The sequence below is a fragment of the Aethalodelphis obliquidens genome, unplaced genomic scaffold (assembly GCF_003676395.1).
Source record: "Aethalodelphis obliquidens isolate GAN/ISIS:26980383/991018 unplaced genomic scaffold, ASM367639v1 scaffold30, whole genome shotgun sequence".
NCBI classification, from domain to species: Eukaryota; Metazoa; Chordata; class Mammalia; order Artiodactyla; family Delphinidae; genus Aethalodelphis; species Aethalodelphis obliquidens.
Window position 1 is genome coordinate 21,196,796 of NW_020837974.1, and position 59,657 is coordinate 21,256,452.

At 40.3% G+C, this 59,657-nt stretch overlaps 1 protein-coding gene across 2 annotated transcripts; it reads left to right on the forward strand.

Moving 5' to 3' along the window:
- Positions 1–31,043: 31,043 nt before the first annotated feature.
- CDR2 (cerebellar degeneration related protein 2) lies at positions 31,044–56,193 on the forward strand. Of its 2 annotated transcripts, XM_027126672.1 has the most exons (5): positions 31,044–31,422; positions 39,718–39,830; positions 52,134–52,282; positions 52,540–52,701; positions 54,228–56,193. In XM_027126672.1, the coding sequence occupies exons 1-5, from the start codon at positions 31,344–31,346 to the stop codon at positions 55,078–55,080; spliced, it is 1,356 nt and encodes a 451-aa protein (XP_026982473.1). In that variant the 5' UTR covers positions 31,044–31,343; the 3' UTR covers positions 55,081–56,193. The 2 variants fall into 2 exon arrangements, with proteins under 2 accessions (XP_026982473.1, XP_026982472.1); XM_027126671.1 differs by lacking the exon at positions 52,540–52,701 and having other exon boundaries at positions 31,229–31,422.
- The last annotated feature ends 3,464 nt before the right edge of the window (positions 56,194–59,657 follow it).

Sequence of the window (59,657 nt, forward strand, 5' to 3'; positions counted from 1 at the left end):
ATTTATTTATTTATAAAATTTATTTATTTATAATAAATATATTTATTTATATATATAATATATATATAAAAAATTAATAAAGTTGCTTCCTGATGGGATTGGAGTAATATGTTTACAGTCATTAGTACAAAAATAGACAAATCCTGTCAAAGAAGTTGCTGCCAAAATCGGTATCAGTGAGAACTGCAGAGAAAGAGGAACCCAGGATGGAAAAGGCCAAAGAGACCTAAATATGGTTTCTGTGGCCATACAGTCTCCTTTGAATTAGGGTCTGGGAAGCTTGAGTCCACATAAGCTGCTGCCGCCTCAAGAAGAAATTTCTCCTTTCTAGGGTCAGCCTGATGAGCCCCTTGTAAGAACAGTGATGGCATAACACGTAGGGCAGCCTTCCTATGTGCCTTGCCCCGTTTGACACTTTTCTGTCATTGCTACTGATTTTCACAATAACCCTGAAGAAGACACTAAGCCTTAGCCAGGTTAATTAAATCACCCAGCATTCCACAGCTAGTAAGTATGGAGCTGAGATTTTAACCTAGATCTAAACTAAAAATCTCTGCAAGAAAAAAATGGTATTTATAATATAAATTTATCAGAAGGAAAAAAACCCCTCATTTTCAAAGGAGAAGTTATATGCTCTCTTCAGAAATGAATTCAGAAACTCTCAAGGAAAGGCAATTGTCTACACCAAATATCAAGAACAAGAAGAGCTTGACAGATCACATGGCTGGCGTCAAAATCTAAGGATTGGGCTTCCCTGGTGGCGCAGTGGTTGAGAGTCCGCCTGCCGATGCGGGGGACACGGGCTCGTGCCCTAGTCCGGGAAGATCCCACATGCCGCGGAGTGGCTGGGCCCGTGAGCCATGGCCGCTGAGCCTGCGCATCCAGAGCCTGCGCATCCGGAGAGCGTGCGCGTCCGGAGCCTGTGCTCCACAACGGGAGAGGCCACAACAGTGAGAGGCCCGCGTACCGCAAAAAAAAAAAACAAGAACAAAATGTAAGGATTTAACTCCTGATATACCTGTTTTTCTTTGTCAGAGGCTGGGAGCTACTGTTAATGTTACCAACTATAAAGACTAAATGGAAAAAAGTAAGATCATAATATTTCTCCAAAAAAAAAAAAATCCCTAATGTTGATTATCTCCTTCTTTGGATATAATCTTGTCCTCAGGCGGTCCCTTTGCAATGAAACATTATGACCCTTATTTACAGAGGAAGAGAAGTGAGCTATAGGGAAGAAATCGACACAGCATTGATAATTCTGTGGCAAAACATAGGGTCTATATTATTGTGGTCCTATGAAATTCCAGATAGAATTTCCTACACCAAATTTCACATCACAGCTCCATTTCTGACACTATTAATAAACTGACTTAGCTTCAGGCAGAATATTTGGGGCCAAATATTCTTAATAATTTAGAATGCTACAAGTGCTCATGTTCATCATAGTTGGCAAAAGGACTTATTATAAGAATCTTGAATCAGGTATTAACTGATTATCCCGGTATTCATTCTAGCAACCCCAATGAATGTATATGCTTATATGTACACAGTTCATATACACAGCTGTAAGATTTTTTATTTGTTTTTAATCCTTCGTTCCCAAATAGGCAGTGATGGAGAAGGGGAAAGTCATGTCTCACCAAAGTACAAAATTTGAGGCTCTGAATATGTGGAGTGCTCTAACTGCTGACTATCTCTAGCTCTCCTAGGGATCCTATACTAGGACACATGAGCTGCTCAGAGGAGGGGATTTTTTTTTTTTTTTCCTTTTCAAGCCTCTATGCTTCATCAGTCGCCTCATAAAGCAAGAATATGTAAAACATTAATAAAGAAATTCACAATAAGCATTTCATAACTACAGCAGAATCAACAGTATGATATAGAATGGATACTCTGAAAGACCAAAATCCACCAGCACCAAGTATAATACATAAGACTAGCTCGTTTCTAGTCTAGGTAACTTAATCTTTAACACTGAATAAAACCACTGATTTCATCCTAATATGAAACAGAAGTCATTAAAAAAAGCAGGAGAGATGCTTGCCTAAGGATTTCCAGGCTGTCGTTATAGTAAATCTCTATGGAAATTACTTGTTTTCAAAACACAGTTTTAAGATTGATTTTAATGATTAACTACATGTAGTTAAATACCAAGATTGTTTTCATTATTTAAAAGACAAAGGCCTGAGGTTATTTTTTGTCAATTATTCACCCTGAAGCAACTCACTTTGGATCTGCTTCTTCACTGGAGTTAAAGACAGTATTGTTTACTCTGTTATTAAGAGAAAAGTCATCTCCTAAACTTCCGTTGCAAGTATAATTTGGAAAGTATCTATTGTGAGGTTTCCAGACAAAAGACAAGAAAAAGGAAGGCTGCATATACAGTATTTAACAACACACTTATATATATAGCAGATTGATCTAGAAGACTATTTTGTGTGTGTGTGATAGATTTTATTTAGGTTTCCTGCAAAGTCTTTACAGATGACACTGTAATTCAACAAATAAATTGGCAGACTTTGAACGTTGGGAAAATGTTATCTTTCTGTTGCAGAATGTGCAAGCAGCAGGGATTTGGCCAGGGCTAAAAGACAGTACTACCACGTCAGGGCGGCGCCAAGCCACCGAGGGTCAAGTCTGTGCTCCTCCTGCACTGTGTGCTCATCACAACCCCGGACTTGGCTCACTGCACTGGACTTTGCCGTCTGCCTCAACCACTAGCGCCACGTGAGCTCCCAAAGGCAAAAAGGCAGCATGTCTTACGACTGTTTTACCTCAGCTCCCAGCACAGTGCTCACACCCAGTAGGTACTCAACAAATGTTTGCTGATAAAAGCACGCAAGCATGCTTAATTGACCAAATGGACAGAGTAGCCCTTTATCTAAAATATACTAGAATTTCATCGTCATTGTTTGTTTTGTGTGAAAAGTATGGACTTTGTTGCATTTTTTTGATAGAAGCTATGTGTATAAACTAATTAGGTAATCAATTTCTAATATTACAACATGAAACGCCTTATCCCCTATAATTAGAAGAGATTACACGTTGGTTTTCTTGCCCAAGTACCTCCGTTATGAATCTCCATTCGCAGTAAGTTTAACAATTACATTTACAGGCTGCCGAATAGATCTATTAAACTTAGAAAAATAATCTACCCTGTAGAACGAACATTTCTCTAACTGTATCAAGGAACCACAGACCATCTTTCAAAAATCACAGGGGGGAGAATAATACTCCTGAACCACACAGTTCTGTATATTGTAATAGTAAAATATTAATCTGATATTAGAAAACTCACTTGCAAGTATGAAATTTATTTCAAATAGACATTTTTGCTAAATTTGTCATACTGCTGACTATCAAAGCACTCTCTGATCATCAAACCATATCCTGCTAAGTATACAGTTAGCCTCTGGACTTCAGTCAGACACTTTCAGATTGGCATTAGCTACGTGAGGCCACAAGATGCCAAACGTTAAATTATCAAAGATAAATGATACTTGAGTGCCCTGAATAAGTTTATGACTCTAAAAATGCTTACAGCAGCACGAGATGACACAGCCAACGTGTCTGGTTGTCGACATATCTATGCCTGAGTCAACAAGAATTCGTCTCCAGAGCCTCTCATTTCCAAGGAAGTAAATCTCCAGGCTCTCCGCGTCAGCTGCACACTAGAATAAGCTAGGGAACTTTTAAAAATACTGATGCCTGGATCTCACCCGAGAGATTCTGATTTAACTGGCCGAGGGTGTGGCCTGAATATCAGGACTTTTTCAAGCTCCAAGTGATTCCAATGTGCAACATGGTTGAGAACTATTACTTTAGAGCTTCTGTTTCTCAAAGAAAATTTGGAGGGGCACAAGCTAAGCACACCGTTTCTTCCTCCATTGCTCTCACATCTACCAGCAAATGAACTTCGAGTCAGTTCTACTCCAGAGTCTCTTCCTCTCCCCCTTCTGTCACCATGGTTTTTCTTCTACAACATTGCTTGAGGCATTTAACGCTACTTGGATTTCGAGCAACTTCCCTAACGCAGGTGGAAAACGTTCACTTTGTGGATGGAGAAGCTAAGACTGAGAGTTTCTTAAAGTTCTACAGAAAAATGTGTTCCAGAACAGCCCACATTCACTTCTCTCACACATTCAACTCACTTTTCAACACACAGTTACCCAATTGTCAGTCATGCCTCCAAATCCAAGTATCACTAAATTCTAATGATTCTAATGCTCTAACCTCTCTTGTGTCAATCTCCTCTTGACCTTCCATGTACATTGCTTTAGCTCAGGCGCCCACCAGCGTTTCTCATATAAAACCAGCTCTGGTCTTCAAACTGTTCTTTCTCTGTGAGTTGGCTAACCTCCCTTCAAACCATTCTCTGCACTGCAGGGTGATGTATTCAAAGTTGAGTATGATATTATTATTACCCCTTGGTTTAACAACAATAATATTCCATTCCTTTCAGGATCAGATCCATACTTCTCAAACTCTGCTAAACCATGCACAGCTCCTCCAAGCATGTCACATGATCTCATGCCTCTCTGTACTTGCACAGACTCCTACTGCATTTTCACAATTCATCTGAGAGATCATTTCTTTGCTACCGGGTTTGAATTATATGCTCAGACAGTATATACTTCCATAGCATCCCACACTTACATCGATAACACCTAACACATAGCACTATGATTTTCACTATAATTGACTGTGAGCTTATTCAGAGTTGGGACTGCATCTCTTGTCTCTTTGTTCTCTGGACTCAGCACAGGAGCTGGTATATAGTTAAGTGTTCAGTAAATATTTGTTGAATGAATGCCCCATCATTTCACATGTCCACGCTTTGCGATACTGTTCCTCTTCCCCAGGTACCTCCAATCTTCATTCATAGTATTAATGCCTCCACTGAAATGACTAAAGCATCTTTTCCTGTGTACAGCCTTCCTGCACTTGGTTTCTGAGGCAGTGTCTATCATGCCCACCTTTCAGCCTCTGTTACATATTGCATATACTTCTAGTCATAGCACCTACCATTCTGTGCTGCAATTACCTGTCCTAATGTCTGCCACCCTTACTAGACTGCAGGCTCCTTACTGGCAGCAAACTATTTTATCTATCTTTGTATTCTGAGCACTTTTTCTACAGTAGGTGACTAGTAACTAGGCTTTAATTCTGCCCCCCGCGCCCAAACCTTGTTTTATACCACTGCCAGAATGCTCTAAAACAAAATTCAGGTTATGTCTTTCCCAAGTTTAAAAATCTTCAGTGGCGGGGTGGAGTCAAGATGGCAGAGTGGGAGGACACGGAGTTCGGGTCTCCCCACAACTAGGGCGCCTACCAGATGCTGGTGGGGGACCTCGACACCCAAGGGGATGGGAGGAACCCCCGAGTGACCGGGTAGGATGTCGGGGGACAGAGGGTGTGGAGAAGTGGAGGCCGGATGGCACTGCTGCCCCTGAGGGGTGGCTGGGGGAGGGGAGGGGTTCCCACACCTGGAGGGACCCTCGGGGGTTTGGAGGATCAGTGGGGGAATGCGGCTAGGGTTTCCCCTGCCCAGTCAGGCCCCGGGAAGCCTGCTGGGGTACCAGGCCGGGTCCTCCGCCCTCCGGGGCTCCCTCTGGCTGCGTGGATCCTGGGGGTGTGCGAGGGAGGTGGGAGGAAGGGGAGGGAAGGGAAGGGAAGAAGAGGAGAGGCAAACTGGGAGGGGCCCTCGGGACCGGGGAGGGAATGCAGTTTGCATTTCCCTTGCGCACACAGGCCCCAGGAAGCCTGCTGGGCTCCCAGGCCTGGTCCTCCAGCTTCTGGGGTCCCCTCTGGCGACATGGGTCCTAGGGGTGTAGGGGTAGGGGGAAGAAGAGGAGAGGCAGACAGGGAGGGACCCTCCAGGATCAGAGGATCATGGGGAATGCACCTAGGGTTTCCCCTGCCCACTTGGGTCTGGTGAGCCTGCTGGGGTCCCAGGCCTGGTCTTGCGCCCTCAGAGGCCCCATCCAGTCACATGGGTCCTAGGGGCGTGGGGCCGGGGGGACAGGAAGAGTAGAGGCGAACGGGGAGGGACCCTCTGGGATCAGAGGATTGGAGGGGAAGCGCGGCTAGCGTTTCCCCCACCCACTTGGGCCCAGGGAGCCTGCCGAGGTCCTGGGCCTGATCATCCACACTCCAAGGCCAGAGGCACTCCAGGGCCCCTCCGGCCGTGCTGAGCCTAGACCCCACCTCTCCCTAAACCCCGCCCCTGCCTAAGCCCCGCCCCCCCACAGCCAAGGCCTCTGCCAGCCTTTTTTTTTTCCTTTTTTGGTTCTGTTTTACCTTCCAGTTGTTGTTTCATCTATATTTTTATTTTTTCTAACATATCTGTTAGTTTTCTAATCTTATTTTATTTTTTACCTTTTGTTCTTGCTCTGCTCCTTTTTTTTTTCTTTTCTTTTCTTTTTGGCCACCCCACGTGGCTTGCGAGATCTTGGTTCATGGGCCGGGGGTCAGGCCTGAGCTCCTGCGGTGGGAGCTCCAAGTCCAAACAACTGGACTAAGGGAGAACCTCAGACCCCAGGGAATATTAATCAGAGTGAGGTCTCCCGGACATCCTCATCTCAGCACCAGGACCCAGCTCTACCCAACAGCCTACAAACTCCAGTGCTGGAAGCCTCAGGCCAAACAACCACTAAGACAGTAACACAGTCCCACGCATCAAAAAAAAGAAGAAAAGAGATGACAAAAAAAATATGTTACAGATGAAGGAGCAAGGTAAAAACCTACAAGACCAAATAAATGAAGAGGAAATAGGCAACCTACTTGAAAAAGAATTCAGAGTGGGGCTTCCCTGGTGGTGCAGTGGTTAAGAATCCACCTGCCAATGCAGGGGACACGGGTTTGAGCCTGGGTCTGGGCAGATCCCACATGCTGCAGGGCAACTAAGCCCGTGCACCACAACTACTAAGCCTGTGCTCTAGAGCCCATGATCCACAACTACTGAGCCCGTGTACCACAACTACTGAAGCCCGTGTGCCTAGAGCCCATGCTCTGCGACAAGAGAAGCCACCGCAATGAGAAGCCTGCGCACTGCAATGAAATAGTAGCCCCACTTGCTGCAACTAGAGAAAGCCCGTGCACAGCAATGAAGACCCAACACAGCCAAAAATAAATAAATAAACAAAAATAAATAAATATTTTTTTTAAAAATTCAGAGTAATGATAGTAAAACAAAACAAAACAAAAACAAAACAAAAAAAACTAAGAATAGAACCACTGTCTGACCCAGCAATCCCACTACTGGGCATATACCCTGAGAAAACCATAATTCAAAAGGACACATGTACCCCGATGTTCACCGCAGCACTATTTACAATAGCCAGGACATGGAAACAACCTCAATGACAGATGAATGGATAAAGAAGATGTGATACATGTACATATATACAATGGAATATTACTCAGCCATAAAAAGGAACAACATTGGGTCATTTGTAGAGATGTGGATGGACCTAGAGTCTGTCATACAGAGTGAAGTAAGCCAGAAAGAGAAAAAAAAATATCGTATATTAATGCATATATGTGGAATCTAGAAAAATGGTACAGATGTACCTATTTGCAGGGCAGGAATAGAGATGTAGATGTAGAGAATGAACATTTGGACAAAGAGGGGGGAAGGGGAGGGTGGGACAAATTGGGAGATTAGGATTGCCATATATACGCTACCATGTGTAAAATAGATAGCTAGTGGGAACATGCTATAAAGCACAGGAAGCTTAGCTCGGTGCTCTGTGATGACCTAGATGGGTGAGATGGGGTGGGTGGGAGGGAGGTCCAAGAGGGAGGGGATATAGGTATACATATCGCTGATTCACTTAATCGAACAGCAGAAACTAACACAACCTTGTAAAGCAATTATACTCCAATAAAATAAAAATCTTCAATGACTTCCTTTACCTACAGTAGTCTTACCCAAAGTACAGCATCTGTACTCCTGGTAGTACATGTGATGATTTTCAGATGATACACAATAGTTCTTGTTATTTTAATGGTTAACTATTTTAATTGTGTTAGAAAAAGTGAAACCCACCAAATGAATGTTTTCATGTATACTTTTTATTATTTTTTAGTTTTTTAAAAATTTATTTATTTTTGGCTGCATTGGGTCTTCGTTGCTGTGCGCCGGCTTTCTCTAGTTGCGGTGAGCGGGGGCTATTCTTCATTGTGGTGCACGGGCTTCTCATTGCGATGGCTTCTCTTGTTGGCCGGGCTTCAGTAGTTGTGGCATGCGGGCTCAGTAGTTGTGGCTTGCAGTCTCCAGAGCGCAGGCTCAGTAGTTGTGGCGCACGGGCTTAGTCGCTCTGCGGCATGTGGGAGCTTCCCAGACCAGGGCTCGAACCCGTGTCCCCTGCATTGGCGGGCGGATGCTTAACCACCGCACCAACAGGGAAGCCCTACTTTTTAAATAATTTAATTTAATTTAATTTTGTTTCTTTCTTTGGCTGCACTGGGCAACATGCAGAGATCTTAGTTCCCTGACCAGTGGTCAAACCCGTGCCCTCTACAGTGGAAGTAAGGAGTCTTACCACTGGACCACCAGGGAAGTCCCAATTTAACTTTTATTAAAGTATAGTTGATTTACAATGTAGTGTTAGTTTCAGGTATACAGCAAAGTGATTCAGTTATACATATATATCACGGATACTTTTGCTTATGACCAGATTTTTTTAAGTTTGTGATTTAAAATAAATTTAAAGAAAAATATTAAGTAAATAATAGTACAGAGAGAACTCATATAACAAAAGTTAAAAAGTCATCACATTTGGGACACCCTGATGTAAAGGATTAAGAAAATTTAAATGCAGCATCACCCCCTGACCTTTCCAGCTTCACCTCCTTCCAGCTACCATCAAGCACAATATACCATATGTTACTAAACTACAGGTTTCCCATGTCTTAACTCCCCTCATTCATCTATTCTCTAACAGCAGCCAGAGGGATGCTGTTAAAAGATAAGTCAGGGCTTCCCTGGTGGCGCAGTGGTTGAGAATCTGCCTGCTAATGCAGGGGACATGGGTTCGAGCCCTGGTCTGGGAGGATCCCACATGCCGCGGAGCAACTAGGCCCGTGAGCCACAACTACTGAGCTGCGCATCTGGAGCCTGTGCTCCGCAACAAGAGAGGCCGCGATAGTGAGAGGCCCGTGCACCGCGATGAAGAGTGGCCCCCGCTTGCCACAACTAGAGAAAGCCCTTGCACAGAAACGAAAACCCAACACAGCAAAAATAAACTAATTAATAAACTCCTACCCCCAATATCTTCTAAAAAAAAAAAGATAAGTCAAATCACGTCATTACTGTGCTCAGAACTCTTCAGTCAGAATGCTTTTATTTCTAGGAGATGTAAGCTAAACTATAAGGTGTACATAAGCTATAAGATGTATGATATGCTACTATATCTGCAACTTAACCTTAAAATGGTTCAGAGGACAAAATACATACATACACATAAATACAGATAAAGCTAATATGGCACAATGTTAAAACTGTTAAACCTAAGAAATGGGTGCATGGATTTTCCCTGTATCTTTCTTCCAATATCTTTTGTGTTTAAAATTTTTCATAATAAAAAGAAGTTGTGAGGAAAAACAAAATGATTGATGTATAGATAGAGGGATGGATACCTTGATCAATATGTGTTAAAACCAATATAGTAAGATATAAATAGTTGAATATAGGTGGTGAATATATGTCTTCACTGTATAAATTATCCAAATTTTTTGTATATTTGAAAATATTTGTAATAGAAATATGCAGGGAGTTGTGAGAAAAACTTTAAAAAATAAATTCTTATTTATGTAGAAAATCCAAAAGAACCAACAACAGAAAAGCAACAAAACAATTCCTAGAACTAACAAGCATTTATAGCAAGGTTATAGGATATAAGGTTAATATACAAAAATTAATTGCTTTCCTATATATCAGCAATGGAACTTGAAACTAAAAGTATTATACCATTTACATTAGGACCCCCCAAAATGAAATAGTTAGGCATAAATCTAACAAAATATGAAAGAAATCAAAGATGAACTAAATAAATGGAGAGATTCCAAGTTCACGGATAGAAAGACTGAATATTGTCAACATTTTAGTTCTTCCTAACTTGATCTATAGATTCAACACAAGCCCTAACGAAATCCCAGAAGACTATTTTGTGGCTATCAAAAAACTGATCCTAAATTTTACACGGAAAGGAAAGAGATCAAAAACAGCCAATACAACACTGAAAAAAGCCAAAGTCAATGCACTGATATTACCTGACATCGAGACTTACTATAAAGCGACAGTAATAAGACACTGTGTTGTATCTATATGAGATGATGGATGTTCATGAAACTCACTGTGATAATCATTTCATGTGGTATGTGAGTCAAATCATTATGCTCTGCACCTTAAACTTATACAGCGCTGTATGTCAATTATATCGCAATAAAACTGGAAGAGAGGGACTTCCCTCGTGGTCCAGTGGCTAAGACTCTGTGCTCCCAATGCAGGGGGCCCAGGTTAGATCCCTGGTCCGGGAACTAGATCTCACATACCACAACTAAGAGTTCGTATGACACAACTAAGAGCCCACATGCCACAACTAAAAGATCCCACGTGCCGCAACGAAGATCCTGCATGCTTAACTAAGACCCGGCGCAGCCAAATAAATAAATAAATATTAAAAAAAAAAACTGGAAGAGAAAAAATACATTGTGATTTTGGCAAAAGAATAGACCATTAGATCAATGGAGTACAATGGAGAGGCCAGAAATAGTCCCACATAAACACAGTCAACTGATCTTTGACCAAGGAGCAAAGGCAATAAAATGTCTTTTCAACAAATGATGTTAGAACAACTAGACATCTACATGCCAGAAAATGAATCTAGAAACAGACCTTGTACCCTTTACAAAAATTAACTCAGAATGGGTCACAGAACTAAATGTAAAATGCAAAACTATAAAATTCCTAGAAGATACACTAGGAGAAAATCTAGGTGTCACTGACTTTTTAGATATAACATGAAAGGCACAATACATGAAAGAAATCATGGATAAGCTAGACTACATTAAAATTAAAAACTTCTGCTCTGCCAAAGACACTGTCAAGAGAATGACAAATCACCACTGGGAGAAAATATTTGCAAAAAGTATATCTAACAAAGGACTGATATCCAAAATACACAAAGAAATCTTACAACTCAAGAATAAGAAAACTAAGGACCTGATTTAAATATGGGCAAAAAACCTGAAGAGACACCTCACCAAAGACATACAGATGGCACATAAGCATATGAAAAGATGTTCCAGATCACATGCCATTAGGGACTTCCAAATTAAAACAAGATACCACTATACACCTATTGGAATGGCCAAAATCCAGAACAATGACAACACCAAATGCTGAGGACGATGTGGAGAAACAAGAACTCCCATTTCTTTTCCGGTGAGATTTCAAAATGGTATAGTCACTTTGGAAGACAGGTTGGACGTTTCTTAGAAAAGGAAACATACTTTTATAATATGATCCAGCAATTGTGTTCCTTGGTCTTTACCCAAAGGAGTTGAAAACTTACGTTCACACAAAAACCTGCACATGATGTTTATAGCAGCTTTATTCATAATTGTCAAAACTTGGAAGCAACCAAGATGTCCTTCAGTAGGTGAATGAATAAACAAACTGTAGCACATCCAGACAATGGAATATTATTCAGTGCTAAAAAGAAATGAGCTATCAAGCCATGAAAAGAAATGGAGGGATCTTAAATGCATATTACTAAGTGAAAGAAGCCAATCTGAAAAGGTATGATTCCAACTATATGACATTCTGGAAAAGGCAAAACTATGGAGACAGTAAAAAAAAATCAGTAGTTGTCAGGGTTGGTGGGAAGGAGGGATGGATAGGCAGAACACAGAGGATTTTTAGGGCAGTGAAGACACACGGCATTATACATTTGTCAAAACCCACAGAATGTGTAACACCAAGCACAAACCCTAGTGTAAACCATGGACTTGGGTGATAAGGATGTAGGTTCATGGATCATAACATTTGTACCACTCTGGTGCGGGATGCTGATAGTGGAGAAAGCAGTTCGTGGGAAGGCAGAGAATTTACAGGAACTCTGTGTACTTTCTGCCCAGTGTTGTTGTGACCCTACGACTGCTTTAAAAAATAATGTCAAGTAAACAAATGAATAAATCCTCCACTGCCTCACCATCACCATTTACCTCATAGTGAAGCCAAGGTAACAAAGGAGGGCTGCAAGGATCTATGGGATTTGCTCACTCTGCTCCAGTCATGCTGGCAGCCTCCTCGGCAGACCTAGGCATGTTGCACTCAGTGCTTCTGCACTCATTGTGCTTTCTGCCAGGAACACTCTTCCCAAAGAGCACCCTGGTTCCCTCCCACCTTCCCTCAGGTCTTTATTCAAATGTCATCTCCTTGGCAGTGAGGCCTTCCCATCACCTTATTTAAAAATGCAGCTTTCCGCAAGCCTTCCTCTTCTTCTTGTTTTATTTTTCTCCAGAGGACTTCTCACCAACTAACATACTATGTATTTTACTTAGCTAATTTCTTGTCTGCCTGCCTCCCTCCCACTAGAATGTAAGCTGTGTGAGGGCAAAGGCTTCTGTGGTTTTGTTCCCCTGTTGTTCATTGCCTTATCACTGAGCCTAGGATGTGGTAGGCTCTCAACAACGTTTGTTGAGTGAGTAAATGAATACCTTAGTGAGAGTTCTCTCATGCTTCTGGATATCTGCCATGCTGTATTCTCTGCCTGCAATGACATTTCTCTGTGTTCAGAAGAGAAAAATCCCACTCAGCCTCCAAAATTCAGCTCAAGAAACCCTTCTTTTGCAAAGGGCTCCCTGACTTTAGGCAGACAGAGGCAGGAACCTCTTCCCTGCATTACCACAGTGCCCATTATCACCAAAGGCTGGTGGGGCCTTACACAGTGCTTCACAATCTGTGGGGCTTTGGAGTCTCCTTATTCATCTTGTATGCCCGGAACCTTTGAACCTAGCAGATAACAGCAGGCCCTCAGAAACATTTGTGGAATGAAATAATAAATGAGTGAATGACTTAGAAAAGCAATCAGTATGTAGCTTAGTGTGAATTACATAGACATTTGTAGCATACATAATTTAAAGAATACCCTTAAAGATATTCCTATTGAAGTTCCTTTGACATGAATACTTTTTATTGTAGTTTACGCAAGATCTATAAATTAATGACTAATAATGCCCAAAGTCTAAGATACTGCCTACTAATCAATGTAAAAGGCTGAGTTTGCTTTCATATTTCTATTACGTTACTTCAAAGCAATTTTTTTCTCTACCTTTTGTTTGGGTTTCCATATCCATACTGGTTTAGCCTAGAGAGTATCATCATGGGAGCTAAAGACTGAGCAGGTTTGGTAAATAAAGCATTGATGCCAAAGGCCATTGAGGAAAGGGATGACCTGGAACAGAAAAAAGTAGCATGTGTCTACATCACACACAAGTTACATGTGTGTATGTATGTACATGTATATACATATATACGTATACAAGTATCAAGGACCTTTTGGCTATTAAGTCCTCCTTGAGCCTAAATAGACAATAATAGAAATAGTTTAAAAGATGCTAACCATCATCTGATAATGCAGGGTTGCCACAAACATGCATCGAGCAAGTCTATTGGAGCCATTTTTCCAATGGAATTTGCTCACTTTGTGTCTCTGTGTCACATTTTGGTAATTCTTGCAATATATCAAACATTATCATTATTATTACAGTAAGTCCCCTACATACAAACGAGTTCTGTTCCAAGAGCGCGTTCGTCAGTCTAATTTGTTCTTAAGTCAAACAAAGTTAGCCTAGGCACCCAACTAACACAATCGGCTATATACTGCTGCCTTTACACTTGCTTCTGGACATCCTGGGCTTGAAATAAAGATACTGTACTACTGTACTCTATAGAGTACTGTACAGTAAAGTACACAAAAGCACAACCACTTGTAGCGGATGTACGCACATGACAACGTATGCCAGACACGTGAACTAACTTATGTGATTGGACATGCGAATGCATGTTCGCATATTTGAAAGTTCACAACTTGAAGGTTCATTTGTAGGGGACTTACTGTATATTTGTTACGGTGATCTGTGATGAGTGATCTTTGATGTTACTATTGTAGTTGTTTGGACATTTCATTTTTTAGCAATAAAGTATTTTTAAATTAATGTATGTACATTTTTTAGCCATAATGCTATTGCACACTTAATATACTACACTATTGTATGAACATAACTTTTATATGCACTGGAAAACCAAGAAATATGTGACTTGCTTTATTGCAATATTTGCTTTATTGCAGTGGTCTGGAACTGAACACACAATATCTCCAGTACCAATATGTATTATTTCATTTAAGCTCCGCAACAATCCCATGAGGAAGATACTATCACTCCTATTTTCGGGATGGGAGGACAGACTAACTTGTCCATAGTCACACAGCTAGCAACTAGTAGAACTGGGATTCATACTTAAGTCTTTCTGCCCAAAGTTTATAAAGGATTACTTTAACATGTTCTCTGTAAGAATCCTGCCATATCATTTTTTGATAATTTAGTTACGTCACATAAAATAAATCAAGTGCATTGACTGAGTAATCTGAAATTTTGTCATATTTCAACTAATGATGGAAACCTTGCAACTAAAGAAGAAGAGAAGAAAAAGGGGAGGTGAAGAAAGGGAAGAAAAAAAGAAAAGGAAAGGAAAGAAGGGAAAAGATGAGGCCAGAGAATTGGAAGATTGCTTTGATGGTAAGAGCTTGAGATTCATTCCCAGTTCTTCAATCTGCTGGTTACATTACCTTGGGAAAGTTAACCCCTCAAGAGTTTTAGTTTCCTGAAAATGGGGATAATTATGATATCATGATAATATAATAATGCAACTGCTGTCTGTATCCTCCACTAGACCGTCAGTGCCATAAAGGCAAGGGTTACATCTGCTTTGGCTCCCTGCATTAAGTTCTTATCTGACCTGATCAGGATGACAGTTGACTGAAGCCAAAAAATCATTTTCAGAAGATAAGACATTGAGCATTCTATTTCAACTTAACTATACTCATTCACCAACCTTTTCTTTAAGTACAAGTCCACTGATGAAAGTGTTGTGCCATCTTTCTGGCATGTATAGTATCCATAGGATATGATCTATGGTTTCTACTATCAGTTATAGAGAGAACCTAAAGTTGTTCACAAGGCAATCTAAGAACAGAATACCTTTAGATTTTTATGACTTTTCCCCAAAACATTTACAGTTCTCATCACATCAGATTTGATAGTAATTTTTTTACGTTTAATCTTTATCAAGTCTTTCTAAAGCATTCAACTTAGTTTTCATAGAAATAACTTTCATTTCATACTTATATTTCCTAAGTTTATAAAATATAAGTGTAATTAAGTGTTGCAATTATAATAACAATTGCATCTGACATTAACCAATTTGAAACAAAAAGTACTGACTCTTGGTAAGGATATAACTTATGGGAGCAGAAAAGCACGTGCGTCTTCAAGAGTAGCCATTCAGTCAGAAGCATACAGCATGTGCATAGGAGAGAGTATGTTTTAGAAAGGATCTGTTACAAGACCTGCTGTATTGTATCCCCCGCATTGACCACAGTGCCTGACATATAGGAGGCAATCAATAAATATTTGTTGAGTCAATAATTCTACCACACATGGCTGGTGTGTGACTTGAATGAGCAAAAGCCATACAGTGCTTACACACATTGGCATTTGATAAATGTCAGTGCCCTTCCCTTTCCGACTGTTTGAGGCATTTTATTCATTTGTACCCAGTCTCATTCAAAAAGAATTTGAGGGTTATATGATGTTTACTGACGTTTCTTCTTGTTAACTTATTCATTTCTTTTAAAAGTGATTTGAGCCGGTCATTTTTCTAGGCACTTAGGGACACAGTCCTGAACCTTAAGGAGCTCACCACCTTGCTCATCACTCCAAATATGACTTAGCAACAAACCCTGAAACAGGAAAGAAATTATATAAGGAAGAAATCACCAAGCTGGATTGGCAAAGCTTCCTTCAATTTAAGTTGTATTAAAAAAAAAAAAAAGCCATGCAGTTTCTACAAAGCTAGTAAAGACTATGCCAGTTTTCAAATAATACAGTCCTCTCTAATCCATAAAATAGGGCACATATCACAAAATATTTGCCCATCAAGTGAATTTTATAGCTGATCTAAAGCGTTTATAATAACCATACCAAGGAACAAAATCTCTCATCATCAGCTTACACTTTTTCAAGTAAAAAGAGGGTAAGATGGACTTTGATTTTCAATTTTAATTCTTGTGATGTCACAGGGTGAAGGTCATTTTGCCTGATCATCCAGTGTCATAATGCATATGGCAATATTATAACATAAAGCTATCTGAGGTTTCACTTTGGTTTCTGAGATTTAACCTTGTTGTAGCACTGGCTGTGTGAAGCTGAGGGATAAAAAATTAGGATGTCCTTTCAAAAGCAGAGAAAACTTGCCCAGGGTGAACAATTATGAATATCCTGTATGTTCTGCTCTCTGATTCCCAATGATGCCTCTTATGGTCATCTTTCAGTTATGTGGTTTGTAATGGCAATGTAACTGAGATATGGAGACTCTGATAGGTCCTGCCTCCATGTGATATTTTTATAGCTAATATTTGAAAAAATATTACTTACTGCCAATTGAACTTCAGTAAATCTGCACTGACCATGTCAGCTAGTGGCAGAATAAGTGAGCAAAAAGAAGCTTGCACAATCACCCTAGAAACAATTTTAAATACACAAATGAAAATTCTATAACTAGGAGGCACAGATTTGTTTAAAAACCAAACATCAAATAAAAGTAGACATTCGGTTTGCAAAAAGGAAAAATGAAATAATATACTATAAAAGTAAACATATATTAGGCACACGCTTCTATCCTCCCAAAATATATCTATGAATATATAATTCTCTTTTAAAAATAAAATAACTACATTTTGAAAAATTTACTATGCTTTTTCCTCATTCCCAGATGACTGCTCATTAAATCTGCTTAAATTACGGATAGGTTCTAAAGAACAAAACATGCCATGAAATTCATCAGACATGTTTTCTCTTTATTTTTCCTTTTTCCCTCTTATTTCCTATAGTTGATCTGCCTTAATTAAAATGAACTTTCTAGCTTTATGAGCATGGTAATAATGACATGGTGTATTTTTGTTTTATATTTTAAACAGCATAAATATTTTGTAAACTGCACAATAAAACAGAAGAAATGAGAATCCATTATCTCTCATTCACATAAACATATAACTTTTAAAATTATCTTTGATAACAGAAGGCAAGTATAGCAGATATTTTAAATTTTTTTCAGTTTAAATTTATAATCTACTACTTATGTTTGCTAATTCTTTACCATAAGCTAAGGGAAGGTAGATTATCTTCTTTTATTTCTTTTGCACAATCTTTATCACATGCAAAAAAAAATGAGCTAAGTAAAATATTATATATAAGTAGTAAGTATTTAATAATATAAATTCCAATATATTTTAACTGGAGAAGCATTTAGAAATCTTCTAGTTCAACAGCACATCCAATACAGAAATCTCTTGATATCAAGATAGGAAAGTTAAGAACTATAAAAGGACATATAACATTTTAGTTATGATAGAAGAATAAAAATGGAGGGATGGTTTAAGTAAAAAAAAAAAAAGCAAACAAAATTTTTTATTCTAAAAATCTCTATCAAGATGTCCTTTTAAATATGATATAGCCAAGGCCACTATTGTAGATTTATAGAATAGCTATCTATGTGGGGTTCTAACATCTTGAAGTTTCACAGAGATTCAATCCTTTGGGTTAATTAGTATACTCTCCGTTACCAATGTATTCAAAATGCAAGTAAGTCTTCATGAAAATTTTCTCAAATTGTTCCAGCAGGGACCTGGAGTTGGATTTATTAATTCATTCACCCAAAACACATTTTCTAAGGACCAACTATTTGCAGGAACTATAGTAGATAATGGGGCCACAGTAATAAGAAACTAGACCTTATTCATAATAAGCTCAGTCCAGTGGGAGCCACAGACAATCACAGACAGGGGGATAAGTGCTACAGCAGAGATAAGCACAGGGCATTGGGGTCATGTAGGAGGGACAACCAATCCAGATGAGGAAATAGAGGAAGGCTTTCCAGAAAACACATCCCTGAGCTGCAGCCTAAAGAAACACTAGGAGAGAGCCATATAAGAAACAGTGAAAGCTCTCCAGGCACAGAATGCTGCATGTTAGACATGGAGGTGTTGAATCAGGCACTGCAAAATGTTTCTCTATGGCAGGGAGTTCATTCTAAGTGGAGAAGTAACAAGAAATGAGGATAAAGGGTAAACAGGGCCTGCATAACAAAGGACCTCATATGTCATTATTTGCATTATATCCTGCAAGTAATGAGAAGCCACTTAAGATTGTTAAGCAATGGAATGACACGTTACTCTAGAAGCAATATGGAAGAAGGGGTTGGAGGGACTGGGGACTAGAGGCAAGGGGACCATATGGGAGGCTATATGGAAATCCAGGTAAGAGATGATGAGGACCTGAGCTAAAGGAATGGCAGTGGAAACAGAGAAGGGATGGATTCAGGACATATTAGGGAGCTAAAACTACTAATAATTGGTAGCTTATTGGATGTAGGAGACAAGAAAGAGATAGCAAAGACAACTTCTCAATCTCTGACGCGGGCAACTAGAAAGATGGTAGAGCCATTTCCCAAGATGGCAAAGGCAAAGAACATCTTTTGGGGACAAGATGATTATTTGGCAGCAGCGTTTACTAAATGATGCCCTTTAATAGGTTACAAAGAGGTGCTTAACTTTACCACAAAATTTAGCATTAGAAGTCTCTGCAAAAAAGGAGTTCACATTCAATTTGACAGAAAGGTATAATGACTCTGCCTAGAAATGAATACTAAACACATTTCAGATCAAAGATGTTTCACTGCTTGAAAGGAAATGGCAAGACCTACTGTAATTTTGGGACTGGCACCGGCATTTACTTACATGATAAAAGTGAGATAACGAGCCAAAAAATAATAGTATTGCTGTCCAAGAAGTAACATGACAATGGAGGCTGTTCCTTCTAGGTAGAATGCAAATAAGATACAGAGTAACCGAACTTCCTCAGCCGGGACTGGCTGACAAGTACAAGGTCCTGAAATGGAAGCAGATTGGCGTCGTGTTAAGATGGAATCCCACGAATTATGCTTATTCTTCTTGACAACGAAATACACGTTCTCAGCCAAAGATAAATTTGCTTCTGAATTATAACATCAGTTGAAACACACAACTAATACTATCTATCATGGTTAGAAATGTTATTATCCATTGATATCCATAAAAGTTGACCAATATTCTATAAATAACAAGGAAACAGCTATTATTTCCTATAAAATGAACAAAGTGAGAAAAAGTTTCATACATTTTTATTTTCACACTAACATGAGGTTTTACTAAAACCAACTATGAAAGAACCATCACTTAGAAACAACAAGCATTGCTTTATTGTAATGTGAAAAGGCCAGCTCAAATCTAAAATAAATTCAGATTTTAAAATTTGGGATTAAAGCCCAGAATTCACCTAGCACACAGTAGTAAATAGTTAAATGAATATCTTACTATTCTTCTTGCTGTAATATGTCTGAAATGTACTTTCTTAATCCTAAAATCAAGCACCAGAGATAAACAATAGTTTATGATTCTATCTACATTTCTTCTGGTTGTGTTTCCTGCCTAATCTTATATATTTTCATAATTCTACTCGATTCATGTTAAGAGCTCAATCACATTTTTTTACTGCATTTCTTGCTACCAATGAAAAAGTTCATTGTTCTAGACCAAAAAGTTAGTGCTAAATATACATATGTACATTAACAAAGATTAAAAGATCCTCTTTGTTTTCAGTTTTAAGAAGTATATCATTTAGCCCTGAACTGTTTTCACTAACCAAATGTGCGTACATTACAATTAGAGGAGAATTTTCAATGATGTAATACCAATATTCTTTAACAAAAATAAGGGGTTTTCCCCCTGACTGATTTTTTTGGTTTAATTCTGTACTTTCAAGGAACAAGAGCGCTTTTTTTTTTTTAATATTAAAACAATGGCTCAGTGATTGATGGGATCCAAGGCATTTCTTAGAGTTCTATGAGGTAAAGTATGTAAAACACCCCAGCAAGCCCCCTTATATTCCTATATTTGATAATAATATTGTAAATGTACACAGTTCCACATATTGAAATGAAGCTTCTTGTTTTCAACCTCTAATACATAAATACTATACAAAATATAAGAAAGTAATAATGTAAGAAATATGTGGCAAAGTGGAAAGAGAAAGATTTTGAAATTAGATGTCCCTAGGTTTGAATTCCAGCTTTGCCACTTTTATCAGCTGTTCATTCATAGACAAGTTACTTTACCTAAGAGGCATTTCCTCCCACTAGCACTCCCTCCCCTTCTCTGTCTCTGTCTCTCTCATCATATAAGGTACTTAATAATTGTTCCTTATTACTTTTCTGTCCAATGTAAAAAGATATGAGCCAGGGACTTCCCTGGCGGCACAGTGGTTAAGAACCCGCCTGCCAATGCAGGGAACATGGGTTCGATTCCCTGGTCTGGGAAGATCCCACATGACACGGAGCAACTAAGCCCGTGCACCACAACTGCTGAGCCTGCGCTCTAGAGCCCGCAAGCCACAACTGCTAAGCCCGTGCACCACAACTACTGAAGCCTGCGTGCCCAGAGCCGGTGCTCCGCAACAAGAGAAGCCACTGCATTGAGAAGCCCGTGCACCGCAACAAAGAGTAGCCCCCCACTCGAGGCAGCTAGAGAAAGCCCGCGTGCAGCAACAGAGACCCAATACAACCAAAAATAAATAAGTAAAATTAAATTAAAAACCATTATCTTAAAAAAAAAAGATAGGAGCCAATGGTGAGTAATATAACGACAAAAAAAGAGACTACTTTTTCTTTTACTGAAGTAAAGCCTTCTACAAACTGACGGTTTTGGCTCTCCATTCATGTGTTTATTGAGTAGAAGCTTGTGAATAATGTGTCCCAGAACAAGTGTTGGCAAACAAATGCCAAAGAAGCCTAAATCCAAACAGAGATAAAGGCAATGCTGTGCTTATAGTGAAAGTTTAATAAATATTTGCTGCACTGAGATTTAATAAAAGCTAACATTTCTAGAGTGTTTATTTTGTGCCAGGAACCATTTTAAGTACTTTGTATGTCTTAATTCATTTAATCCTCATAATAATTCCAATCCGTAGGTACCATTTTTATTCTCATTTTACAGAGAAGGAAACTGAGACACAGAGAGCTTCAGTAACTTCCCCAGGGTCAGACAGCTAATAAGCGGGGAGGCAGACTTCTCCCTGGCAGTCTCCATGCTCCTAACCCATTTACTATTCTGCCTCTTGGAGGGGAGTGGGATGTGGAAGAGTCACAGACCGATTAAAACAGTTATTAGAGAGAAAAAGCACTTGCTCATTCTTTTCTCCTTTCATTTATTCAATTCCTCAAAAAGAAAGCCATTGGGAAGAGAGCCTGAGAAAATGAAAATACAGTGCTTAGCCTTCGTTACCAAAACCAACAGGTATTGTGTTAAAGTGACTTAGCCACATAAATAACAACAAATTCCAACAAGCTGTCATTTTTTTTACCCCAATAATTTATACGTGTCACTTTTTTAGAAATTAAGAATAAAATTTAAGGCAACTTTGGATTTCCACTTTATAATGATTTTTTTATTGAGATCAACAGAAATTCATATGTTAGTGTGAAGGCTTGAGAAAAATGATCGTTGAAATCTTTTGGCTATACTTCTCTTAAAATTTAATAGCCAAGAGAGACTGGGAGAAAATATTGCTGAACATATATCCAACAAAGCACCTTTACTGAGAATACATAATATATTGAATATATAAAGTACTCTTACAATTCAACAATATACAATTCACTTAAAAAATAATTAAATATTTAAACAAATAATTCACCAAAAAGATATATGGGTGGCAAGTAAGCACATTAAAAGATGCTCAAGGGCTTCCCTGGTGGCGCAGTGGTTGAGAGTCTGCCTGCTGATGCAGGGGACAGGGGTTTGTGCCCTGGTCTGGGAAGATCCCACATGCCACAGAGCGGCTGGGCCCGTGAGCCATGGCCGCTGAGCCTGCGCGTCCGGAGCCTGTGCTCCGCAACGGGAGAGGCCACAACAGTGACAGGCCTGCGTACCACCAAAAAAAAAAAAAAGATGCTCAACATCATTAGCAGTCATTAGGAAAATGCAAATCAAAACTACAATAAGATACTGCTACACACCTACTAGTATAGCCAAAACTAAAAAGCCTGATATAATATTGATGAGAATGTGGAGGAACTGGAAAACTTATACATGATTGGGAGGAATGTAAAATGGTACAACCACTTTGGAAAACAGTTTGTCAGTGTCTTTAAAAGTTAAACATTTACCTACCATGCAGTTCAGCCATTCTACTCTTAGGGGTTTACCCAAGAGAAAGGAAAGCATATGTCCATACAAAGATTGACATGTATACACTAATGTGTATAAAATTGATGACTAATAAGAACCTGCTGTATAAAAAAATAAAAATTAAATTAAAATTCATCTAAAAAAAAAAGACACAAATTTTCACAGCAGCTTTATTTGTAATAGCCCCAAACTGGAAACAACCAAATGCCCATTAAAAAGTGAATAGGTAAACAAACTGTGGTATATCCACACAATGGAATATTATTTGGCAATAAAACAGAATGAAATACTGATACCACAGCAACATGACTGAAGAATCCAGACCAAAAAATAGTACGTATTGTATTATTCCATTTATATAAAAATCTAGAAAATGCAAACTAAGGAAGAATTAGAGGGAGGGATTACAAGGACAATTTGGAGAGCGATGAGTACGTCTACTATTTTGATTGTGGTGATGGTTTCATGGTACATACATAGGTCAAACTGTACCAAGTCGTACAGTTTAAATATATGTAGTTTCTTGAGAGTCAATCATACCTCAATAAAACCGTAACCAAAAAACTACCTTATTTCAACTCATTTTTTTGAGATTATGAAATGTTCTAAACTTGACTGTGGTGGGAGTTCCCTTGTGGCCTGGTGGTTAGGATTCCAGGCTTTCACTGCTTTGGCCCAGATTCAATCCCTGTTTGGGGAACTGAGATTCTGCAAGCCATGTGGCACGGCCAAAAAATTTAAAAGTAAACAAAAATAAAATTGACTGTGCTGATGGTTGCACAAGTCTGCGAATATACTAAAAACCACTGAACTGTATACTTTAAATGGGTGAATTAATTGTATGGTATGTGAATTACATCTCAATTAAACTGCTTAAAAACATCTATCTATTGGGAATTCCCTGGTGGTCCAGTGGTTAGGACTCTATGCTTCCACTCCAGGGGGCACAGGTTCGATCCCTGGTCAGGGAGCTAAGATGCCATATGCCACTGGGTGTGGCCAAAAAAATAAAAATATCTATCTACTTTTTTTTTTTTAATTTATGTAAGAGTTTAACAAACTTTTTTTTACCTGGAGGAGATACTATAGGCAAGTACATGATTAAAAGTGGGAATGTATATATAGCCTAGAATCTGACAATAACAAGTAGAAACAAGAACTCAAACAGCTCCCCATTCTGGGTCAGCAAACAGCTTGAAAAACCTCAAACTGCCATGAAGGGGGAGCATCATTTTACTGTGTACACATAGTCCCTGAGACTATACTGATAAGCCAAAAATGCTACTCTATTTGGTAAATTCTGCTAAACAGACCACATAAACACAGTACACTTTAGAGAGAGAATCTTAAAGTGCACGACTCTAAGGGCCTCTGAGCCTCCCTTTTCTCATTTGGCAGGATGGGTCTTTCAAAGGTAGTTGTCAGGATTACACGAGATAACGTATACAATGTACTTGGCATGGCCCATTGCACATGGTAAGCACTCAGAAAATGTGAGTTACCAGTATTATGGTATATACAGTAACCAAACTATGATAAAGGCCTTGAGCTAATGGCAGAAAGGCAAATTCTATCCCTCATACTTTGCTTAAGAAAGTGTGGCAACATTTAGAACATTTCAGAACTACTTCTACCCCACATGGTTTAAATCTTTTGGAAAGTTAGTAAACAGTAAAAACTTGTCTATCTAGAATAACTTATTCTCTGAAGAGTATAGATAACAGATTTTAATTGTGAAAACAGGAAAAACCCATATCATAGGCTAGATTAAGTCATATCTTTAGAGGATATATTTAGGTTAAGGGAAGCAATTTTATTCATCAACTCTCCAAATCGTGTAATAAACAACAGGTTGGTATATTTTTTGGAGGATACACCCTCTACAATAATGGTCATGGCCATGGAATTTTACTAACGCTCTGGAATTCTAGGACTCCAGTCTTTTAGCCAAGTGTTTTTGAAACCTGGCTTCAGGAATCCATGATCAAGTAACTCTTCTTCCTTGTAACAGTCACAGGAATCTTAAATGTCAGGATAAAGCAAAATGACAGGCTCACAGGAAGCCATGTATTTTCCTCTGTAGTTGTGTGGAGGTTTAAATGAGGAAGCTCAGGAGAACAAAATTGAAAAGCTAAATGTTTAAAATATTACATTGCTCAGCTTTCTTGGGTGCTCCTTCCTTTTTTCCTTGCATCTCTTGTTTCCATTATGTTTCTACAGAATCTTGTATAATTTCTGGGACTCTGAATCTTTGGGTCTCTTAATAAATGTGAATCATTTTTTCCAACTACTGATATAATCAGGTTTTTAATTCCTCAGCCAGGTAAGAGTTACATCTTTAATCCCTGTAGGAAGATACATGAAGAATCATCACATACCTGTGGGCAGATAAAGCCTGATGCCGCTTATGGAAGAAGGAAGAACATCCTTAGGAATGAGATTATCAACAGAGATCATCATGAAGTTACTGAAGAAGGTTAAATGGAAGACTTGGAAGAAATTCATAGTCAGAAAAAGGCGAAAGTTTTTCTGGATCAAGATTTGTCTCATCAGTGAGATGATGGAGGTCCAGGGGAGATCCTATTCAGTTTCTGAGAAAGGATTTTCCTCAGGGCTTCTTTTAGGTTCTAAGTGACTCACGTGGCGCATGCCAATGTAAAGGCTGGCAGTAGCAAGAATAGCATGACAACAGTGATGGCCTGAAAACTGAGCAAAATTTCCATGTTATCAGAGATGAGACCACAGAAAAGGATACTGGTAGATCCTACCAGTGATGCCACTTGGTTGATTTTAATAAGCTGAAGCCGACTAGTGAAATTAGTGAAAATAATTTAAATAATTAGCTGACTAGTGAAATATCTAGTGAAAATTTCTGCAAACAGTACACACTGGGCTTGCTGAACAAAGGTAAGCGTGCTATCAAAAGCACATAATGATACCACCAGGTGAAGCCCACTAACCCAGTCACCTTCATGATAGTACTTCCAAGGGAGCCAAGGAAGCAGGAAGGCTATTTCATATAAAGGGCCACCACACAAAACAGAACTATGATGATTGGAACAGCAGTCAGCCTAACAGTTGTTGTGAAAATACCCAGTCAGGTCGTTAAGAGCATTCCAAATCATTAAAATCATCTAGGAGAAAAAAAAAAAAACAACACCACAGGATTATTTTAGTATAGTTTATACTGATGAAAATGACCCCTGAATTTTTAATTAATGTGAAGTAACCAAAGTTGATCAGTTGAGAAAAAAAAAAAAAGCTCATTGCTTCCAGTATCTGTAGGGGGTGTACATATTGAAATATTAATAATAACAGCTAATACTACCTCTCAAAAACAGTGTACATTCACTTTGTGTTTAGGCAAACAAGTTTTTACATGAATTATTTCATTAAATCCTTAAAACAACCCTGTGAAGCAGGTACTATTATTATCCCTGCTTTACAAGGAAACTGAGGGCCAGATATGTTAAGCAACTTGCCAGGCTAATAAATGACAGAGCCAGGGTTTGAGCCAAGGCAGATGACCCCAGAGTCTGTGCTTTCAATCGTTACGCTACAGTGTCTCCCCACAAGGCACACAGCCATGCCTCTGCAAAGAGTGATGGCCTGTTTACAGACCATGGCACAGTTTTACATAATTTCATTAGGAAAGTTTAAAATATTAGTGTTTGCCATCTCAAAATGGCAAAAACACTTATTAGATCAAGGATGTTGTTGTTGGTAATAAACAAGTAACATTATAAACCATACGGGTTTTTAAGACCATGAACTCTATCCATCCTGAACATCTAATTGGTAATGAGTTACAATAAAATTTGTGAATACCATGGGTCATTTCAAAACATAGAATATCTTAATAATTCTAATTTTTCCACATAAGGGAATTTTCCAGATAACCAAAAGCTTACCCTTTAAACTCTAAAGCTGTTGTGTTTTGACAATCTTTCAAAAGTCTCTTTGCCGTTAAACAGAGGATCTTGGACATGGATAACCTCTTCTTGATAGTTAACTCTTTCAGCTCATGAGGAATCAGCTCCTTGTAAAACCACAGCAAGGCACAACTATGAGGAAGGAGAAACTCTGTCTTAAGGTGAAAGGACAACAAGGGCTCCATCTCACCTGCGCTTGGTAAAAGGCCACTTCTGAAATCTTGTACAGGTGTAAAAAAGCCTTTACATAGTAGAAATTGAAGATAGAGTTTAGCATTTCAGCCCCTAATGTTATCCTAGAAAATGCCCAAGCAATGGTTTTGATATTTTAAAATGCCATTTTCCACACAGAGGAATTCTTCTTCCTTTAGTTTAAGAAAAAAAAGAAATGGTTAAAATTCACTGCTTGCATACAATAACTGATGAGTGGCAAAATTCCACTGGACACTAGTTAATTTAAATAAAAGTTCAAAACCACTAGCTGTGAATACGCAACGAGATTTAATACTTTACTTTCTTATCCACTCACTCAACAATCTGTGAGATGTTGCCAGGAACCCTAATTTGCATAGAGTGTGGCTTTACTTGAATATATCTTTAGTATCTCTTCTAACTTATAAAAGTGAAATATATTCAAGAGTTTAGACATGTTTAACTAGTGGTCAGGGAGATGTGTTTACGGCAGTATTATCCTCCCTACTTGGGAGGTTACAACAGAAAAAAAACAATGAAGTGACATCCTTTAGCAAGTGTCAAAGAGAAGGAATAGCTGCAAGCCCTTCATCTTAGCATAAAGTTGTCCATTCAGTAGTACAGACTTGCACTGGGAGATTTATTTTTGATCTCCTCCTGACATTCTATGTAACTTTGGCCCAAAGCTAAGATGGACATAGAAAGAACACATTTTGGTCCTTGCTCTGATGTAAATGTTCCTCTTAAATCTGGCAAATTGTCTTACCCTTTCAGGGACTTGATTTATCCAACTGGAAAACAGGAAAAGGTTAACCAAGCAAGAGGTAGGTATAGACTCATCTTGCTTTTTTAATCTTGACTATAGTTTTAAGATAACACCATGGGGACTTCCCTGGCGGCACAGTGGTTAAGAATCCACTTGCCAATGCAGGGGACACGTGTTCAAGTCCTGGTCTGGGAAGATCCCACATGCCACAGAGCAACTAAGCCCATGCGCCACAACTACTGAACCTGCGCTCTGGAGCCCACGAGCCACAACTACTGAGCCCGCGCACCTAGAGCCTGTGCTCCGCAACAAGAGAAGCCACCGCAATAAGCAGCCCGTGCACCACAACGAAGAGTAGCGCCCACTCACCACAACTAGAAAAAGCCCACATGCAGCAACGAAGACCCAATGCAGCCAAAAATAAATAAATTAAAAAAAAAAAGATAACACCATGATTTTCCTGTTTTATAATGGGCAGGTCTCCAAAATCTTACTGAAGCAGAAAACAAAAATATTCAGATAATTCGAGAGATGTTACCTGCTTAAACAATTCTTGGGAATTAAGCAGGAACCTCAGTCTATATTACCCAATTTCTTAGAGAAGGGGAGAGCAAGTTAGAAGGGGGAAATGGGTATCTGGCTCAAATGATCAAATTACCTAAGTGCCTGAGTTTCATTTTGCATCGGGTAGATACAAGAATGATTTTAATTCTATGGCAAGTAGAGCCCTAGAATTATCAAAAAGGGTTATGAAACCCATATGCAGACCAAGCATTGTCTGTGAACAGAATAAAGAATATTTTGCCCATTTGTGTACTAGCTTTCTTAAAATGTTTGTAGATTCTGCTGTAATGATACAATACAAATACTTGAACTGTTATCATTATGCATTCTCAAACTCTTGAAAAATACAAGTACTATTATGTGGAGGTCAGCCAACTTTTCCGGCTTTAAAGGTAATTCTCAGGTTTGAAAACGCTGGGAAGTACTGTTGAAGACCTCACTCTAGGGAGTTACTTTTTGGCATAAGTGAGAATGAAGATTGAAGCTGAGGCCACAGGGTTACTAAGAGAGCCAAAAACAAGGGAGTCCGGAGAACCAAAAGCCAAGATACAAATTTAGCCCACCAAAATCTAGGCACTCTTTCTTAGTTTTATTTCAGGCATGCTAAAACAAGAAGCATGCCACACCCTCTGAACTGATCTATCATTAAGTCAGAAGGCAGGTATTTATAAACTCAGAATTTTGCAAAGAATCATAAGCTTGCTTAGTTGAGTTCAAATTTTTTTTAAAGATTTTGAGTTAAGCACCCACCCTGTCTGAAACATAAGGTTTATGTGATATATATATATATAAAAATATATATATATATATGGTGAATATAAGGTTTTAATAACATTACAAAAAACTCCATAGCCTAAACTTCTGTTTATATATATTGAGAGGAGGAAGTAAAAATCTTCCTTATTTCTATCCGCAAAAGGAACTATCAGTATTTTGCTTTAGATTATTTTCATCGTAATAAGCACTTATTTCAGTAGGTATCAAACTGAAAATCACCACTTAAGAATCTTTTTAAAGCCAACACTACTATCTAAAAACTCTCCTTACCTGATTTTACTATAGCAACAAAACACCAAAGAACAAGAATAGTGTATCTTTACAACCAGGAATAAAGGATTTCTGAAACTGGTTCTTCTGTAACACAAAATGTTTTATACAGAAGAGTTTAAAAGTAGCAAAATGGTGTAATGATTAGGGTGGGCAGGTGCACAAAATACTGGTGAATTATTAAATGAAACCCAAAACCCTCCTTTTAGAATCAGCTTGGGTTGTTATTCACTAACCTATTACTAAACCAAATAATAATGTTGCTGAAGAGGCTGCTTATGATTGCTTCTCAGCTATGACTATAGACTCTAAAAGAATGATGGAAACCCCTCCAAAGCAGGGTTTTTAGCACTGGAAGCTAACTTGTCTTTTTCAGTGCAATTTTTGTTCATGCTTTTGCAGGGGGAAAAAAGTTTCCCCAAATAGTGTCCTTAAAAAGAACACACTAATACTAAAAGGCATAAAGTCTGGTATGTGGGGTTTTGTGGGGGCGGGGGGCGGATTGCCATTTAAAATCATCAATAACTTTAATTCTCCAGACCATTCTTTTTCGTTGTTGTTTTGTGTTTGTTTTTTGAAGAATGTTAAAGGGCATTTCAATACAGTTTCCCATTTGACCCGGAGTCAAAAGGAGTTTTGCCATGGAGAAAAAGCACTTTCAATCTTGCAGATTAGTGGCTGTGAAAGATGAGTCTCTTGAAGGTCAGAGGCATGATTCCAGCCCTTCAGCTTCCACAAATCACCATCAGCAAATCCTAAATCCAATCATCTCTCTTTCCAAAGAGCTTTCTCTGTAGTGACTTACTTGTAAATTAAGATAGTTGGTTTTAGTTATTTTCTTTTGGCTCTGGGCTAATAATATCTCTACCAGAATATTGACAACCAGGGCAGTACAAGCTACACAGGGGACCTAGCTTCTTTCTTAACCTAGCAATAAAAAGTAGATCAGTTACATTTTACCTTTTAGTATACCTGGATTCAGAAGAAAAGGATTTGTGAGTTTACCATTCCTCTTTTATTACCTCTTCCACGTTTACTGGCTGGCATTCTACTCTAAGCTGTCTTCTGTCAGCTGTACCTTTACCATTACATCAAGGCTGAGAATATTGACCTTCTGGTCTGTCACCCTACTTTAGAATTTCTGTGCTTTGTCTGCACGATGATGGTAAAAGCCACAACCCATGAGCCGTATTTATTTTGTTACTGTCTGTGGAGAACAGCGTTCACTGCCCTGCTGGCCATCAAGTGCTCGGGCTGCATTCTCTTCTTTCCAGGTGTAACGTCATGACTTCAGATGCTTAACTGTGCAGTTAGCTTCAACTGCACCCCTTCCTACCCCCAGATACTCAGGTAGGTCTGAGGCCCACCATTTCGGGGGAAGTGAGTACAAATTCTCGGTGGGTTAGAGGCTCAGATATCAAGGAAAAAACAGCTAACTGCTCTAAACTTCCGACCGACCCTCAATTTCCCCGCATTAAGCAGAGCAAACCTGGGAGTCAAAAGACCAGTAGGGGCCGGCGAGGCAGCGGACCTCGGTGTCCCGGCACTCCTCGCGCCTCCCGTCCGCAACCGCCCACTGCTCGGAGGCCGGACTCCTGCCCCTCACACCCACGCAGCCCGTCCATCGGCTGGACATCCATCAAAGGGGCCGCGTAGGCCGCCACCTCTACACCCCAACAACCCGAACGCACGCCCAGAAGTGACTCAAAGCAGAGGAGGGGGCGGGGCCTTCGGCCGCACCCCTTCTCCTTTTCCCGCCTCCTTTGTTTCCTTCGGAGTCTCCATTGGCTGCTTGCCCTTGAGCCCGGGCGAACCGCGGGCCTGTGGTGAGAAGCGATTGGACGACGTCGCCGCCGCTCGGCCGGCGGCCCGCTCACGATTGGCCGAGGCGCCGCCGGGGGTTTGAATCGCAGCCCCGGTCTGGGAGGGTTCTGCCGAAGTGCCACGTTGGGCCCGGCTGCGGCGTGAGGAGCCGGCTTGGAGCGCCGGCTGAGGCGGTCGCGCCGGGGCGCTGGCCGTTGGTGTCGTTGGGCGGCGCGGGGCGAGTCGGGAAGCTGGTCCGCGGGGTGTGCTGCGGACCGCCCCGCGGCGGCAGCGGCGGCGGCGGCGGGTGGCTGTGGTCGGGCGGCGCTGCGGAACTTGGGCGGCGGCGGCGGGTCCCGCCAGAGGGCGGCTCTGGCTGAGTGCGGAGGGGCCGGCGGAGAGCCCGGGGCAGCGGCTGAGGCGGGCCGCCGGCGGCGGGGGCCGCTGCCCCCGGAAGAGCCGGCCGAGATGCTGGCGGAAAACCTGGTGGAGGAGTTTGAGATGAAAGAGGATGAGCCGTGGTACGACCACCAGGACCTCCAGCAAGGTGAGGGCGCGATCGCCAGGCGGGGCCTGGTCTGGGCGGCTGACGGCTCGAGGCTACTCCTCCCGGCCGCGAAACTGTTAAAAAGTTGCTTTTGCTTGGGGCCCACCGATGCCAGGGGCGGGGTCTGGCGCTCACCTGGCGTTGGGACTGTCGCGCCTGCCCGTCCCACCCGGGAGGACTCCGCTTTGCGGGGCCCAGGCTTCTGCGCGGTAATCAGCATCAGCATCATCAGTATCATCACCACCACTACTGCGTGTGCAGTGCTAACCGGGCGCCAGGCACCGTTTGAAGCGCTCTCTCCGGATTAATTGATTTAATCTCCACGGCGTTCCTCGGAGCAGAGAGGGGTGGCTCCTTACCGGGCTCGTGCCCTGCTTCCTCTCCGCCTCTGGGGGGAACCACAGCCGGGGCTCCCAGCGAGTGTGAGCTGCTGCAGGTGTTAAGTCCCCGGCTGGCAGTGCTGTGTGGTAGGAACCGTGCCGAGCCCTTTGCACACATTTGATAGACACAATAACTCCGTGAGAGAGTAATTCGCGTTATCCCCATTTTTCAGATGGGGAAAGCGGAGGTTAAAGCGGCCAAATGACTTCCCTCAAGTTAGGTGTGGGAGCAAGTATTTTTTTTAACTAATTTTTATTGGAGTATAGTTGATTTACAATGTTGTGTTAGTTTCTGCTGTACAGCGAAGTATTTTTGAACCCACCCACTCAGAATGAGGAGTCATCATAGTCACTGCCCAAACCCTGTCTCTTCTTCACCACCTGGTTTACAGCTTTTTTAGTTGGTGTTCGACTGTTGGGGGCGAAAAAAAAACTGCTTCTGCAGAGTAGTTTACCGGATGCCAGGTGAGATGACTTGAGAGCACTTCTACCTCTGCCACTTACTTCATTTTGCACCCTAACTTTTTAGTTAAAAACAGGCATTCCTGTCTTGGCCTGTCTTGGATTTCTTGTCTCCAGAGAAAACCTTAGAGCGGCCCTCAGTTTGGAGCCAGTGCCACCCAGCTTTTGGCCTATTAATAGCAGGAACTTGCAGTTGGGAGACAGCGTTTGTGTGCCAGACACTGATGCGCCCTTCACACAGGTGCTCGTTTAATCCAACGAAGTTTCAGAGGTAGAAGTAGATACTGTTATTGGGGGAGCTAGGATTCCACTCCAAACTCCAGAGTAAACTTTCTCAACCACTATACTGAATCCTGAATAATCCTCAGGAATTTTATTCGGGCATCTTGTTTCAGCTGTTCTGTGCAAATCAACTTTTTCAGCTCTAACTTGCACAAAAATTAACATCTCATTTAGTTGAATAGTAAATGGCCATGGTGTTTGTTCCTGCTAACCATTGAATCTGGGGGGAAGAAAGAATGTAGGCTTGAATGACTCGTACTTAGAAAAGAAACATAAGGAATTCTTTTTGGGGAAGGTGATTTCTTAAATCGATATGTCGTGGCCTGTCGCTTAAACCAAAGTAGTTTACCATTACGCTTTATATAGTCTAAGCTATTCAGTGGCTGCAGTGCAGTATCTGCCATCATGTTCACAGCGTCCACAAGTCAAATTTGTCTTACATTTTAACCTGTTTTCAGAATTCCCCCTAAGGATTGATGGCCTAGTTTGAAACTTTCTGCAGGATTTATGAGGCAGCCATTGTGCACTTGCAACATTTCCCTATAATAAATTAAGCAGTTTGTCCTATAATCAAAGCTAAATAGTTTTCTTTACTGTATTTAGAAAGTGTAGATCTGTATGGGCTCTTTTTTTTTTTTTAATCTAGCACAATACTTATCACATAATAGGAGCTCGATTTTAACATTTGTTGAACTGAACTGAGGCACTCACACAGGATTATTGTTTTCATGGCTCTCTTCCATCAGGTGCCTTAGTCCACGCTGCACTTTCCCCCTGTGGGAGGTTGTTAGGAACAACTGGTTGTAATATTTCAATCTGCTGAGGAGCAAATGCAACATATTGGGGGTAGATGTGGAGCTCTTTAACCTCTGATCGAAATGAAGTCATCAGGTGTTCAAGTTTAATGAAACCTTAAAGAGCACAGGTCCAAACCTCCTTAATGGCAATTTGCATTTGGAATTTGTTCTGTGCTTTTCAAAAGACTTTTACATCTGTTATCGCGATGGACTTTGACATAACCCTGTGTGTCATAACTTAGTTTAAGTGTGTAGTGTAGGAATAGATGTGAAATTCCAACAATCATAACTGTGAATATGGCCTGTAAAAGAAAGAAGGCTACAGTGTGAATAGAAGGGTATCTTTGTCCCAGTTTCATTAAATTATATGTTAAAGAACTCCTAAACTTCTAAAGGATTTTTTTTTAATTTGTTCATTTCTCAAAAATTTTCTGTATTCTGTGCCAGCTGTTCATCCAGGCACTGGGGCCACAGTGCCCGTCCACAAGATAGGATAGGCAGGATCCTACTCATTGACGGTCTAGGAACCTGTTGACTGGAGGAGACGCCACCTCCTGGTGTGTGCCTACTACATGTAGTGCCTGGCACAGGGCGAGCCCTCACTAGATAATTTTGCTGCTGAATAAAGTTTGGGAGCAGGTCTGTCCTCTTAGATTGATAAGCAGATCTAGTGGGTTTTTATCAAGTGCAGACATATGTCTGTTCATTTTTTAACATCCTCACTATTAATTTTACTGAGAGAGCCTTGTTTGTAGAGAGCTGCTAAAACAACTAAGATCCTGTTCTCAAAGTCATAGAACTACAGATTTTTTTCCTTTAGCAACAGAAGCATTGTTTAAGTAGATTGAATCTCTATACCAAAGTTTGCTTGGGGCATTCTTTTTAAAAATTAAAATTGCTGAAAGTTTCTAACCTCGGAAGGCTCTGGCCTACCATTCATACCTTGTTAGAAACACATAAAGCTGTATGCAGGCAGAAGGAGAAAACCCTTTGCTTTTATAAAACACTTTGATGAAGAGACTGTCTTTTGTCAAAGAGCTGAGTTGGCACAGTGAGGACACTGACAGTGGTCTCTGAGGGTGAGATCCTTTCTGGGACAGCAGGAGCCTCCTGTGCAGGTAATGATGGTGCTACCTCTGAAATGTGCCCCTGAGAACAAGGTGAAAAGACTTAAGAGACTGGGTTTTCTTTTAGACCAGCTGCTATTTTAATTGTCATTTGGTGAGCTGTGCAAGCTTAGAATAAGGATTCGGGTTTCTACTATACGGTTCAGCAAATGAAATCTTAGTTTAAAGGAATCCTAAGATTTCTACTTCTTTTTAAGAGGAGTACATTTTCCATGTGAGCAACTAATTTGCTGAATCACTGGTCATTAAAACTGACACCATCATTTTTCTTGATGTTTATATTCAGGTTTTTTGCTTTCCCAATTGTAGTAACGTTGGCAACAGGGGTTGCACAGAAGCATCACCAAATGACGCATTTGTTTTGGTAATAGGAAAAGCTTTCAGCCTTAATGTTATTGAATTACTGCTAGAGACTACAGCTAACATGGGAATATGTCGTCCTCGTGTTTTTTAAAAACCTGAAGTAAAATAAGAAAAATGTAATAGCAGTGGGATTTAAAGATTTCAGAATTCTGGAAGGAAGATCTTTTTTAAAAAATCATTTTGCCTAGAGCATAGGGCTGAGTAGAGTATCTGTTTAAAGCTAACAGTTTACACTGTTAAAATAGATTATTATCACTTGCAAAGACTGATTAGTGGAAGAATATTGAACATGAAGGTATTGAAAAGTTGCGGTTCTCAAGCCTGCAGTAAATCTGTGGTATTTTTAGTGGCTGCCTACGCCAGTTCAGTAGGATTTAGAAAAGGCAACCTCTTAATGAAAATCCTTATTGTAAGGTGAGATGAACAGGTGCATAAGGCTTCAAAACTATCTTGTTTCCTTTTCTTTTATATGTTAATTAAAAATAAAAGACATTTATTCTCCCATTCCCCCCACTAATTTTTTAGAAAACCTTCTTGGGCTTACTGCCAGCTTTTGGCTCCTTTTGGTTATGGAAGCCAGATGCTACACAACAGGAAATAAACTTTTTTTTTTTCCTTAAGACCAAAAAAGACTCTTGTCTGTAAACTAACAGATGAAGTAATATCCTGTTATACGGTGTGGCTTCACAGACACTTCCTTGTAGTTGAGACTTGTTTCGCCAGAATTCTGTCCTAAACATCCTATGAAATATTTAGGAGACTGAGACTTCAGGTTACTGAGCCAGGCTGGGGCTTTGTTTAACTAGAAATAAGGATTGCGATAAGGACAAGTCTCAAATTCTTCTGTTTGCTGTTTACTAGAAGAGTGCTATACTTGGCATCTCTTTCTGCAGCAGCAGGAAAAGGAAAGCTGTTCCTGGCTGGTATTAAGTAGCATAGGTAGTTTCCTAACTGAGGAAAATAGCTGAAGTGGTCTCAAGTTAGTCTTTATTCTGGAAGCAGTTTTGGCTCAGGTTTTGATTGCTAGATAAGAATATCTTTGGTGAGTCTCGGGTCCTTCCCAGTGAGGAATTACTCACCGCTTTACAGCAGGCCAGGAGAGACTTAAGTAATGTCTAGGTAATGTTTATATGCTTTGTCCTTAGTAATTCATCATGGTGGTTCCTGTGTGGGGCTGTGTATACACATTGCCTACCCTCTGAGTACAAAATAATTATTTCTGGAACGTCTCAGCTGTACTTAGTTCCTTTTTCACTTAATGAAAACAAGATATTAACTTGCCTGGGGTTGTAGATGCTTTCACTGGCAGCGCAGGCAGTAAAAGCCAAAGAGCTTAACTCTAGTTTCTCATTGCCATCCAGGAAAACAAGTGAAAAGATTAAGTACCTCAGCTCGGAAGATTTGTACTCCCTACCTTAAACAAAGAAGTATATGGACATCTCTGTCAATAGACTTAAAATTGTGTGGCTATGGATAATAGAGAATTGGGATGATGGTGAAAGTTAGAATTGAAAGTGGTTTATCTTTTGCTTGAGTCTCACCATGTGGATTTGGTCAGGTTGATTAGCATCGGCTAACTACCTTGAAAAGATATAAAAAATTAATGTCTCTTAAATGCTTTGAATGGTTTGTAAAGGGTTTTATGTCTTGTGAATACAAGATGTTATTTCATAGACTTGATATCTGAAGCCTTAAGTTCATTAGTAGACATTGTTAATATTTAAATCACAAGAGAATGTATTTTAACACCTATCTAACAAAAGTATAAGGTTTTATTTTAAATGGGTGTAAAATGTTTTAAAATAGTGGTGTTTGGTGGGTTTTGCGGCTTTGTTTTTTCCTAAGGAGGGAAAACTAACCAAGCACAATGCTAATTATGCACTCAGATGGACAGTACCAGGTAACAAAGGTGGTTGCTTTTCTTTTACCACTTATTCTAGGTTAAGTTTTTTTGTTGTTGTTCTTTTTGCGGTACGCGGGCCTCTCACTGGTGGTCTCTCCTGTTGCGGAGCACAGGCTCCGGACGCGCAGCCTCAGCGGCCATGGCTCATGGGCCTAGCCACTCCGCGGCATGTGGGATCTTCCCGGACTGGGGCATGAACCCGTGTCCCGTGCATCGGCAGGCGGACTCCCAACCACTGCGCCACCAGGGAAGCCCTAGGTTAAGTTTTAATATTGGTGTAAAGAATAATATTAAACCTTATTTGTCACCCTCTAAAAATTGTTTTAAAATCATATGTGGCGAGGTTCTCTGTTTTCATAATGAATAATAATAAGTATATTTTTGACACTAAGTGAAATGACTTTCCATCATACTTAGAATAAAATATAAACTTTCTTTCCCATGGCCAATAAAATTTTGTGTGATCTGATCCCTGCCTACTCCTCCAGCTTGCATACCACTCTCCTGCAGTGTGCTTCCGTCACACTGGCTTTATGTTGGGCTGTGCAGGGCCAGGTTCTTTCCCGTCTTAGGGCCTCTGCCTGGCGTTTACAAGGTGATATCCTCCTCCTTCAAACTTTAGCTAAAACATCTCCTAAGAAAGACTTTCCTTGTGACCTCCCTTTCTGAAGTAGATCCTTTGTACATTATCACCACACCCAGAGAGGTTTTTTCCTTTTTCTCTCTTGCATACCACATGCAGTTGATTAACAAATCATTTTAGCTCTACATTCAAAACATATCCAGAATCCTACACCTCTATTCATCTCCATCTCTGCCACTATAGTCTAAGCCACCACCTTCTCTCACCCAGATGATTGCAATATCCCTGTCACACTCCCTCCACCTTCGTCCCTTTCCATCTATTTACACAACAGCCAGAGAGAGTGATGGTATGAAAAGCCTTCACTGGATTCCATGGAGCCCCTCTTTGTCTCCTACTGCCACACACACACACACACACACACACACACCACACACACACACACACACCACACACCACACACACACACACATACCACACACACACAAACACACACCCCTCAGGCCTCATTGGCCTCCTTATTAACCCCAGTCATGCTTGCCAGGTTTGCCTCTGCCTGGAATTCCGGTCCCCTAAGTAGATCTACGTGGGTCACGTATTCAGTTCCTTCACATCTTGAGTCTTATGTCACCCTTGTCGCCTGTTCTTTTTATATATATATATAAAAATTTATTTTTGGCTGTGTTGGGTCTTCACTGCTGCACGCAGGCTTTCTCTACTTGCGGTGAGCGGGCGCTACTCTTAATTGCGGTGCACAGGCTTCTTATTGCAGTGGCTTCTCTTGTTGTAGAGCACGGGCTCTAGGCACACGGGCCCAGTAGTTGTGGCACACGCGCTTAGTTGCTCCGTGGCATGTGGGATCTTCCCAGACCAGAGATCGAACCCATGTCCCCTGCATTGGCAGGCGGATTCTTAACCACTGTGCCACCAGGGAAGCCCTTGTCACCTGTTCTTAAATTTCAACCTCCCACATCCATACTCTTCCTGCCCCCTTTCTTCTTCTTTTTTTTTTTTTCTTTAGCACTTTTTGCTATCGAGTATATATTTTTTTCATGCTGTTTCTCCCAATAGAGTATAAGCTCCATGAAGGCAGGGAATTTTTTAGCTGAGTTTATTCCTATATCCCCAGAACAGTGTCTGCTATTATTGAATTATGCATACATGTATGGATGAACAGTGTTTATCACAGTTTGCAAGTTTATTTACTTACTTGCTGTCTGCCTTTCCCCATTAATCTGGGAGTGTCAGGAAAGCAGGAAATTCATCCATTTATTCACCATTCTAGCCAAATCTTAGCATGGTGCCTAGCAACAAAATCATTCATTTGTGAATCAATGAATACTAATAATAACTTTGCCTGTGTATTGCAGCTTAGTTTGTAAAGTACTTATGTATTATTTCATTTGATTTTCAGAATCATATTGACAGGACAGTCATCTCTCTACACAAAACACTAAATGTAGGAACTATATTGAAAGTTAACCTGGTAAATGGCAATCAGAACTGGACCCCAGACCTTCCTACTCAGTTCAGTGCATTTCCCACTATATCAAAGGACCTCTCAAAGAAATTTACTATGCAGATAAGTGTTTCAGTCACCTATGTTAGAACTATTGTCCTTTTTTTGTATCACTAAATTTTTATTTCTGGGATTTATAACAAATCCTGTCTTACGTGCCTATATGCCTAAGAAGAGAGAGCTTTGAAAAATAAGGTTTAGAAAAGGAATATGCTTCTTTGCTAAATGAAAGTATGAGCCATGACTGAGTTACCACACAAACTGTACTGCTGCTTTGCTTATCTGGTTTGCTCATCTTGGAGAAGGACATGAAGAGAAACAGATAAAAATGAGAGAGACCTGTGGCAATGTTCTTATCACTGATGTATCAATAGTTTTCCTTTTTGTGACTTAATTTTTAGTCCACTTAGGAGGCCAGGATCTGTAACAACACACTTTGCTTTGACAGTTGCATTCACAGCAGCCAGATTCCTGGGAACTTTAGAGACTATTGAAAGGTTTGCCTGTACTTTGGCTTAACAGTCCATCCAGAAAAGTAGACAATCAGGATATGATTAAGTCCAGTCCATTAGCAAATAATTATGACCTCAGATGTCACAATCCTGAATGATCATTCCTAAAGAAATGAATATCACTATTCTTCACGTCTTACAAGTGAGGGTACATCAAGAGTACATTACCTAGTAAAAGGCCCTAATACAACCGAATTTTAAGTAGAATCCAGGTTTCCTTCTGTGCCATTCCACCTTCCATTGGGATCTGACTTAAACTTTATATGTGGGGTTAGGTCTTGTTTCATTCTTAAAATAAAGGACTGGGTTCTGTAAAATGTTAAGGTGAGATCATTTGCACTATTCTAAGGTTTACTTCTTGTGCTAGATCTCCAACTTGCTGCTGAGCTTGGGAAGACATTACTGGATCGGAACACAGAGCTGGAGGATTCTCTTCAGCAGATGTACACAACCAATCAGGAGCAGTTCCAGGAAATTGAGGTAATTTACTCAGCGGGAGAGTTACCTTTGAGGTGTGGCCTGTCGCTGCTCTAGCGCCAATTGTATTCTACTGAAATAACACTTGGAATTAAAAGCAGTGTTTAATTTCTAATATACACTTTTTTTAGAATAAAGAACCACTGGGAAGTGTGTGGAGGCTGACTTTTACTTTCTTTAAGCTTTCCCAACATGTAAGTCTGCTGTGATGAGAGAAATTTCTCTCCACCCTTGGTGAAGTGTACTAGAAGTAAATGGTGCAGTATTTACAAGTATGTGAAGCAAAGTAAAGCTGTGAATATTATACTTAGTTTTTCACTTTTTTCTTTTTAAAATGAATGATGCAATATTTGAGATATGCGAAGAGGTACAAGAGAATAATACAATGAACACCCGTGTACCCACCAAGCAGATTAAGAAAGAAAACCATCCACATTGTTGAGACTCCCTCTATAACCCCTCCTTGGCTGCATCCCCTCCCCCTAACAAACACCATCCTAAATTTGATGAAAGATTTAAAAATTGTAGTACCGCATTTCGTAATATAAAAGATGCTAGATTACCAGATTAAAATGGAGGTGCTGTCTTGTAAATAGTCCCATTAAAGTAGCCCAGTTATGTGTAGGTCAAGTGACTGTAAAGATGCTAGTTATGGATATTAACCAAACAGTTGTCCTATTAGAACACTTCATGCCCCAAACTACCATCCCACCCCCAAAAAGCATTGCATTTAAATTACAGCTCCTTCTCCTCAAATTGGTGCAGTAGAATCGGGACTCTTATGTCTATGTGCAGAAAAATATAAAAGACCTTAGAACACAGAAGCCATTCATCATGATCAGAACTTACTGAGCTCTGATTATATATTGAACCAGGTGCTAGAAATGCAAAGACGTGGAATAACATTGTCCTTGACTTCAATCAAAATTACACAGATTTCAGTTTTTGAATACAAATAAGCCTATCATCAAAACTAAGACAAATTTATTATTTCAGTATCCTTAATTTTACATAGTAACCATAATTAAGATGCATACGGTAGATTTCCCTCCCCCCTTCATCAGGATTTATGAATTTAGCCAATGATGTGACTGAAATATACCTTTATAATTCTAGGAAGGTGTATCTTATAATGATATTGAAGTCACCAGCTATCATTTTTGGTATATTCTATATCAGAAGAGCATAGAACATGCCATACCCAAAATGGAATAGAATTGGGCAGAAACCTAAAAATGCAGGAAAACCAGGCATTTTAAAACTATTAAACTAGCCAAATGTCATACATGATCAAGGAACTCATTCCTGTTTTGCTTCATAGACGTCGTTTTTCAACTCATTGGAAAATTTCATAGAGTGGTCCTAGGGCATATACATGAAGATCACCGCATACCGTGAGGTACATTTATTTGTATTTGGGTAGAAACATAGTCTTAATACATTGTATTGATGTTTTCCATGAAAGCACCTATAAATCACTATAACTGAATACTATAATGCTTATTTTAGCACATTTTTCCAAATATAGATGAAAAAAGTCCAAATATTTGTATAATTAGAGAATGATGCCTGTTTGTTACTATAGGAGATGACAAACACAGTTACTTTATGATCTAAGTTACCTGTCTTTCTACCTTTATTTTCTTTTCTGTGGTATTGAAGATGATTAAACAGTTGAAACAGATCATTGATATTCTGAAAAAAATCCAAAGATCTTTGAAGAGTCTCCAAATCTACAAATAATACTCCACTATCTAAAGTCTTCTGTAAGATTTTTTTTTCCTTAAAAAATGTTTGTAATCAAGCTTTTACACGGATGTGGTCCCTTGGCCCCTGCAGTCACCTCTCCCCAACCCCCAATTCTTATAAGATGTTGAAAAGCATAATAAAAATGAAGTATCCAGGTCAGACCTTAATGATTAAATAAATATACAATTAAATATATGTATAAAGCTAATTAAATAAATTTAGCCTGGATTACTTCCAGAAACATTTCCATGGATCTCTTGTTTCTGTAACAGAGCACGTGGTCCACTGGTTCATAGATCCAAGCATTGTAGCCTTCAACATTTCACTCTTTATCCAAAGCTGTTTTTTGACTAAGAACAACACTGTCTTAGATTTCTTCTCTGCCATTACGGCTGGCTTTCTTCTTTCTTTCTTTTTATAAATCACTTCCTGAAAGTCAATAGGAATGGGATGAAACAGGGAGATGAAATGGCAATTCTGGCTAAGCCCGCTTATCAGCCAGAGGCCTCCCACAGACCAGCCTTACTGCCTGTTTGGTTCACACCTGGGCCCAGGCAGACTTGCAGATCACAACAGACTTCCAAGGTCTCCCTCCAGTAGTCTACAACAAGGAAAGCCTGACGCTCTTGTAAAAGTAACCAGACAGTTGAAGAACCTAATTCTGTACTAAAAGATGACCCTTGCAATAGGTATAGTGCCTCTTATCATTATATCCTTTCAGAGCCCCCTAAACTTTATAAGGACTCTTTCCTTAACTCAAACCTTATGTCTTTGTTTTCTCTTTAAAGTAACCTTTTTTTGAAATATACATACAGAAAAAGGCACAAATGCTAAGTATATAGTTCAGAGAATTTTCATAAACATACCCATGCAGCCAATACCCAGATAAGAAATGAGAACATTATCAGCTCTTCCAGTCACCACGCCCCCTAAACAGCACTCTAACACCCTAGATTAGTTTAGCCTGTCTTTGAACTTTACACAAATGGAATCACTTGTACAAGTTTTAAACTGACTTCTTAGAATGTTTATTGGGAGTTTTCCTGATTCGAAAAGTAATACATGATCATTTTTTAAATTTAGCAAAATACAGTTGAAAACCAAAAAGTAAGCTCTTATCCTACCAACCCAGAGAAATTTTAAATCAGCCAGAAAATGGTCTTGGAACAAGCTACTCTGAGTAGATGAAGAATGTGCAGAACCGGTGAAAACGCTAGGATAAAACCCCCAAAACTATACAAAATTAATGCACAGAAATCTCTTGCGTTCCTATACACTAATGATGAGAAATCTGAAAGAGAAATTAAGGAAACACTCTCATTTACCACTGCAACAAAAAGAATAAAATACCTAGGAATAAACTTACCTAAGGAGATAAAAGACCTGTATGCAGAAAACTATAAGAAACTGATGAAAGAAATTAAAGATGATACAAACAGATGGAGAGATATACCATGTCCTTGGATTGGAAGAATCAACATTGTGAAAATGACTATACTACCCAAAGCAATCTACAGATTCAATGCGATCCCTATCAAATTAACAATGGCATTTTTCACAGAACTAGAACAAAAAATTTCACAATTTGTATGGAAACACAAAAGACCCTGAATAGCCAAAGCAATCTTGAGGAAGAAAAATGGAGCTGGAGGAAGCAGGCTCCCTGACTTCAGACTATACTACAAAGCTGCAGTAATCAAGGCAGTATGGTACTGGAACAAAACCAGAAATATAGATCAATGGAACAGTATAGAAAGCCCAGAGATAAACCCATGCACATATGGTCACCTTATCTTTGATAAAGGAGGCAAGAACATACAATGGAGAAAAGACAGCCTCTTCAATAAGTGGTGCTGGGAAAACTGGACAGCTACATGTAAAAGAATGAAATTAGAACACTCCCTAACACCATACACAAAAATAAACTCAAAATGGATTAAAGACCTAAATGTAAGGCCAGACACTATAAAACTCTTAGAGGAAAACATAGGCAGAACACTCTGTGACAAGTCACAGCAAGATCCTTTTTGACCCACCTCCTAGAGAAATGGAAATAAAAACAAAAATAAACAAATGGGAACTAATGAAACTTAAAAGTTTTTGCACAGCAAAGGAAACCATAAACAAGAGGAAAAGACAACCCTCAGAATGGGAGAAAATATTTGCCAGCGAAGCAACTGATAAAGGATTAATCTCCAAAATATACAAGCAGCTCATGCAGCTCAATATCAAAAAAACAATCCAGGGGCTTCCCTGGTGGCGCAGTGGTTGAGAGTCTGCCTGCCGATGCAGGGGACACAGGTTCGTGCCCCAGTCTGGAAAGATCCCACATGCCACGGAGCGGCTGGGCCCGTGAGCCATGGCCACTGAGCCTGCGTGTCCGGAGCCTGTGCTCCACAATGGGAGAAGCCACAACAGTGAGAGGCCTGCGTACTGCAAAAAAAAAAAAAAAGAAAAAAAATAAAATCCAACCCCAAAATGGGCAGAAGACCTAAATAGACATTTCTCCAAAGAAGATATACAGATTTCCAACAGACACACGAAAGGATGCTCAGCATCACTAATCATTAGAGAAATGCAAATCAAAAGTACAATGAGGTATCACCTCACACTGCTCAGAATGGGCATCATCAAAAAACTCTACAAACAATAAATGCTGGAGAGGGTGTGGAGAAAAGGAAACCCTCTTGAACTGTTGGTGAGAATGTAAATTGATACAGCCACTATGGAGAACAGGATGGAGGTTCCTTAAAAAACTAAAAATAGAACTACCATACGACCCAGCAATGCCACTACTGGGCATATACCCTGAGAAAACCATAATTCAAAAAGAGTCATGTACCGCCATGTTCATTGCAGCACTATTTACAGTAGCCAGGACATGGAAGCAACCTCAGTGTCCATCAACAGATGGATGGATACAGAAAATGTTGCACATATATACAATGGAATATTACTCAGCCATAAAAAGAAACGAAATTGAGTTATTTGTAGTGAGGTGGATGGATCTAGAGTTGGTCACACAGAGTGAAGTCAGTCAGAAAGAGAAAAACAAATACCATATGCTAACAAATATATTTGGAAACAAAAACAAAAAAAAATGGTTCTGAAGAACCTAGGGGCAGGACAGGAATAAAGGCGTAGATGTAGAGAATGGACTTGACACGGGGAGGGGGGAGGGTAAGCTGGGACGAAGTGAGAGAGTGGTATATATACTACCAAATGTAAAATAGATAGCAAGTGGGAAGCAGCCGCATAGCACAGGGAGATCAGCTCGGTGCCTTGTGACCACCTAGAGGGGTGCGATAGGGAGGGTGGGAGGGAGGGGATATGGGGATATATATATATATATATATATATGTATAGCTGATTCACTTTGTTATACAGCAGAAACTAACCACTGTAAAGCAATTATATTCCAATAAAGATGTTAAAAAAAAAATCCCCCATACTGTGACTCATTATGGAAATAGACAACTAGGAAACTGTGAAAGTATATTTTCTCAGTGGAACTACAAGTATGCTTTCAAAGACTGTTAACAGGTTTCAAACAGTCCTCATAAAAATTAGTATTTTGTTAGGCATTGTTTTTAATGTAAAAAAAAGATTAAACGTTGAAAGTAATGATTGGCTTCAGAGATGCCTATAACCTGTGTGGCTTTTACTTAGCGTCTAATTTTTCAAGATTCTAGAGCAAGTTTTTCTCTCCTGAATGAGGGGGTGGAGAGAAGCTTTGCAGAGTAATGAGATCTGACACATCAGACACAATCGGATTCTCGTAAAGTTTTCTACAATTGTGTGAGCAGCCCACAGCCTTGTGTTTCTGTTGCTTCTCTGCTTGGAAACCTGCATTATCCCCACAGGAGTCAAAGAAGTCTGGCCTTAGAGGTGTCCCTTCTTTCAAAAGCTCATGTCATCCTCGGAGATTTTAAAGCATTTTGTGCTTCCCCTATGACATTTATCGATATTCTATTATATATTACACTTATTTCTTGATTTGTTTTATTCTGTTTCTCTCCCCCCGCCACCTCCCCATTTTCCGTTGCAACATTGAAGGCTGTTGCTGTGTTTATTCATAGTCTTTGGAACATAGTAGGTAATCACTGAATACCTGTTCAAATCAGTATCTTAACAGAAGACAGGTAAGCAGTTTACGAAGCACTTCCTAAACTGTGGGTTTCCACCTCTGGAGATTTTGAAAGGATGTGGAAGGAGCTCTGGCCTCAGTGTTAGGATGTTCAGACTTAAGCCCTTAATTCTATAGCAAATAGCTGGACTTTAGGCCTGTGAATTACCTCTCAGATCCTGTTTGCTCTGCTGTGTAATGGTGATAAGAATGCTTGCGTGACATTGGTACAGAGTTGTTCTGAGGTGATGAGATTATTTGTGTGTATATATTTTGGACAGTATAAATTGTTGCACAGTTTATCCGTGTGTTTTAAGAATTTTAGTAATGAAAGAATCTTAATTCTGAAAAAAATAAATCCTTTTCAATTATTGGAAAATAGATCTTAAGAACAAGCCAAGCTTTTAATAGTGAGATTATAGGTGGTTTTTATTTTCATATTCATACTTTTTACTTTTTTCCTAAATTTCCTTCAGGGGAAATATAATATTTTAATCAGGGGAAAGAAGTTTTTCAAAGGTAATGGGAAATATTTCTTCAGTATTGTGGAAGGTCATTTCGATACTAAATTCAGAGGATTTGGGCTGTAATCCTTAATATAAGAATAATCCCAACACTGCATAAAAGCTGAATTTCCATTCCATTCCTTATGAGTTTTTAGTTTGGTTGTGTCTGTCTTTTCCAGCATTCCAGGTCAGGGTTCTACAGTTGCAAACAGGTGTTAATAGAATCCTGCTGGCCTTTTTCAAAAGTTTGCCTCAGTTGTAAAGGTGGCCTATTTATAGCTTTTTCACATAACCTGAACCTTTTACTCCTAGTTGAGGCGACATTCTGTACAAATTCTAAGACAAGTGGGAGATAACCCACGGAACTTAAACTTTGACACTCTTGCCTATAAGTGGACATTTTTGCCTGTGTTTTTGCTACCCCCATGTTCCCCTCCCTCCACTGTTTAGCTTAAATATCCCCTCATCACCCACCGCTGTTTAATATGACAAATACTTTTGTACTCGATCTCTTTTTGGCGCTTGAATTTTAGGATCTTGTCAGTCCAGACAGGTTCATTTGAGGCTATGATCAAAGATTCTGAATTGAGAAAACCATAACATGAGAAGCATAGCCATACCTTTAAATGAAGGGTAGAAAATAAGCTAACCCATTTCCTTGTAGAATCAGAAAAAATTTGATTAAATACTAATTTGAAGTTTTAGAGGCCAAGCCTTAAAGCAGTGTCTGACTACATGGATTCTGATTCTCTGGCCTCACATCAATACTTGCTGAGAGAGCTAAAAGTTTTTCTTTTAAGTTGCTGACCAATTTAGTCAGATTTCTTTGTTAGGTAACCTATCACAGATTCTTGGAGAAGTGAAGGGCTTTTCTGATTAGTTTTGATTTAATCATAATAAGATTAAACTCCTACCACGTGAAAGCAAGCTTCCTGCCATTCTTTAGATTGTCCTTAAAGCCAAGTCCTCTAAGACCAAAATATCACAAGTTCTTACTAAATGGTTTCATTGTGGTTTTTATCCCCTACAGGTTTTTATATATCAAATGAGGGGGACCTACTGCAGTTTTCTAAACAGCCTCTTTGTACTTATTTACACATTGACTTATTTCCTTTATGTCGGCCAGGACTCTAATTTGAATATTATATCTTTAAAAAGGGACACATCTTGGGGCCCATGTAAGAGAGACTGGTAAAAAAATGTCTCTTTCAGATTGCTGAGGCATACCTGTGCCATGGGAATAAACACAGAGAAATTGTCCATAAATGGAGCAAGAGGGGAAAGAATTAGTATCTATTAGGGCCTTTTCCCAAAAGGGCTATAGCCAAAGCCATTCTCAAACTCTTTGAAAGAAGGCTCTCGACATTCCAGCAGTCTGAGTTGTGGTACCAAGCATGATGAGCTGTTGTGCAGAGAGGTCTAGAAATTGCCATTAGCCAGTATTTTTTAGTCCCTATTGTGTATCAAGAATTGTGCTAAATGAACTAGATGTATAAGAGCCTTACCTTCTTCAAGGAGGGTTAGGAAGACTATGACATTAACAAGTAAGCAGTTTGGTTGTTTATTATTAAGTGTGAAGTGTTTTGAGGGAAATTAATAGAGTGCCTTGGGAGTGGTGTTGCTTTAGACGGGGTGGTCTAGAAAGGCTTCTGAAGCCTCTATGTTTGCATGGAGGCCTAAAGGATAATCTTGAGTTTTTTGGCCATCTTTGTGCTGTGGATCCCTTTGGCTATCTCGTGACTCTAAGATGAACCTCTTAAAATACATAAAATACATAAAATTACAGAGGGAATCGGTTATATTGAAATGACTATCAAAATATTGAAAAAATAAATTTGTGATATATTAATATGTGTTTATTAATTCATTAAATACCAAGATCTAATAGCAATCTAAAAACTGTCATTTCAAATAGTGATGAGGTAAGTCAAGATTTCTGCAGCCACTGTCATGTGCTATGGAAACATCTGTGATTCCTGTAAGTGATGAAGTCCTGAGTACTCCTCATACTACTGGTGATTTGTTGCCTCCATTCATAATTGAAGAAAATGCTAAATTTCAGTTAGAAGTTAGTGAAAATGAAGGTGTAACTTTTCTCAACCCGTGGACCTCAGGTCAAGGGCTGCTGGATTAGATGGAGCCAGCCAGGAAAGGTGAGGCCCCTGGGAGAGGGGAGATTGGGTAATAAAGGCCCTAAAGGAAGGGGGAGCTTGCCTTAAAGGGAGGCAACTCCACAATTTCAAGATAAAGGTACCCCCTGAGGGTGAAATAAGGACTACATATGAAGCTGGAAAAACCATTTAAGAGATGGGAAAATGTTAACACTGAAACATATTAAGGAATTGTTGGGGTTTTTTAAAGTGTGATTGGAATTGTGGTTAAAATGAGGTCTTATTGCTTAGAAATATATAAATATGTATACTTAAGATGTCTTGATAATTGTTAAACTGGATGATGGATAGATGAGGGTTCATTAAACCATTTTTCTGCATTTATATATGTTTGAAATTATCCATTTTAACAAGTTTTTTTTTTTTTTGCTGTACGTGGGCCTCTCACTGTTGTGGCCTCTCCCGTTGCAGAGCACAGGCTCCGGACGTGCAGGCTCAGCAGCCATGGCTCACGGGCCCAGCCGCTCCGCGGCATGGGGGATCTTCCCGGACCGGGGCACGAACCTGTGTCCCCTGCATTGGCAGGCAGACTCTCAACCACTGCGCCACCAGGGAAGCCCCATTTTAACAAGTTTTTAAAATGCAGTAGATAAGATTAGCCACCTGTAGAGAATCAGTATTTGGGTGGACTGAGAATTTAGGAAGGAGTACTCAATTATATAAGTAGTATATAATTTCAGGGAATTATGATTGTAGGAACATGTCAAAATACAACATGATAAAGAATGCTGTTGCGATACAGTTAAAATATAGCCTAATTTTTGTGAATAACTGCAACTAAATTAAGTCCTAAGAAGGGAAATGGTATACATTAAGCTTAAGAATCATTTCAATCCAAGTGAATGTTTATGTCTCCTGGACCCAAGAGAAAGAGAGACATTAGGTTGGGGGAGGGGAGGCTTCCAGCATTTTCTATGTCCAAGATCAACATTTCTCTAATAAGTGTGATCCATGGACACTTGCACTAACATCACCTGGGGTTTTTACTAAAAATGCAGAATCCTGGCTCTACCCCAGTCTCATTGACTCAGAATTTTAGGGGAAAGGGGCCCAGATTCCTATACTTCAATAAATCCCCCAGTTGAATGTTAGCACATGTAAAGTTTGAAAACGCATAACTGTAGATAAGGATGAAATAGCTACTCTATCGAGCAATTTTACCATTTGCCAGATACCATGCTGAACCCTTCCCTCATATTAACCTCACAGCAACCTTGTGAGGTAGGTGATGAGGAAATCTCACCTTAGAAAAACTAAGTTACTTACGGGAGGTCACCCAGTTAGCAATGGCAAAGTAGGACTTCAAACCAAATTCCAACCCCACAGCCTGTGCTCTTAGCTTCTGTGCTGCTGCCTCCCATCAGACCATCTCTCTTCTCTGATCCTGTGCCCACCAAGACTTGGCGTCCCACCTGCCCTCTGTGGGGCAAATGTGTCCTACAGAGGATGTGACTGTTCCAATCACTAGGCAGGGACAGCTCCTGTGGTAACTTAATAATTAGTGTCTGGTCTGTGCATTAGACTTTTTTTAGGTTGTTGTGAATCAGTCCCAAAGAATACTTGAGATCTTATACTTGACATAAAGTAGCTTGCAAAATTTCTGCAGCTATTATATACACTCCTATGTTCTAAACCTTTTTCTACTCCAGTATTCCGAAGAGATTGAAAACATTCCCTACCAGTGACAGGAATCTACCAGAGTATTGCCAGCCAGAGGGCAGGATTACAGGCACACTTCTAGGAGAAGCTGGTGGGAATTGAGGGAGTGAAGAATAAACATAGGCTTTTACAGGGGCTATGCTGCGTGCTCACTCCATCTCATTTAATACTTTCAATCCTACAAGGTAGGTACTAACGGATCCACAATTTATTTTCAGTTCTGAACCCGAAAAGCTCTGTAAAAACAAGATGTTTTTCTTAAGTAGGCAACAAGTTCATTTGACAGCAAACCCTGACCTGAACTCATGTGAGGCTGTTTATAATCTTTATTCATACTTTTGATGAGAATATCAATGCTTGATAACAGAGTGCTACCCAACCCTCGCTGGGATGTTATAAAGTGTGTGTTGCCTTCCTAAAATTTAAAGAATTTTCCAAAACACTCTTGGCCAAGAGTTTCAGATGAGAAGGTATGAGAATTAAGTGTTTTCTCGACACATTGCTACCGAGCTATGTAACTAGTTTGAAAAAAGGCCTCATATACTTTTTTCAACTCTGCCACACCACTGCCATTTAAAGAGCCCATTGAAAGTCATATAGCCCTTTCTTTGAAAGAAGTCTGTGAAAGAAGTCTGTTAGCTTTGTAAATACTTGTATAGGTATGTAAGAGAAGCCTCAAGAAAAGTATTTTTAAAGTCATGTCTGGTCTATTACCATTTGGTCATTGGTAATGCTTCAGACCTACCTTTTTCCTCTTTCTGGTTTTGCCCCAGAGAAATATTGTGACTATTTCATTTGGAATATATGCTGTCTTTCATCCTCTTCAGGTGGAGTTGAGTCGGAGGGGAAACAAGGAAACGTAACATTGAGGCATTAAGGTTGTGACTATTCCCCTTTATCCTTGGCCATTTAGAAAGCAGTCTTAGCAGTACCGAAATAAATAATCTGGCGAGTTTCTCACAAATAAGGAGGATTATGGTGACAACATTCTCACAGAATTAAAAGTATCTTTGAATAATATTAAGTTAAAATATCTTTTTCTGGTTAAATCAATACTTTCTCCCTGTTCTTTGTCCAGAATGTCTCACCCAGAGGGAAAAAAATTAAATTTTTTTCAAGCAAAAATCATCTAAAATCCTCCTCTTTAGGCTTTTCTTATGTCTATAAAACATATTTTTGTTTAAACATTGATCATGTATTCCATGCTTTTTCTCTTGTGGGATTATCGTGTCTCACTTAGATTTTCCTGTCAAATATTAATTTTATGTGTGTTTTGTGCTTTGTAAGAGTAGAAGAGCCTTATGATACACGAGATGTTGGTGAGCTTTAGGGAAACTAAGCGTATAAAGGATGGCTTGTACTCAGTTCTTACTAAGGAAAGTATTTTGAGATTTAAATTTCTTCTTTTCATAAAATAAACCTGTGGTATTGTGGTATAATGAAAATCATATATTTGACCTTTGTCCCCATGTCCTGGTGTAGCGCTCCTAAGTCCTTTGGGATTTCCTGATTGCCAGAGGGACCAACCACATGATTAGAGGGTTAGAACTTTCAGCCCAATCCCCAACCTCTGGAAAGGGGTCAGGGACTGGAGATTGAGTTCATTCACCAGTGGCCAGTGATTGAATGAATCATGTCTGTGCAGTGAAGCTGGGTTTCCGGGTTGGTGAGCACATGGATGTGCTGGGAGGGTGGTGCATCTGGAGAGGGCAAGAAAGCCCCGCACTGCTCTCCACCCCCATCCCTGCCCTACGCCTCTCTTCCCTTTGGCTGTTCCTTAGTTGTATTCTTTATAATAAAGCAGTGAGTGTAAGTAAATGCCTTTCCTGAGTTCTGTGAGTCGTTTTAGCGCATTACTGAACCTGAGGGGAGGTCACGGGAGCCCCCAGATTTACAGCTGGTTGTTTGAATGTATGGGCGATCCCTGGGACTTGACAGCAGCGCCTGAATTGGGGGCGGTTCTGTGGGGCTGAGCCCTCATAGCTCCAGGAGTTAGTGCCAGAACTGAATTGAACTGTGGGATGCAGTTGGTGCTGGAATGCTGCAGGTATCTTATCTGTTTAACGTGTAAACTGGTCACAATCATCTCTTCCAGTATCTGACCAAGCAGGTGGAGCTCCTGCGGCAGATGAATGAACAGCACGCAAAGGTTTATGAGCAATTAGATGTCACAGCAAGGGAACTGGAAGAAACAAATCAAAAGCTCGTTGCTGACAGCAGGGCCTCACAGCAGAAGATTCTGAGGTAAAGTTTTTAGAATCCATTGAAGAAGCCCTAGAAGAAGTCATTTAGTATCAACTAGAATAGAACATGGCTGTAGTGGGTTTGGGTCAATATGGGGCAAGGTTTAATTTAATTCTCTGTGGAGAATAGAGATTAAATAGAAGTCTTTTCCAATTATGCAAGCCCAGTTTGAGTGGCTGGCAGCTAATCTCTCCTCACTGCTTATGCCCTTAATTTAATATGACAAGCAGCAACTGGCTTCTGTCTGTTCCTCACAGTCTGACTGAAACAATTGAATGCCTACAAGCCAACATTGATCACCTCCAGAGCCAAGTGGAGGAGTTGAAGTCATCTGGCCAAGGGAGGAGCCGGGGGAAGCATGACCGGGAGAAATCGGCACCCAGCTTCTCGTCTCTGAAAGAGCTGTATGACCTCCGCCAGTAAGAGCCTGCCTTTCCATGGCATTTGCAAGCAGGAGTGCATCTCGTGTCACTGACACATTCCGGATTCCAGCAGATTAAAAGTACCCTTTTAGGAAATGCCACTTGGCTATTAGACCACCGGTGGTTTGAACAAAACCACTTAATTTAAACATACAAATGATTGAGTTCTTGAGTATTAGTAATTCGGTGAACACTTATTTTTGAAAGTCTCGTGTATTTTAGTGCTTTTAATGTGTTAAATCTTAATTTAAAATAAGGTGCAGTACTTCTGATATACTACAGATTTGGGGGTTGTATTTCACATTCCAGTGAAGAAAAAAATTGAAAATTCAGTAAAACAAAAATCCAGGCAAACAAGGTTTTTTTGCCTGCAGAAATGCCTTTACAATATAGAGTTCTAAGATTGAATCTTTATTTAGGAACTATTTCTTGAGCACCTGTTGCAAGGCAGGTGCTAATGCCAGATGTGAGGAGTGGTGAGCAAAACAGACAAAGTTCCTGCCCTCGTGGAGGTTTCAGTCTCATGAAGAGGCAGATAAGCAAATAATCACACAAATAAGTACAGTTACAAGTTGCCTAGGAGTCTGAAGAGGCGAGAGACCAGCCCGTGCACTTGGTGGTCCTCAGCGTTGACCGTTCACCAGGTCACCTGTGCAGCTTTTCACACTGCCAAACCAGCGACTCCCTCAGGCCTAATCAGAATCTCTAGGTGTGAGGAAAAGGCTGCCTAGGTGTTTCTGATATGTGTTTGTGGTTTAAAAATCGCTGCACCAGTGGTTCTGTCTTAGCTGTATATTATGAATCACATAAAGAGCTTTACAAAAAAAAAAAAAAAAAACTCAAGTCCAGGTAGCAGACCAGCTAGGTCAGAATCTAGGTGGGTGGGACCCAGGCTTCAGTATTTTTTAAGACTGCCCAGGTGATTCTAATCTGCAGCCAACACTGAGCACCACTGGCTGTTCTGATTTCCTTGAACAGTATCAGTCATACAGCTGGTCTTTGGGAATGGATGTTCTGTAGTTTTTTCTTTTTTTTTTTTTTTTTGCGGTACGCGGGCCTCTCACTGTTGTGGCCTCTCCCGTTGCGGAGCACAGGCTCCGGATGCGCAGGCTTAGTGGCTATGGCCCACGGGCCCAGCCGCTCTGCGGCATGTGGGATCTTCCCAGCCGCTCTGCGGCATGTGGGATCTTCCCGGACCGGGGCACGAACCCTTGTCCCCTGCATCGGCAGGCGGACTCTCAACCACTGCGCCACCAGGGAAGCCCTGTAGTGGTTTTTTTTTTTTTTTTACATCTTTATTGGAGTATAATTGCCCTGTAGTATTTTTAATGTTTAAAACAAAAATTAGTCACAGAACTTGTGTTTTCTCACGTGTTCATTTTAGCCACTGCTCTAGTGCGGAATAGGCAAAACATCATTCACATCACAGCTCCTCAAAAACAGGGAGTTGAAAAAAATCATCAGTCTCCCTCTTTGCATTCTCAGTTGACCTGTGTAATAGATTCTTGCAACATTTTCCCCAGGCACTTCGTGTACGATCATGTGTTTGCCGAGAAGATCACTGCCTTACAGCAGAGCCCTGATGAAGAAGAAAACGAGCATTTGAAGAAAACAGTGACAATGCTGCAGGCCCAGCTGAGCCTGGAGCGGCAGAAGCGGGCGACCGTGGAGGAGGAGTACGGGCTGGTGCTGAAGGAGAACAGCGAACTGGAGCAGCAGCTGGGGGCCGCGGAGGCCTACCGAACCCGTGTGCTGGAGCTGCAGGCCGACGTGGCGGAGATGCGGCAGATGTTGCAGTCGGAGCGCCCTTTTGTGAATGGGGTTGAGAAGCTGGTGCCAGACTCTCTGTTTGTCCCTGTCAAGGAGCCCAGCCAGAGCCTGCTGGAGGAGATGCTCCTGACCATGCCCGAAGCGCACAGAAAGCCTCTCAAGCGCAGCAGCAGCGAGACGGTGCTGAGCAGCCTGGCGGGCGGCGACATTGTGAAGGGCCACGAGGAGACCTGCATCCGGAGGGCCAAGGCCGTGAAGCAGAGGGGCATCTCCCTCCTGCACGAGGTGGACATGCAGTACAGCACCCTCAAGGTGAAGTACGAGGAGCTGCTGAGGAAGTGCCAGCAGGAGGAGGACTCCCTGGCCCACAAGGCTGTGCAGACCTCCAGGGCCAAGGACCCGGCCGCAGTGAACGCCCAGCCTGAGCCTGGCACCCTTGGCTGGGAACCGGCCTCGGTCACCCCAGAGCCCATCAGTTGCCCCACCACCTCGACACCACCAGAATACAAAGTGCTTTTTAAGGAGATCTTTAGTTGCATCAAGAAAACCAAACAGGAAATAGACGAACAGAGAACAAAATACCGATCTCTCTCTTCTCATTCCTAAGTGAACCGCCAGCTCCACCACTAATTGGCCTGTTTCCTATCACCTCTCTCTCCCACTCACACAAGTGTGTGTAGACCCCAAACCTGATACTGCTCCTGACGTCTGCCTCATTGCTTTGCTTACTTAGCAAATGCATACAGCGAGGGAGGAAGGTGGGTACCGGTGGCAGTTGTATAATCGAGTTCCATTTAAGCTCCTCAGTAAATCCCATGACAAACTGGCCTCTGGCTGGCGTGACAATTAGGTTGCGATTCCTTGAAAAACCCCAGGACCAGTGGAGGGAAAATATGTGCTCCTGGAGAAGTAGGCCTGGAGTAACTGTAGTATATAGTGTGCATGTATATGTGTGTGTGTGTGTGTGTGTGTGTATATATATATATATATATATGTAGTGTATATTATATAGGGGAAAGGGCAGAGCTGAAACAAAGCTAAGGCAATTCCTACTGCCTCCTTGCTTAACTTCTCAAAACTATGTAGAAGTCAGATGGCTGCCAAGGGAAAATCTCTTTCGCAAACACTGTTGGACACTGTGAATTCATTAAGAAGAATGTTCAGGAGAAAGCAGGGGTCTAATCCAAAATACGTGGCATTAACAAATACTCCAAGCCTTTGAGTTGGTTACATGGGCTACCGGTTGAACTGTGACTGACAGGTAACCCTAATAACATTTTAGTCTAACTGAATACCAAACTAAAAGGGCAGGCTCTGGTTGGCCCAGTTAGCTTGTTAGAGCCCTGGAGGGCCTCTTCCCCACATTCAAATATTTTTACTCAAAGCTGTAGTGGTTAGGATAGGCAAATCATTCTTTTCTTAAATTCAGGCTGAAGGGGCACGATGAACCCGTACCCGCACTGTGCCGTCTGAGCTGGCCAGCCTGCCAGCCTCAGGCTGCTCTCCTCACTTCCTGCCATTCCTGTAAACGTTTGTGACTTGCTGCAGAAATTCCTATCTGCCACTTTATTAAACAGTGTTGATGTCCTGACTGGAAATAACACTTATCCTCTCACTTGCATACTTTTGCATACTTTTAATTTAAAACTATTTAAGAGAACTGAGGTCCCATTTATTGTGTATATTTTTCTAAAAACCAAATAAAACTACCTATGAAAATGAACAAATGGATCAATTGCTTGTTATTTTAAGCTTAAGCCTTTTCGCTGTTATTACCAACTTTTCTTCTTCCAACAAATCTCTCTGGGAAGAACTGAGTGATGTTTTTTTCCATTTCCATTTTTTCCCATTCCTTGGAATTGTGTAATAGCACAAATTCTGTTCATACTGATAAATGTTCATTAAAATTACTATATGATTTAAAAACATTTTCAAATTTATATGCTGTATATAATTTTCACTATTTTAGAAATGTCAGGCTTGGTTCTGAATTAATAGCATTTGACTAGGTAATTCTCAAAACATTTGATCATTCAGTCATAGGAAAGACATTTTACAGTATTCAGATGTTAAAATGAGCATTGAATCTAATTTTGCTCAATGGCAAAACTGGATTAATGGGGTAAAACATTATTTTTTCAAACAGTACAAAGAGATTGTAAAGTAAGTTGTCTCATCTTCCCTGACCTCCCAACCTTTCTTCCCAGAATCAACTGGTTACCAGTTTGTTGGTATATCCTTACAAGTGTGCTCATTATCATCCCTTTTTTCTTTTTTTCTGGCTGCGTTGGGTCTTAGTTGCTGCGCGTGGGCTTTTCTCTAGTTGTGGCGAGCAGGAGCGGGGGCTACTATTCGTTGCGGTGCGCGGGCTTCTCGTTGCGGTGGCTTCTCTTGTTGCGGAGCATGGGCTCTAGGCACACGGGCTTCAGTAGTTGTGGCTCGCGGGCTCAGTAGTTGTGGCTCGGGCTCTAGAGCTCGGGCTCAGTAGTCGTGGTGCATGGGCTTAGTTGCTCCGCAGCATGTGGGATTTTCCTGGACCAGGGATGGAACCCACGTTCCCCTGCATTGGCAGGCAGATTCTTTTTTTTTTTTTAATATATATAATACGTTCCCATATTTCTTCCCGCCTGCGTCTCCCTCCCTCCCACCCTCCCTATCCCACCCCTCCAGGCGGTCACAAAACACCGAGCTGATCTCCCTGTGCTATGCGGCTGCTTCCCACTAGCTATCTACCTTACGTTTGGTAGTGTATATATGTCCATGCCTCTCTCTCGCTTTGTCACCGCTTCCCCCTCCCCATAGCCTCAAGTCCATTCTCTAGTAAGTCTGTGTCTTTATTCCTGTTTCACCCCTAGGTTTTTCATGACATTTTTTTTCTTAAATTCCATATATATGTGTTAGCATACAGTATTTGTCTCTCTCTTTCTGACTTACTTCACTCTGTATGACAGACTCTAGGTCTATCCACCTCATTACAAATAGCTCAATTTCCTTTCTTTTTATGGCTGAGTAATATTCCATTGTATATATGTACCACATCTTCTTTATCCATTCATCCGATGATGGACACTTAGGTTGTTTCCATCTCTGGGCTATTGTAAATAGAACTGCAATGAACATTTTGGTACATGACTCTTTTTGAATTATGGTTTTCTCAGGGTATACGCCCAGTAGTGGGATTGCTGGGTCATATGGTAGTTCTATTTGTAGTTTTTTAAGGAACCTCCGTACTGTTCTCCACAGTGGCTGTATCAATTTACATTCCCACCAACAGTGTAAGAGGGTTCCCTTTTCTCCACACCCTCTCCAGCATTTATTGTTTCTAGATTTTCTGATGATGGCCATTCTGACTGGTGTGAGATGATATCTCATTGTAGTTTTGATTTGCATTTCTCTAATGATTAGTGATGTTGAGCATTCTTTCATGTGTTTGTTGGCACTCTGTATATCTTCTTTGGAGAAATGTCTATTTAGGTCTTCTGCCCATTTTTGGATTGGGTTGTTTGTTTTTTTGTTATTAAGCTGCATGAGCTGCTTATAAATTTTGGAGATTAATCCTTTGTCAGTTGCTTCATTTGCAAATATTTTCTCCCATTCTGATGGTTGTCTTTTGGTCTTCCTTATGGTTTCCTTTGCTGCGCAAAAGCTTTTAAGTTTCATTAGGTCCCATTTGTTTACTTTTGTTTTTATTTCCATTTCTCTAGGAGGTGGGTCAAAAAGGACCTTGCTGTGATTTATGTCATAGAGTGTCCTGCCCATGTTTTCCTCTAAGAGTTTGATAGTTTCTGGCCTTACATTTAGGTCTTTAATCCATTTTGAGCTTATTTTTGTGTATGGTGTTAGGGAGTGATCTAATCTCATACTTTTACATGTAGCTGTCCAGTTTTCCCAGCACCACTTATTGAATAGGCTATCCTTTCTCCACTGTACATTCCTGCCTCCTTTGTCAAAGATAAGGTGACCATATGTGCGTGGGTTTATCTCTGGGCTTTCTATCCTGTTCCATTGATCTATATTTCTGTTTTTGTGCCAGTACCATACTGTCTTGATTACTGTAGCTTTGTAGTATAGTCTGAAGTCCGGAAGCCTGATTCCTCCAGCTCCGTTTTTCGTTCTCAAGATTGCTTTGGCTATTCGGGGTCTTTTGTGTTTCCATACAAATTGTGAAATTTTTTGTTCTAGTTCTGTGAAAAATGCCAGTGGTAGTTTGATAGGGATTGCATTGAATCTGTAGATTGCTTTGGGTAGTATAGTCATTTTCACAATGTTGATTCTGCCAATCCAAGAACATGGTATATCTCTCCATCTATTTGTATCATCTTTAATTTCTTTCATAGTGTCTTATAATTTTCTGCATACAGGTCTTTTGTCTCCTTAGGTAGGTTTATTCCTAGATATTTTATTCTTTTTGTTGCAATGGTAAATGGGAGTGTTTTCTTGATTTCACTTTCAGATTTTTCATCCTTAGTGTATAGGAATGCCAGAGATTTTTGTGCATTAATTTTGTACCCTGCTACTTTACCAAATTCATTGATTAGCTCTAGTAGTTTTCTGGTAGCATCTTTAGGATTCTCTATGTATAGTATCATGTCATCTGCAAAGAGTGACAGCTTTACTTCTTCTTTTCCTATTTGGATTCCTTTTATTTCCTTTTCTTCTCTGATTGCTGTCGCTAAAACTTCCAAAACTATGTTGAATAAGAGTGGTGAGAGTGGGCAACCTTGTGTTGTTCCTGATCTTAGTGGAAATGCTTTCAGTTTTTTACCATTGAGGACGATGTTGGCTGTGGGTTTGTCATATATGTCCTTTATTATGTTGAGGAAAGTTCCCTCTATGCCTACTTTCTGCAGGGTTTTTATCATAAATGGGTGTTGAATTTTGTCAAAAGCTTTCTCTGCATCTATTGAGATGGTTTTTCTCCTTTAATTTGTTAATGTGGTGTATCACGTTGATTGATTTGCATATATTGAAGAATCCTTGCATTCCTGGAATAAACCCTACTTGATCATGGTGTATGATCCGTTTAATGTGCTGTTGGATTCTGTTTGCTAGTATTTTGTTGAGGATTTTTGCATCTATGTTCATCAGTGATATTGGCCTGTAGTTTTCTTTCTTTGTGACATCCTTGTCTGGTTTTGGTATCAGGGTGATGGTGGCCTCATAGAAGGAATTTGGGAGTGTTC

Excerpts from the sequence above, each read along its gene's own strand:
- CDR2 (XM_027126672.1), top strand. The coding sequence starts at position 31,344 with ATGCTGGCGGAAAACCTGGTGGAGGAGTTTGAGATGAAAGAGGATGAG. Across the intron at positions 31,423-39,717 it reads CCACCAGGACCTCCAGCAAG|ATCTCCAACTTGCTGCTGAG; the intron begins GTGAGGGCGCGA and ends TTCTTGTGCTAG. Across the intron at positions 52,702-54,227 it reads GAGCTGTATGACCTCCGCCA|GCACTTCGTGTACGATCATG; the intron begins GTAAGAGCCTGC and ends CATTTTCCCCAG.